The sequence below is a fragment of the Hordeum vulgare genome, chromosome 6H (assembly GCF_904849725.1).
Source record: "Hordeum vulgare subsp. vulgare chromosome 6H, MorexV3_pseudomolecules_assembly, whole genome shotgun sequence".
Lineage (NCBI taxonomy): Eukaryota > Viridiplantae > Streptophyta > Magnoliopsida > Poales > Poaceae > Hordeum > Hordeum vulgare.
Window position 1 is genome coordinate 346,729,325 of NC_058523.1, and position 71,015 is coordinate 346,800,339.

General features: G+C 44.8%; 4 protein-coding genes across 7 annotated transcripts; 2 read left to right on the forward strand and 2 right to left on the reverse strand.

Moving 5' to 3' along the window:
- Window positions 1-1,325: 1,325 nt before the first annotated feature.
- Window positions 1,326-7,911, forward strand: LOC123401014. 2 transcript variants are annotated; one of them, XM_045094732.1, is made up of 14 exons: window positions 1,326-1,532; window positions 2,414-2,561; window positions 2,662-2,919; window positions 3,344-3,518; window positions 3,636-3,697; window positions 3,784-3,947; window positions 4,061-4,158; window positions 4,765-4,823; window positions 4,902-5,036; window positions 5,127-5,380; window positions 5,452-5,611; window positions 6,141-6,222; window positions 6,301-6,342; window positions 7,103-7,911. In XM_045094732.1, the coding sequence occupies exons 1-14, from the start codon at window positions 1,444-1,446 to the stop codon at window positions 7,318-7,320; spliced, it is 1,944 nt and encodes a 647-aa protein (XP_044950667.1). In that variant the 5' UTR covers window positions 1,326-1,443; the 3' UTR covers window positions 7,321-7,911. The 2 variants fall into 2 exon arrangements, with proteins under 2 accessions (XP_044950667.1, XP_044950666.1); XM_045094731.1 differs by having other exon boundaries at window positions 1,328-1,532; window positions 6,298-6,342.
- Window positions 7,912-29,601: 21,690 nt separating this feature from the next.
- On the reverse strand, window positions 29,602-35,144 carry LOC123401349 (putative RNA-binding protein Luc7-like 1). 2 transcript variants are annotated; one of them, XM_045095132.1, is made up of 13 exons: window positions 34,822-35,130; window positions 34,678-34,730; window positions 33,636-33,804; window positions 33,471-33,534; window positions 32,934-33,013; window positions 32,672-32,819; window positions 32,489-32,550; window positions 32,300-32,359; window positions 32,021-32,079; window positions 31,637-31,718; window positions 31,414-31,463; window positions 31,080-31,322; window positions 29,602-29,847 (listed from the first exon to the last, which is right to left on the reverse strand). In XM_045095132.1, exons 1-13 carry the CDS (start codon window positions 34,966-34,968, stop codon window positions 29,820-29,822), a joined length of 1,245 nt encoding a protein of 414 aa, XP_044951067.1. In that variant the 5' UTR covers window positions 34,969-35,130; the 3' UTR covers window positions 29,602-29,819. The 2 variants fall into 2 exon arrangements, with proteins under 2 accessions (XP_044951067.1, XP_044951069.1); XM_045095134.1 differs by lacking the exons at window positions 29,602-29,847; window positions 31,080-31,322; window positions 31,414-31,463 and adding an exon at window positions 31,853-31,898 and having other exon boundaries at window positions 31,636-31,718; window positions 34,822-35,144.
- Window positions 35,145-35,352: 208 nt separating this feature from the next.
- On the forward strand, window positions 35,353-39,904 carry LOC123401350. The gene is made up of 3 exons (XM_045095135.1): window positions 35,353-35,514; window positions 36,499-37,445; window positions 39,513-39,904. The coding sequence occupies exons 2-3, from the start codon at window positions 36,540-36,542 to the stop codon at window positions 39,669-39,671; spliced, it is 1,065 nt and encodes a 354-aa protein (XP_044951070.1). The 5' UTR covers window positions 35,353-35,514; window positions 36,499-36,539; the 3' UTR covers window positions 39,672-39,904.
- On the reverse strand, window positions 39,809-45,911 carry LOC123401348 (BAG-associated GRAM protein 1-like). 2 transcript variants are annotated; one of them, XM_045095131.1, is made up of 18 exons: window positions 45,560-45,911; window positions 45,406-45,462; window positions 45,193-45,290; window positions 45,002-45,077; window positions 43,778-43,906; window positions 43,621-43,667; window positions 43,419-43,539; window positions 43,220-43,336; window positions 42,891-42,920; window positions 42,713-42,812; window positions 42,188-42,294; window positions 41,962-42,108; window positions 41,770-41,874; window positions 41,509-41,655; window positions 41,372-41,425; window positions 40,936-40,999; window positions 40,769-40,830; window positions 39,809-40,332 (listed from the first exon to the last, which is right to left on the reverse strand). In XM_045095131.1, exons 1-18 carry the CDS (start codon window positions 45,812-45,814, stop codon window positions 40,297-40,299), a joined length of 1,752 nt encoding a protein of 583 aa, XP_044951066.1. In that variant the 5' UTR covers window positions 45,815-45,911; the 3' UTR covers window positions 39,809-40,296. The 2 variants fall into 2 exon arrangements, with proteins under 2 accessions (XP_044951066.1, XP_044951065.1); XM_045095130.1 differs by having other exon boundaries at window positions 39,809-40,337; window positions 45,560-45,909.
- Window positions 45,912-71,015: the final 25,104 nt, after the last annotated feature.

Genomic DNA, 71,015 nt, shown 5'->3' on the forward strand with positions numbered 1-71,015 from the left:
GCGTCAAAATCATATAAAAGTATTGTAAACGTAGGTAAATATGACATGAGTAGTTTATAAATTATCGATACGTTGGATACGTTATCGACACGATTGCGAACATCTTGGAAGACGTCGCACTACATCTTTTGTAGACCCTGGAGCTAGTCCATCTCTTCACCCCGTCGCGCGAAATCACTCGCTAGTTGGGTGTTCTACGTTTCAAGATGTGACAGTTCTACCTTACAATTGGAGAGTTTTTGCACGGCTTTGTCCGGAGTCTTCTCACTGTCTTCCATCACAGACTCTGCCTCCCCAATAAAGCTCTTCAGGGAACCCAGCTACCTTTCAAGGCCCAAACATTTGGCCTTAAGGGCTATGCTCTTCTTCGAAAAGCGTGTCTCTCAAAGAGTAAGCTCCCGCTAATATTCAGAACGAGCTTCCTCTTTTTGTTTGAGAAGGGCGTCCGCAAGTGCCTTCTTGATCTAAACGTCCTGCTTGTCAAACAGAAAGAGGAAGCTCAGGGGCCTTCGCGTCATCTCCGTGCTGACATGAGCTCGACACAATATTTTTCACCCTGCACCTCACGAGCCTAACTTAGAGGGAAACGACTGATTTAGAGCGTTTCTAATGATAATGAGTCTGACTGGTAGATGCTTTAAAATCCATGCGAGAGAAAAATTAGGCTAGCATCAAAAAGGACAAATTTTGTGTTTTAACCTTTTGTACTAACAAATTCAGAATTAACCTTGTTTTTTTAAAAAAAAAAGTGATTTTTTTGTCACGTCAATATGGGAGGCGCCATGATCCCTGATATCTGGTCCGTGTTCGGCACAACCGACTAACCCATTGATATGTTGACGTGACAAAGGACCGAACGCCAAAGACCCTGACGTTTGCACGTGATAAATGACCATACGTAAAGGATCCTGACGTTTGCACGTGATAAATGACCAAACGTCAAGTACCTTGACGTCTCGATGACGTGACCCATATTACCAGAAAGCTCTTGTGTGATCCGCTCGGGAAGGACCATACACTAGAGTGCCTGACGACTGGCCGTTTGTCATGTCAGCTGGGCAATGAGCCAGCCGGTCGTACGAACCACGGGTTAGACGTCACGAACCGTGTCGTCTTCCAAGCAACCCAATCGTCAAGGGTGTTAGAGTGATCATAACAGGCCATTTAAAAAAATTAAACAAGATCACTTTCGAATTTTATTAGCACAAAAGGTTATAACATAAATTTTGCGCCACCAAACACGCCACAACTCTCACGCTTGGAACGCACACGTACCGCACCGCATCGCGCAGCACGACACGACATTCCCTCTGTGCCCCACCACAGGACACGGACTCCCAACTCCCAACCTCCAGTGCATCAATCATCGCTCGCCCATCTCACCACCATGCCGCCTGTGCCTCTCCACTCCACTCTGCTCAGCTCACCTCCATAAGGTTTGGCATGGAACTGGGACTGGGAGCTCCAACTTCTCCGCCGCCATGGCGTCGCCATCTCTTCTTCCGCGCGCTCGTCATCTTCCTCTGCCTCTGGTCAGTGCGGCTCCCATCTCGTCCCGTGACCTGGATGCTCCAGAACGATGCGCTTTTCGTGGCGTTTCCTGTGCGTGTTTCATGATTATTTCGCCGCATCTGAGTGTCACTCGCGCACAACCAGCGTCTTTTTAGGCGGAAATGCTTTCTCTTCTGCTTGGGTCCCAGATATTTCCAGAGCTCGGGACGCCCCCTTCGGTTATTATTAGTTGATTCGAGATTTCCTATTGCGCATCTGATTGTCGACAAGATTGTGTTGTTCTTAGATTATTATATGCTCCAAATATATCTTCTTCCTTTTTAATGAAAAACAGTAGGGAAATACATCTCTCAATTTTGTGCCATGATATGAAAATAATTTAGCACAACATGTGGGACACAAATTCTGCCTCAAAAACAATAGGAAACAAAAAAGAAGCAGATCCTAAATGATTCTAAGATATAATCTCACTTTGTTTGTGAAGCTCCTGCAGTTTTCTTTAGGAGATTACGAAGAAAAGGATGGCCGCATCACTAATATGTGAATGTTTCTTCTTCTCTGACACAGTCGGTTTGCTCCCGTTGATCAAGATTTCACCTCTGTTTAATTTACGTCACATTGTTCCTAGCCTTGCATTTATTAGTGACTTCCTAGAAGATTATTCAAATACATTAACGGGATATACTTCGTCGGTGGGATACGCCACCTCCTGGGTTCCATTGTTCCTAGGTTTGCTTCCTAGTAGCATAATTGTATTAATGTAAAAGAAGTACTCCTACGAGCTAAGCGAGCATTGAGAAGAAAATGTTCCCTTTGGACAATAATTTTAATCATTTGACAGCCAAACAGATATTAAGCTAAAGAGAAATGACTCCAGTTAGTTCATACTGAACATTTTCAGGGTTACTTCTGAGGCAAATGAACAACATGCTGAGTTACCACCAAGAGGATGGAATTCCTATGATTCTTTCTCTTGGACAGTTGACGAAATTGCATACTTGCAAAATGCAAAGATTTTGGCAGAAAAGTTACTACCACATGGATATCAGGTGATCTACCAGAATTCTTTTATTTGGCGATACTTAATGGCATAAGAGAATATGAACAACGATGAATCTGATTAAATTTCTGTCCCTTGCCTACTGGTAGTATGCAGTTATTGATTACCTGTGGTACCGGAGGTATGTTGATGGGGCATATACAGATTCATATGGATTTGACAACATTGATGAGTGGGGTCGACCGTTTCCCGACCTCCAAAGATTTCCATCATCCAAAGGTGATAAAGGGTTCAGTCAAATTGCCAGCAAGGTTCATGAGATGGGTTTGAAATTCGGCATCCATTTAATGAAAGGAATAAGTACACAGGCTGTTAATGCGAACACACCCATCTTGGACATTGAGACGGTATGCTTCCTCTTCTGGAATGCTATTAGATTATTAATACTGTTGTTTCAAAATTATCTGTTAAAACAGAAGACAAATGGAATTCTTGGCCATGCGTTGCAATCTATAAATTTATTTGTGAAATATAATGAAATGAAGGGATATGATAATGGGAGCAGTGGAGATACCTTCATGGATTTCAATGGTCTATCATTACTGTATCTATCATACTGTTATAAATATATTATTAAAAGGAGGCAATAATGTTCTTTGCCAAATGAGACTACCCACAGTGGGAGTAACATAGATGCCACCTAAGCGAAAAATATGATGTGCACTCAAAGAATGTCATAGAACTTCATTTTATTATTGTTAAGTGTGGTGTCGAATGTCATAGAACTTCATTTTATTATTGTTAAGTGTGGTGCCTTCTTATCCTTTTCAGGGAAAACCCTATGTAGAGAATGGTCGGCAATGGGCAGCTCGTGATATTGGCCTGACCCATAAAACATGTGCATGGATGCCACATGGATTTATGAGTGTAAATACTGATATTGGAGCTGGACGGGCCTTCTTAAGATCTCTTTACCGACAGTATGCGGATTGGGGTGTTGATTTTGGTATGCTACTTCTAAATTTGTACTTCACGTTAGTTACATGATATGATATGGTAGAGAGCTCCCACCTTGGGGGTAGTTGACATTTCTTAAGTGTTGACATAACTACCATTCTTGCAGTGAAGGTTGATTGTATCTTTGGTACTGATTATAGCCCAGAAGAAGTAATAACTATTTCACAGGTAAATAACTTCACATCCTAGAGTTAGTTACACAAGTCCCTTTGAAATTGGTGCACCTTCAGAATCAGTTGATTTTCACATTGCAGCTCCTGCGAGAGCTTGACCGCCCAATAGTATTGTCCATCTCACCAGGAACTGAAGTCACTGTACCGTTAGCCGAAAACATCAGTGAACATGTTAATATGTATAGGATAACAGGAGACGATTGGGATAACTGGAAAGATGTTAGTTCACATTTTACCGTGTCAAGGTAAATCAAAACAGATATTCTCTGTATATCCATTACATACTCCTTATTTCTGTATTCAGTTTTTTTATATTCTCTAGTAAATAGGAACTTATTTGTTTGCCTATTCCACACAGTGCCTTCGCTGCTGCGAATAAGATCGGGGCCACCGGATTACGCGGGAAGTCTTGGCCAGATTTAGACATGCTTCCATTTGGCTGGCTAACTGATCCGGGTAATGATTTGTATCTTTACTTTGTATCATAATAATTATGATTCCCCTTGCCCACTGTGGCTGCTAACCAAGATGTTTAGTCACTTACCTTAGCAAAAAGAGAAGCTGTAAATAATTTAGTACGCTAGATAAGAACTGTACGATGCGACATTACTCATGCTGCTTTTGTTTGCACCAACTCAATATTCTATGGATCGTTGCTGTAGATTATGGATATCTCTGCTTGCTAGTTTTCATTGATTGAGACTACGATGATAATTCATGTCTTCAACTTCATAAATAGACCTGGAATATGACACGTCTCATTCAATATACTTAATTTTGAAAAAACTCAACTAACATGGTCTTAATTCCTGAATTATAACTTATAACTTATGCACTAGTTTTCCTTGAAAAAGAAAATTAGCTTGTACCATCACAAAATTGAGTAAACTGGAAAATATCCAGTGTGAGGCTTACATGTAGGGCCTGTTGCCTCATGTCAGTGACACTGCTGTTTTCCATCTCATGTAATCTTCTGATATTTGTTGGGGTACTGAGAAATTTGCTGATTCTATGAAGTGGTTTTATAACTAGAACAGACCTTTTTTCCCTTTAATAAGGCAGGTGTCAATCAGGGCCCTCATAGGCTGTGTAACCTTACATTTGAAGAACAGAAAGCACAGGTTTGCACTTGGTGATTTTCGTGCCTGATTTTCATTTTGTTTTATCCACTGAAATTTTTGTTTCATATGACCTTGCAGATGACACTATGGTCAATGGCTAAGTCGCCTCTCATGTATGGAGGAGATCTGAGACATCTCGACAATAGTACATTTAGCATTATAACCAATCCTACTCTATTGAAGATAAACCACTACAGTAAAAATAACATGGAGGTACCTGCATTTTAGGATTCTTACTACAAGTTTACACCAATATGTACACTTACATGGCCAATAAGCTGAGCTGTTAACTTTTTTTTTCAGTTCCATTATGTGTATGGTGAAACGACTTCGAATACAGGACATTCTGGTCACTTGAGTTCTCGGTATCCGCTAAACCTGACAAGAAAACATGATAGCATGGCCATGGGTCTCACTTCCTGCACCAGTGACCAAGCTAATGGATGGTTTGTATTTCCACAAGATGGGAAATCAGATCATATATGCAGGAACTATGAAACAGAGAATGGCAAAAATACCTCATTTTGCTTGGGGAAAACAAAACCTCTTCTTGCATCGTAAGTGCAACCCAATTATGAATGTAGAAGTACTCGTGTTATAATTTGTATGAACACACTATACGTTCTAGGGATGATGCTATCATGGAAAATGAAGAAGACCAAACAAGGTTCCATCTGGCAGTTGCAGACGTTAATGATTCTTGTTTGGATGCATCTGCTAGTCGGCGGCGGACTGCCTCAGAGATTAAGCTTCTCATGTTCTCCAGGTGCAAATGGCATGCAAAGCAGGTACACAGCTAATATATTTGCCCTAATACCAAAGGTACAACATGAGCCTGCTTGTATTTGGACTGTTCTCATTAGGACTGATGGAATTACTTTTAGATTTTCAGAGGTTTTTACAGTACGTAACCAAACTACTCACAAAACCCCATTTCTGTTGGCTGATGTGTTAAATACGTAATGTTCCTTGGTATATTACACTTTCATGGCAGCTGCTGTAACCATATTGGTCTCACAACGCCAATACATAACCATGTTTCAGCTTTGTTCTTTTTGTAATACTTGTGTCACGCTTACACTTCTAAATGAATAGCAACTAGCTCATCATGTTTTACATCTAATTTCTCTTGGAGTTTATTTTTCATCTAGTCAAGAAGTTGCCACTTTCTTTGAATTATCTTGGCCTTAGTCAAGAGAAAGCATTCTACTGTAGTGAAATCCTAGAAAACTGATTTCTTGACCGATTTTGATATTTAACTAATGTTTTTTTGCATCCTATTTAACTCATGCTATAATTACTTATGAATAATTGCAGATGTGGGAGCTGAATGACAAGGGTAACCTTGTGAGCAGCTATTCAAGATTATGTGCCACGGTGGAATCCAGCAAGGAAGCAGGTAAACATGGCATCATTCTTTTTGTGTAAATTGGTTGGGGAAAATTTTACATGGTTGGCACAATTTTCTATGCAGTAGGTATTACTGGATATCGTGCATGGATTGCAACTGGAAGTAAAGGTTAGTGATCATGTATATCCTACAGCCTCAGAAGACCCCGAATCCAATCCTTTCAAATTGTGATAGGAGGGAACTTGTTTGCTAGATCTGTTTCTAGAAAACTATGCTCCATCAATACATGGTGTCTTGTTTATGCGCTTGTACCTACGAAAAAAGAATAATTTTTGAGTTGCTTTTTTCCCAGTAGATTTAAAACCATAGAATTAGTGAAAAAATGGAGAACTGAATAGTTTGCAGAAATTTAATGTTGTAAGCTGAAACCAGAATAAAATAATCAAATAATTGTTCTGTAACATCAATAGTGTTAGCTAATTCTCATGGCATTTGTATGCACAATTTAAGAAAAAGAGTAGAGTGGAATTTTATGTGGCCTCAGAAAGCAGTGATGTGAAAACATGAACATATTCCCCCGCAAAAAAAAACATGGACATATTAGCCTCCTTCTTAAGCTAGAGTTTACGAAAATGGTACTACCCTCTGTAACTTCTGTAAAACGTTTTTAGAGTCCATGATAGGTTACAGAGGGAGTACTATTTTTGGTTAATGAATATATACAGACTGTCTTAATGATTATATGATATTCTAGTTATTCTAGTACTGTATTAGGAATATTCCAGTCCTCAAATGTTTATTTGTACATTTCTTTGCGTTGAGACTTAATTGGGGTGCCGATGCTTTTAGTGCCTGTCTTTCAGAATGAACCTCCATGACAATACACAAGAAGTATTTCATGATGTTTAAGGTTTTATTTACGCTGCAGGGGAAATCTACCTCGCATTCTTCAACCTTGACTCGACGAGCAGGAAGATAACCACAAGAATATCAGACCTGGAAAAGGTTCTTGGGACGGCCTTTGTACGAAAACACTCATGCAGCTGCAGTGACGTTTGGAGCGGGAGGAATCTTGGTCTCCTCAAGGAAGAGATTTCAGCGGCCGTGAATCCACACGGTTGCGTGGTGTTCGAACTTATGTGTTGAGGTTTGCTGCAGACTTCTCACAGTGGGAATAATCTTGGGAACCTACTGCAATCCTATGATATGATATGATGTAAGCCTACCCTGAACAGCGTGAACCTTGAATCCTATTGGGTCGGCGCTTGAAAGCGGTCGAGGTGACCGTCAAACCGTACCCATGCTAGAACGGGATGGGTTTGAGTAATTATGCATCAACTCAGGATGATGAAACATTCGAATGCACTGATATAGAAGGGCAGCAGAAAATGAGGAGAGGGCAACAGAGGAGCTGTACTGACTGGTCTCTTCTGGTGCATTTTGCAAACATAATTAAAAAAAAATCTGAATTTTTTTGGGTGCAAACTTCGGCAAATGTTTTGGGTGCCTGCAAACTTTCATAATAAAATGACATTCGTGGAAATCATTGAAAAAAACAGTACTCTAAAATGCTTTCGTGAATAGCACTTTTGCAACATCAATTTATTTTTTTCACGATTTCCACTATTGTCATTTCATATTTTTTGCAAGCATACAAAACATTTGTTGATGTTTTTATTATATAAGTCAAGCAACCCTGTATCAGTTTGTCATAAAAAGAATTCAGAATTCTTTGAATTTGCTTACTAATTTTTTTGACAGAGTGCATTTGAGCTCGGGAGTAGATACTCTGCATCTGAGCTGCAGAAATGGCTCACGTCAGATCCTGTTTAGAATCAACCAGATTATATAATCCAGTTTTTATAATCTATTTTGTCTTCAAACGGGACAGATTATAGTGTAGATTATAAAAACTAGATGAACATATTATTAAAAACTTATAATCTACTATACACCAGCTAAAATCAGATTATGGATTGCTAATGTTTCATTATTCTTGTAAAGTTAGAGATAATTACATTTCTACCACAGCCATCCTCCTCTAAAAAAAAAGCAAAAGGCGGATAAGTCATTATGCAATGTAAAACCTGGATTACAGTTTATATAATCTGGCCTCCAAACATGTTCACACAGGCTATTTCTATAAACCAGATTATATAATCTATCTTCATAATCAAAATTATCATGATTTATTATGGTTTTAAACAGGGCCTCAGTCGTCATTTGCCGGCATGGCGTGCCACTTACTAGAAGTGTTGGGCATGTTTTGATGCGTCACTGGTGTTGTTGGTCAATTTTTAGGTACTCCAGTAGTTTTTATTTTTGAGAAATCTCCAGTAGTTTTTTTAGGTTTAAATCTCCAGTACGTAGATAGGAAAATTCTTATTCGCCGCTCAGTACGTAGTTTTTTTGCGAATTGTCGCCGCAATGCACAGGCAACCTTCGAGATCCATGAAAATGGGCCGGCCCAGTATGCAAGCCTATCTGTTTTCGGTTTTGGGAACCTTCTGGACTTTCCAGGCTGGTTTTCCCCTTAAACGGTTTTCCTGTTTCTTTTTTGGTTTTCATGCTTTGCTTTTTCTTTTTCTGTTTCTTTTTTTCCTTTTATTTTTTTCGTTTCCTTTTTATTTTCAATTTCATTTTTATTTTTTAAATCATGTTTCAAAAAGTTATCCAGAAATTTTAAAAAATCTTTGTGCTTTTGAAAAACGTTACTTTTTCCAAAACTCCACCATCGTTGGAAGTCAAGGAGAATTGCTTACACCGGCTTGTTGTAGACAAAAGTGCACCGAAGCTGTAGAATGTGTTGAAGATGTTCACTGGTCTCGATTATTAAGCCGCTCAGTTGCTTAAGAAGATATTTTCCTTTTAGTGAATTCCTCCCACCTGAGCATTCTACTTCCCCTATTGGACATTCTCCTAACCCCTATTGCATTACTAGTCTAGCTTTCTAGTTACATACTACTTCCTTCGTCCAGAATTACTTGTCATAGAAATAAATGTATCTAGATACTATATTTTAATTCTAAATACATTTTTTTCCTATTTTGATGACAAATAATTTTGGATGGAGCAAGTATCTTCTTGCGCTACATAGTATCTTCTTACAGTGGATCACCATCTTGACAGCAACATTTCCTACGTTCATGCGGGAGCCTTGATTTAGTACTCGGGCTATGTTTATTGCTCTGCTGCCTACAAGTCTCATACATACATACTAGCAGGCAGAAGGCGCGGCGTGTTGAGTCCGTACGTACATGTGTGATGTTTTTTGTTTTGAAGTAAGAAATTACGTGGTGGTGATATAGAGGTCGAGCTGGTTGCATACACTATTCTTATTCCTTACATCAATAAAACAAAGTACATTCAACTAAAAGCATGGTACATCCAATAAAAATAAGAGTATTAATTAAATCTATTCAAATCCATCATCATTATTTTTTTTCTTTCTAAAATAAGCATAATATATGGCACTGTGCATTTAGTGTGTGTGTGCGTGCACGCATGGGTGTGTGTGGGTGTATGTATGTATGAGCGTCTGCGTCAGTTGTTACGCAATCCCGGATCCGCTAACACCAGCGTTTTCGACCCACATGCATCAACATGCCCAACCGGAGAGCAACACCGACTTATGACAGGCCTTGGGCCCTCTTCCCCTAAAAGACTAGCCTATTAGGAGGGGACACCCTCACCCTTATAAGTTGTGTTACTTCTTCTTCCACAATCGATGTGGGATTAAACCCAACAATCTCCCCCTCACACATCGGTCATCATGGGCCCGCTAATACCAGTGTCTCCAGCCCACCAACCATGACCGATCACCCGTGAGTCCACCGAGATTTATTCCGGGCACCTGGGCTCTGATACCACTTGTTACGCAATCTCGGGTCCGCTAACACCAGCGTTTCCGACCCACATGCATCAACAGGCCCAACCGGAAAGCAACACCGACTTATGACAGGCCTTGGGCCCTCTCCCCCAAAAGACTAGCCTATTAGAAGGGGACACCCTCACCCTTATAAGTCGTGTTACTTTCCCGTTGGGCCTGTTGATGCATGTGGGTCGGAAACGCTGGTGTTAGCGGACCCGGAATTACGTAACAAGTGGTATCAGAGCCCAGGTGCCCGGAATAAATTCAGTGGTGTGTTTAAAAGAGAAGCTGACCTTCCATCATCCCACATAAATTCCTTCTTGAAGCAAGTGATGTAAAAGTTGGGTTTCTCTCAACGATGGGTTGATTGGATTAAGTCATGTATCACATCGGTGAGGTATTCTGTCAAACTTAATGAGACTTTTGGATTCATTTGCACCGACACGTGGGCTTCGACAAGGGGACCCCATTTCACCTTTTCTTTTCTTGTTTGTGGCTGATGGACTTTCTGCTATCCTAAAGCATGGTGTAGCTATTGGGAGTATTACTCTTGTAAGGGTGTGTAGAAGAGCTCCCACGATTTCGCATTTTCTATTTGCGGATGATACCATATTATTTTTTGAGGCCTCACGTTTACAAGTTGAAAGAATTAAAGTTGCATTGGAACTATATGGTGCTAGCACTGGCCAAAGTTTGAATTATGACAAATATGTTGGAAATATTCTCTAGAGGCAATAATAAAATAGTTATTATTATATTTCCTATTTCAGGATAATCGTTTATTATCCATGCTAGAATTGTATTGAATGGAAACACAAATACATGTGTGGATATATAGACAAAACAATGTCCCTAGTAAGCCCCTAGTTGACTAGCTCGTTAATCAAAGATGGTTAAGGTTTCCTAGCCATTGACAAGTGTTGTCACTTGATAGTGGGATCATATTATTAGGAGAATGATGTGATGGACAAAGACCCAAACTATAGACATAACATGTGATCGTGTTATTTTGTTGCTATTGTTTTCTGCATGTCAAGTATACATTCCTATGATCATGAGATCGTGTAACTCACTAACACCGAAAGAATGCCTTGTGTGTATCAAACGTCGCAACGTAACTGGGTGACTATAAAAGTTCTCTACACGTATCTTCAAAGGCGTCCGTTGAGTTAGCATGGATCAAGACTCGGATTTGTCACTTCATATGATGGAGAGGTATCTCGGGGCCCACTTGGTAATACAACATCACAAACAAGCCTTGCAAACAATGTGACTAAAGAGTTAGCCACGAGATCTTCGCCAAATCTTTGTTCTTACAAGCCGTGTAAAAGTTTGCAACGAAGTGCCTCATGCACCATCGATGGTGAAGCCTCGCATGCCCTGGAATGTGAACATCCATGGCCTTCAATATGCCTTGGTGCCGATCGGATATGATGCATACCTCCCTATTAGGAGGAATCACCGTGCTTCTCACAAGTCTCATGAACCATTCCCAGTTGTCTTGGTTTGTTGGGGAACGTCGCATGGGAAACAAAAAATTTCCTACGCGCACGAAGACCTATCATGGTGATGTCCATCTACGAGAGGGGATGAGTGATCTACGTACCCTTGTAGATCGCACAGCAGAAGCGTTAGAGAACGCGGTTGATGTAGTGGAACGTCCTCACGTCCCTCGATCCGCCCCGCGAACAATCCCGCGATCAGTCCCACGATCTAGTACCGAACGGACGGCACCTCCGCGTTCAGCACACGTACAACTCGACGATGATCTCGGCCTTCTTGATCCAGCAAGAGAGACGGAGAGGTAGAAGAGTTCTCCGGCAGCGTGACGGCGCTCCAGAGGTTGGTGATGATCTCGTCTCAGCAGGGCTCCGCCCGAGCTCCGCAGAAACACGATCTAGAGGAAAAACTATGGAGGTATGTGGTCGGGCAGCCGTGAGAAAGTCGTCTCAAATCTGCCCTAAAAGCCCCATATATATAGGAGGAGGGAGGGGGACCTTGCCTTGGGGTCCAAGGGAACCCCAAGGGGTCGGCCGAGCCAGGGGGGAGGACTCTCCCCCCCCAAACCGAGTCCTACTTGGTTTGGTGGGAGGGAGTCCTTCCCCTTTCCCACTTCCCCTTTTTTTTTTCTTTCTTCCTTTGATTTTTGTTCCTTGGCGCATAGGACTTGGTGGGCTGTCCCAACAGCCCACTAAGGGCTGGTGTGACCCCCACAAATACCTATGGGCTTCCCCGGAGTGGGTTGCCCCCCTCCGGTGAACCCCCGGAACCCATTCGTCATTCCCGGTACATTCCCGGTAACTCCGAAAAACCTTCCGGTAATCAAATGAGGTCATCCTATATATCAATCTTTGTTTCCGGACCATTCCGGAAACCCTCGTGACGTCCGTGATCTCATCCGGGACTCCGAACAACATTCGGTAACCAACCATATAACTCAAATACGCATAAAACAACGTCGAACCTTAAGTGTGCAGACCCTGCGGGTTCGAGAACTATGTAGACATGACCCGAGAGACTCCTCGGTCAATATCCAATAGCGGGACCTGGATGCCCATATTGGATCCTACATATTCTACGAAGATCTTATCGTTTGAACCTCAGTGCCAAGGATTCGTATAATCCCGTATGTCATTCCCTTTGTCCTTCGGTATGTTACTTGCCCGAGATTCGATCGTCAGTATCCGCATACCTATTTCAATCTCGTTTACCGGCAAGTCTCTTTACTCGTTCCGTAATACAAGATCCCGCAACTTACACTAAGTTACATTGCTTGCAAGGCTTGTGTGTGATGTTGTATTACCGAGTGGGCCCCGAGATACCTCTCCGTCACACGGAGTGACAAATCCCAGTCTTGATCCATACTAACTCAACTAACACCTTCGGAGATACCTGTAGAGCATCTTTATAGTCACCCAGTTACGTTGCAACGTTTGATACACACAAAGCATTCCTCCGGTGTCAGTGAGTTATATGATCTCATGGTCATAGGAATAAATACTTGACACGCAGAAAACAGTAGCAACAAAATGACACGATCAACATGCTACGTCTATTAGTTTGGGTCTAGTCCATCACGTGATTCTCCCAATGACGTGATCCAGTTATCAAGCAACAACACCTTGTTCATAATCAGAAGACACTGACTATCATCGATCAACTAGCTAGCCAACTAGAGGCATGCTAGGGACGGTGTTTTGTCTATGTATCCACACATGTAAATGAGTCTTCATTCAATACAATTATAGCATGGATAATAAACTATTATCTTGATACAGGAATTATAATAATAACTATACATTTATTATTGCCTCTAGGGCATAATTCCAACAGTCTCCCACTTGCACTAGAGTCAATAATCTAGCCCTCACATCACCATGTGATTTACATTGTAATAAATCTAACACCCATACAGTTCTGGTGTCGATCATGTTTTGGCCGTGGAAGAGGTTTAGTCAGCGGGTCTGCTACATTCAGATCCGTGTGCACTTTGCATATATTTACGTCCTCCTCCTCGACGTAGTCGCGGATGAGGTTGAAGCGTCGTTTGATGTGTCTGGTCTTCTTGTGAAACCTTGGTTCCTTTGCTAAGGCAATGGCACCAGTGTTGTCACAGAACAAGGTTATTGGATCCAGTGCACTTGGCACCACTCCAAGATCCGTCATGAACTGCTTCATCCAGACACCCTCCTTAGCCGCCTCTGAGGCAGCCATGTACTCTGCTTCACATGTAGAATCTGCTACGACGCTTTGCTTGGAACTGCACCAGCTTACTGCACCCCCATTAAGAATAAATACGTATCCGGTTTGCGACTTAGAGTCGTCCGGATCTGTGTCAAAGCTTGCATCGACGTAACCTTTTACGGCGAGCTCTTCGTCACCTCCATACACGAGAAACATCTCCTTAGTCCTTTTCAGGTACTTCAGGATATTCTTGACCGCCGTCCAGTGATCCACTCCTGGATTACTCTGGAGCCTACCTGCCATACTTATGGCCAGGCTAACATCCGGTCTAGTGCACAGCATTGCATACATGATAGAGCCTATGGCTGAAGCATAGGGGACGGAGCGCATATGCTCTCTATCTTCATCAGTTGCTGGGCACTGAGTCTTACTCAATCTCGTACCTTGTAACACTGGCAAGAACCCTTTCTTGGACTGTTCCATTTTGAACCTCTTCAAAACTTTATCAAGGTACGTGCTTTGTGAAAGTCCTATCAGGCGTTTTGATCTATCCCTATAGATCTTAATGCCTAGTATGTAAGCAGCTTCTCCTAGGTCCTTCATAGAGAAACTTTTATTCAAGTAACCTTTTATGCTCTCCAAAAGCTCCACGTTGTTTCCAATCAGTAATATGTCATCCACATATAGTATTAGAAACGCCACAGAGCTCCCACTCACTTTCTTGTAAATACAAGATTCTCCAACCACTTGTATAAACCCAAATGCTTTGATCACCTCATCAAAGCGTTCGTTCCAACTCCGAGATGCTTGCACCAGTCCATAAATGGATCGCTGGAGCTTGCACACCTTGTCAGCATTTTTAGGATCGACAAAACCTTCGGGTTGCATCATATACAACTCTTCCTTAAGGAAACCGTTAAGGAACACCGTTTTGACATCCATCTGCCAGATTTCATAATCGAAAAATGCAGCTATTGCTAACATGATTCTGACGGACTTAAGCATCGCTACGGGAGAGAAAGTCTCATCGTAGTCAATTCCTGGAACTTGTGAAAAACCCTTTGCCACAAGTCGAGCTTTATAAACGGTCACATTACCGTCAGCGTCCGTCTTCTTCTTAAAGATCCATTTGTTCTGAATAGCCTTGCGGCCCTCAGGCAGTATTTCCAAAGTCCACACTTTGTTCTCATACATGGATCCTATCTCGGATTTCATGGCTTCTAGCCATTTGTTGGAATCTGGGCCCACCATTGCTTCTTCATAATTTGCAGGTTCATTGTTGTCTAACAACATGATTGATAAGACGGGATTACCGTACCACTCTGGAGCAGCGCGTGATCTCGTCGACCTGCGTGGTTCAACAGAAACTTGAACTGGAGTTTCATGATCATCATCATTAACTTCTTCCTCAACCGGCGTCGCAATGACAGAGGTTTCCCCTTGCCCTGCGCCACCATCCAGAGGGATGATAGGTTCGACAACCTCGTCAAGTTCTATCTTCCTCCCACTCAATTCTCTCGAGAGAAACTCCTTCTCGAGAAAAGTTCCGTTCTTAGCAACAAACACTTTGCCCTCGGATTTGAGATAGAAGGTGTACCCAACTGTCTCTTTTGGGTAACCTATGAAGACGCACTTTTCCGCTTTGGGTTCCAGCTTTTCAGGCTGAAGCTTTTTGACATAAGCATCACATCCCCAAACTTTAAGAAACGACAACTTTGGCCTTTTGCCATACCACAGTTCGTATGGTGTCGTCTCAACGGATTTCGATGGTGCCCTATTTAAAGTGAATGCAGCTGTTTCTAATGCATAACCCCAAAACGATAACGGCAAATCAGTAAGAGACATCATAGATCGCACCATTTCTAATAAAGTACGATTACGACGTTCGGACACACCATTACGCTGTGGTGTTCCAGGCGGTGTTAACTGCGAAACAATTCCACATTGTCTTAAGTGAGTACCAAACTCGAAACTCAGATATTCACCCCCACGATCAGACCGTAGGAACTTGATCTTCTTGTTACGATGATTTTCTACTTCACTCTGAAATTGCTTGAACTTTTCAAATGTTTCAGACTTGTGCTTCATCAAGTAGACATAACCATATCTACTTAAATCGTCAGTGAAGGTGAGAAAATAACGATATCCGCCGCGTGCCTCCACGCTCATCGGACCACACACATCGGTATGTATGATTTCCAACAAGTCACTTGCACGCTCCATTGTTCCGGAGAATGGAGTTTTAGTCATCTTGCCCATGAGGCATGGTTCGCACGTGTCAAGTGAATCAAAGTCAAGTGACTCCAAAAGTCCATCAGCATGGAGTTTCTTCATGCGCTTTACACCAATATGACCCAAGCGGCAGTGCCACAAAAATATGGCGCTATCATTGTTTACTCTAACTCTTTTGGTCTCAATGTTATGTATATGTGTATTGCTATCGAGATTCAATATGAACAATCCTCTCACATTCGGTGCATGACCATAAAAGATGTTACTCATAGAAATAGAACAACCATTATTCTCAGACTTAAAAGAGTAACCGTCTCGCAATAAACAAGATCCAGATATAATGTTCATGCTCAACGCAGGCACTAAATAACAATGATTTAAGTTCATCACTAATCCCGATGGTAGTTGAAGTGATACGGTGCCGACGGCGATTGCATCAACCTTGGAACCGTTTCCTACGCGCATCGTCACTTCGTCTTTTGCCAGCCTTCGTCTATTCTGCAGTTCCTGTTTCGAGTTGCAAATGTGAGCAACAGAACCGGTATCGAATACCCAGGCACTACTACGAGAGCCGGTTAAGTACACATCAATAACATGTATATCAAATATACCTGATTTTTCTTTGCCCGCCTTCTTATCTGCCAGATACTTGGGGCAATTGCGCTTCCAGTGACCCATACCCTTGCAATAGAAGCACTCTGTTTCAGGCTTAGGTCCAGCCTTGGGTTTCTTCGGCGGATTGGCAACAGGCTTGCCGCTCTTCTTCGAATTGCCCTTCTTGCCTTTGCCGTTTCTCTTGAAACTAGTGGTCTTGCTCACCATCAACACTTGATGCTCTTTACGGAGTTCAGACTTTGCGACTTTCAGCATCGCAAACAACTCGCCGGGAGACTTGTTCATCCCTTGCATGTTGTAGTTCAACACAAAGCCTTTATAGCTTGGCGGCAGTGATTGGAGGATTCTGTCAGTGATAGCTTCTTGCGGGAGTTCAATCCCCAGTTCAGCTAGACGGTTTGAGTACCCAGACATTTTGAGCACATGTTCACTGACAGACGAGTTTTCCTTCATCTTGCAAGCATAGAATTTATCGGAGGTCTCATACCTCTCGATCCGGGCGTTCTTCTGAAAGATAAACTTCAACTCCTGGAACATCTCAAATGCTCCATGACGCTCAAAGCGACGTTGAAGTCCCGGCTCTAAGCCATACAAGACTGCACATTGAACTATTGAGTAGTCCTCCTTACGTGCTAACCAAGCGTTCTTAACATCCTGATCAGCCGTAGCGGGTGGTTCATCTCCTAGCGCAGCATTAAGGACATAATCCTTCTTTCCAGCTTGTAAGATTAGCTTAAGATTACGAGCCCAGTCTACAAAGTTGCTTCCATCATCTTTCAACTTAGCTTTCTCTAGGAACGTATTAAAATTCAGGATGACACTTGCGTGAGCCATCATCTACAACACAAATATATTCAAAGTGGACTTAGACTATGTTCAAGATAATTAGAGTTCAACTTAATCAAATTACATGCTAAACTCCCACTCAAAAAGTACATCTCTCTAGTCATTTGAGTGGTTCATGATCCACTTACACTAGCTCAAGTCCGATCATCACGTGAGTTGAGTATAGTTTCAGTGGTAAGCATCCCTATGCTAATCATATCAACTATATGATTCATGATCGACCTTTCGGTCTCATGTGTTCCGAGGCCATGTCTGCACATGCTAGGCTCGTCAAGCTTAACCCGAGTGTTCCGCGTGCGCAACTGTTTTGCACCCCTTGTATGTGAACGTTGAGTCTATCACACCCGATCATCACGTGGTGTCTCGAAACGACGAACTGTAGCAACGGTGCACAGTCGGGGAGAACACAATTTCGTCTTGAAATTTTAGTGAGAGATCACCTCATAATGCTACCGTCGTTCTAAGCAAAATAAGGTGCATAAAAGGATTAACATCACATGCAATTCATAAGTGATATGATATGGCCATCATCACGTGCTTCTTGATCTCCATCACCAAAACACCGGCACGATCTTCTTGTCACCGGCGCCACACCATGATCATCCATCAACGTGTTGCCATCGGGGTTGTCGTGCTACTTATGCTATTACTACTAAAGCTACATCCTAGCAAAATAGTAAACGCATCTGCAAGCACAAACGTTAGTATAAAGACAACCCTATGGCTCCTGCCGGTTGCCGTACCATCGACGTGCAAGTCGATATTTCTATTACAACATGATCATCTCATACATCCAATATATCACATCACATCGTTGGCCATATCACATCACAATCATACCCTGCAAAAACAAGTTAGACGTCCTCTAATTTTGTTGTTGCATGTTTTACGTGGTGACCAAGGGTATCTAGTAGGATCGCATCTTACTTACGCAAACACCACAACGGAGATATATGAGTTGCTATTTAACCTCATCCAAGGACCTCCTCGGTCAAATCCGATTCAACTAAAGTTGGAGAAACCGTCACTTGCCAGTCATCTTTGAGCAAAGGGGGTTACTCGTAACGATGAAACCAGTCTCTCGTAAGCGTACGAGTAATGTCGGTCCAAGCCGCTTCAATCCAACAATACCGCGGAATCAAGAAAAGACTAAGGAGGGCAGCAAAACGCACATCACCGCCCACAAAACCTTTTGTGTTCTACTCGAGAAGACATCTACGCATGAACCTAGCTCATGATGCCACTGTTGGGGAACGTCGCATGGGAAACAAAAATTTTCCTACGCGCACGAAGACCTATCATGGTGATGTCCATCTACGAGAGGGGATGAGTGATCTACGTACCCTTGTAGATCGCACAGCAGAAGCGTTAGAGAACGCGGTTGATGTAGTGGAACGTCCTCACGTCCCTCGATCCGCCCCGCGAACAATCCCGCGATCAGTCCCACGATCTAGTACCGAACGGACGGCACCTCCGCGTTCAGCACACGTACAACTCGACGATGATCTCGGCCTTCTTGATCCAGCAAGAGAGACGGAGAGGTAGAAGAGTTCTCCGGCAGCGTGACGGCGCTCCAGAGGTTGGTGATGATCTCGTCTCAGCAGGGCTCCGCCCGAGCTCCGCAGAAACACGATCTAGAGGAAAAACTATGGAGGTATGTGGTCGGGCAGCCGTGAGAAAGTCGTCTCAAATCTGCCCTAAAAGCCCCATATATATAGGAGGAGGGAGGGGGACCTTGCCTTGGGGTCCAAGGGAACCCCAAGGGGTCGGCCGAGCCAGGGGGGAGGACTCTCCCCCCCCAAACCGAGTCCTACTTGGTTTGGTGGGAGGGAGTCCTTCCCCTTTCCCACTTCCCCTTTTTTTTTCTTTCTTCCTTTGATTTTTGTTCCTTGGCGCATAGGACTTGGTGGGCTGTCCCACCAGACCACTAAGGGCTGGTGTGACCCCCACAAATACCTATGGGCTTCCCCGGAGTGGGTTGCCCCCCTCCGGTGAACCCCCGGAACCCATTCGTCATTCCCGGTACATTCCCGGTAACTCCGAAAAACCTTCCGGTAATCAAATGAGGTCATCCTATATATCAATCTTCATTTCCGGACCATTCCGGAAACCCTCGTGACGTCCGTGATCTCATCCGGGACTCCGAACAACATTCGGTAACCAACCATATAACTCAAATACGCATAAAACAACGTCGAACCTTAAGTGTGCAGACCCTGCGGGTTCGAGAACTATGTAGACATGACCCGAGAGACTCCTCGGTCAATATCCAATAGCGGGACCTGGATGCCCATATTGGATCCTACATATTCTACGAAGATCTTATCGTTTGAACCTCAGTGCCAAGGATTCGTATAATCCCGTATGTCATTCCCTTTGTCCTTCGGTATGTTACTTGCCCGAGATTCGATCGTCAGTATCCGCATACCTATTTCAATCTCGTTTACCGGCAAGTCTCTTTACTCGTTCCGTAATACAAGATCCCGCAACTTACACTAAGTTACATTGCTTGCAAGGCTTGTGTGTGATGTTGTATTACCGAGTGGGCCCCGAGATACCTCTCCGTCACACGGAGTGACAAATCCCAGTCTTGATCCATACTAACTCAACTAACACCTTCGGAGATACCTGTAGAGCATCTTTATAGTCACCCAGTTACGTTGCAACGTTTGATACACACAAAGCATTCCTCCGGTGTCAGTGAGTTATATGATCTCATGGTCATAGGAATAAATACTTGACACGTAGAAAACAGTAGCAACAAAATGACACGATCAACATGCTACGTCTATTAGTTTGGGTCTAGTCCATCACGTGATTCTCCCAATGACGTGATCCAGTTATCAAGCAACAACACCTTGTTCATAATCAGAAGACACTGACTATCATCGATCAACTAGCTAGCCAACTAGAGGCATGCTAGGGACGGTGTTTTGTCTATGTATCCACACATGTAAATGAGTCTTCATTCAATACAATTATAGCATGGATAATAAACTATTATCTTGATACAGGAATTATAATAATAACTATACATTTATTATTGCCTCTAGGGCATAATTCCAACATGGTTCTCCACTGACACCAAAGCAAATGCCACAGGCAACACCTAATCATTAGCATCATGTGCCATTGCTATCATTAGTGTGCCTTTGTATTTGCTAGTCAGGAATGTTCCATCTATAGACAAAACTGTACGACGATGCTCAAAAGCTGCAATGCATGGGCCAAACGTCCAAAAGGAACGATGGAACACTCCTTCAATATCTTGTACATAGTGGTACATTCCGGGGTTTCTATAGGCCATCGCGCCCAGCAACCGGGGTAGCATGTTGTACGCCTCTTCCCATCCACCGTACAACATTCTAAAAGCGACCTGTTTGGCCTTCCATGTCTTCCCATACTTGACCTTATATCCAAATCTCTTGAAAACCCAACTCATCAACAACTTCACTTTAATGGTTTGATCCTCAGCTATATGTTTCTGGTATTTATAACCGATGAATTCCGAGGTTAACTGACGGTGTGTCTCTGGTGCTTCATCTGTCGACGGTGTGCATTGGTGAGTTGCAATGCAACTACTTATCTTCCACGAACCATCTTTCCTGAGTCTTGCATTGACTTTCCATTTGCATTTTTCTACCTCGCATTTCACGGTGTATCGCTTGTGGCAGTCCGAGTGCACAACTCTGAAAGGCCTCTAGTGTTTGACGGCATACTCACACAACCACATCTTCAATTCTAGAATGTCCTCGAACATCAAATCTTTCTTTAGGTAAGACATACAAATCGCGTTGGGTGTGCTACTTGGGAACATTCTAGCCTCAATTGTCTTGCTCATGCCACCGTCGACTAAAGCCTTATCTGCAAGGCTAACATCACAAAACAAGGGAACTTTGTGATCCCTACCGGTGATTTTTGTATACCACTCCGCTTCTTTCTCAGTGAAGCCATCCTCATCCAACTCATTCATCGGGCCTTCATCATCCGACTCATCCACACAAGCACGCTGATAAACAATGTCAGGATCCATGTCATCATGCCTTACTTGAGCCTCTACGTCACCAACAATGTTGTGTTGCCTCTCATACTCTTCGTCGGAGTCATGATGTCACGCCCAAGATGCGACCCTATCCTCAATTTGGCACGGGGGGGCTCGTCAGGGATAGAAGCGCATCTCATCGTGTCGCAAGAATGGATATCGTTACAAGTACATGTACTGAAAAGAAGAGATATTTAAATAGAATTGGCTTACACTCGCCACAAGCTACATCAGAGTCACATCAGTACATTACATATTCATCAAGAGTAAGAGTAGGGTCCGACTACGGACGAAAACAAACGACAAAAGAAGAACGACGCCCATCCTTGCTATCCCAGGCTGCCGGCCTGGAACCCATCCTAGATCGATGAAGAAGAAGAAGAAGAAGCAACTCCAAATGAACAATCAACGCGCTCGCGTCAAGTAACCTTTACCTGTACCTGCAACTGGTATTGTAGTAATCTGTGAGCCACATGGGACTCAGCAATCTCATTTCCAAAGGTATCAAGACTAGCAAAGCTTAATGGGTGACGCATGGTTAAGTGGTGAAGTTGCAGCAGCGGCTAAGCATATATTTGGTGGCTAACTTACGAGTACCAGAAATAAGAGGGGGAAGATCTACGCATAACGGACGTGAACTACTCATGATCAAAAGAATGATCCTGAACACCTACCTACGTCAGACATAACCCCACTGTGTCCTTGATCGGAGAAGGAACTCACAAAAGAGACAGTCACGGTTACGCACAGAGTTGGCAAGTTTTAATTAAGTTAACTTCAAGTTATCTAGAACCAGTGTTAAACAAAAACTTCCACGTTGCCACATAACCGCGGGCACGGCTTTCCGAAAAGATTTAACCCTGCCGGGTTGCTCCAACTAGTCCATCACAAATTACCACAAGCCGCATAGAAATCCTCAATCACGAAGCTCGCGATCTCGTCGGATTCCCTAGTGGAAAACCTCAACTCTGAGATTACCAAAGCATCACCGGAATCCCGATGCACAAGATATTCCGTCAAAGGTAAAACTAATCCAGCAAGGCCGCCCGACGTGTCGACGAACCCAATAGGAGTCGCGTACCTCGTTCTCAGGACACGGCGGATGGAAAAGCCTATAGGTACCAAACCTCGAGTTGCCCCGTGGTGGCCCCGCAGTCTGTCCATTTTGGACCAACACTCATGAGGAGCACTGGCCCGGGGGTTGATTAAATTATCCTCGGGTTAATTACTCCCTATGCGGTTCTTTAGTTATTAGGCAAATGTAGTACCAAATTTGGGCCTTGCCAGACCAGCTTTAATCTAAAACGAATTATCAAGGGGGTCCCCATAACAACCCCGATCGTGTTAGGAGCGCTCAATTATGAAACATAACACCGGTAGCCGAAAACTAAGGGGGCAAAGGTGGAACAAAACACCAGGCTAGAAAGGTCGAGCCTTCCACCTTTTACCAAGTATATAGGTGCATTAAATTAAATAGCATTAATAGGGTGATATAACAAGGAACCCATGTTATCACATGGAAGCAACTGCACCTGCAACTAGCAACGCTATCAACAGGGTTAAGCAAGCAGTAACATAGCCAATCAGTGGTTTGCTAGGTTGAACAGTTGAAGGTTTTCATGGCATTGTTGGGAGGCCGATATTTAACATGTGGTAGGCAACGAGACTTAATCGATAGAAGCGATAAAACTAGCATGGCAATGATAGTAATGGTATCTGGGGAAATGGTCATCTTGCCTGAGATCCCGCTTGGAAGAAGAATGACTCCGAGAAGTCGGCGAACCCACGTAGTCGAACGGGTCCTCATATTCCGACACGCTTGCGGAACTCTATCGGAACGGAGAAAACCGGAAACAAACATCAACACAAATATTCACCACACGATGCACAACATGATGCATAACCTACTATGATGCATGAACATTTCATTGATGCAAGGGATGGCATGGCAATTCACCTCACACAAACACTACACATTGAGTGAAGCTCGATATGCAACGGGTTGCATATCAACGAGACTCCACGATTGATTATTTAGTTCACTCACGATTATTTACACGGCAATATTAAATTGTAGTTAACATGGCAAGGGGTGAAGCGATGATCCTACGTGTCATCCTAGTCGGTTTAACTCGCGGAACATAGAACGGAGCTATGGCACAAGAGGCATGCAACACAAGATTTATATGCCATGAATGCATCATGCATGCGAGTTCAACATCACGGCAAGAAGGGAAAGAAGAATATGTCGCCACGGCGAGCGAGAGTGAACCATGGCGGCAAGTCGGAAACGATGCCACGGCAACGTTCCTATCTCGATACTCAATGAGATATCGGTGCCACGATCTGGAAGCGTGTGCGGGAACGCTAAATAAGAATGGGGTGATCCCGTATATCGGGTTCCCATGTGTCGGGGCACAACAAAAGTGATACAACGTGCTACGGCAACATACGACGCAAAACATACATTCATCTCATACAACACAAGCATTCGGTTCTCGGCCACGTCTCATCGGTATACCTTCGACGCGTGCGAATCGGAGCAGAACGGATCAGTGAAGGAGAACAACGGTCGTCGTGGAAGTCGTGGTCGTCGTGGTCCTCGGGTCTCGTCGACGGTAGTCGTTCGCTCGGCGTCGTGGTTCACGGTCTTCGACGTTGGTAGACGGACTCGTTTTCCGAAGATGGTCGGGGTCGTCGAGGACGTTGTGGTTCTCGGCGAGCTCGTCGTCGACCCATGGCAGGCGGGAATGGTGCGCGCGGCAACGACAAGCGGCAGCACGAGCGGAGGCCACGACTACTAGCGTCAGCAACTAACAACTAGCCTAGCAACCGGCTACAACACCTAGCAACCTAGCAGCAAGGCATCTAACTAGTAAGCAACAACTGGAGCTAGCAACTAACAACAGTATCTAGCATCATCAAGGCAAATAGCAGCTAAGCATCGGCTAGCATCGGGCAACCTACGACAAGCAAGCACATCAGCTAGCAACTAGCAATCGGCCACGGCAAGGCAGCAGCATGCCAACAGCTACAACAACTAGCAACTACCTAGTAGCAGCTTCTAGCCTCTGTGGCAGCACAAGCACCAGCAACAGCAAACAGCACGCAGCAGCAGCTACGGCTCCAACAGCAATGCGAGCATGGCGCCGGGAACAGCAAGCAGCAACAGCACCTAAACAGCAGCCAACAACACGGCACAGCTAGGCAGCAGCAGAGCAGCACCATTGGCCACGGCACAAGGTAAGCGGCAGCAAACAACACAGGTAATAGGGCATCAGCAGCAACGCCAACGCACGCAAAACAGCAAAACGCAAGCAGGCGGCTCGGCTACACGGCAGGGAGGCGGGAGGCGGTCGAGCGCCATGGTTGGGGAGGAGGGCTTGAGGAAAGCTCCTGGGAGGTGCTGTCGGGCCGGCAGGCGGACGCGGGGAACGGCGCGCCGAGGCGGCGCGGCGGCGAGGAGGCGCAGGCGACCAGGGCGTCGAGGGGAGCACGGACGCTACAGCGGCGGGGCTGGCCACCGGCGTGCAGGGCGGCGCGCGGGCGAGGGACGGCCATGGCGAGGTCGGGCGAGGCAGTCGCGGGGAAGGCGGATCGGGGCGGCGCGGCGCGGAAGGCCAGAGCGGCGGGGGCCATGGCGGGCGGCGCAGGCGAGGGAGGAGCGGCGCTGGGGAGACGAGGAGGGGATCGAGCGAGGCAGGAGGAAGAAGGAGGCGCTGGGAGATGGCGATGGGAGGAGGGGGACGATGGGATCGAGCACGGGGGAGGCGACGGCGCTCGGGGGGAGACAGGGGGCTCGCTAGGGCAGGGGTCTGCTCGGCCTTGGCCCAAGTGGGCCTCCTCTCCCTCTATTGGTTTTTTTTCTTTTAAATCTTTTTAAACAGAAAATTTTCAAACAAAGAAAAGTTTTTAACAAAAATAATAAAATAAATAAATAAATAAATGTTTTGCTCCTTTGAAAATTATACCCCAACTCTAAAATAGCTTGGGCTTTTTTTTCAAACGGATAAAATAAAATCTTTTGAAGATTTAAAATTAAAACCCTTTTGAAGAATAAAATAAAGCCCTTTCTTTTAAATAATAAATAAACTCCTTTTTTTTACAAAAGAATAAAAATCAAACCCCTTTGAAGATTTAAATAAAACCTCTTTTATTTAGAGAATAAAATAAAAGCCCTTTAAAAGAGAAAATAAAATGAGACGGTTTTATAATAAAACCAAAGGAGAAAATAAAGAAAATCCAAGGGTTACCCCCGCATTTAATAAAAGGACATTTAAAAGAAGACGAATCTTTTAAAGGGGTTGAAACCGAAATCTTTTACGCAACCACAAAAAATAGAATAGAGAGGAGAGAAGGGTTTTAGGTCCGTGGTGTCACAGGGTTTGAAGCGGCTCTGTTGCACCCACTCTCAACACGCCAACAAACAACGCCACACTCACAAAGCACTCACAAGCAACTGCGACAAAACACAGTTGACATGATGCCATGATGCAAACTACATGACTATGCAACGAATAAAACTAATCACACGACGGAAACGGAAATAAAGGGGAATCTTCCGGAACGTCGGTCTCGGGCTGTCACACATGACCATCATCTTTGATCGGTGCACTACCTCCAAACTCATATTGGGGATACTCATTGACTTGCACTTCTACTTTATGCTCAACAATAGGTGCCACACCATTATACTGGCTCAAATCATCTACTAAGGGTTGGTTCAAGTCAACATGAAGAGGAGCATTGACCACCGTACTAGCAAACACTTCGAGTGACTTGTCTATCGAGGATGCAACAGCCTCCTTGTATGCAACCCAATGCAAATTGGACTTGATAGGCATTGTCTTCATTCGACACTTGTGCCGACCCAACATCATATCTTCCTAATAATTCTACTTGGTCACTTGGATCAACCCACTTCAATCTTATCCGAGTTTTTGCCACAACCTCTTCATAAGTATGACTATCAAGAAATGTCAACACTTCCTCATATTTGTCAACAATATCAATATTCATGAATGCCTCTTTGTCAACATAATCAATATTCAAAATCTTGTCCATCTAAAAAAGGGGACAAAATTACCAATTCTAAGTATAACAAAACAACTAACAAAACATTACCCTAACCATTGTCCATCCAAATTAGGCATAACACAAACCCTAACCCTAACCCTTGTCCATCCAAATTAGGCATAACACAAAACCTAACACTAACCCTAACCCTTGTCCAACCAAATTAGGCATAACCCTAACCCTAACACTAAATCTTATCAATAATAATAAACCAACCAATACAATGCAACATAAATGGAACACCTAGTGTAAAAAAAGCTATACAAATACAAAGTCATTGCAAAAACTAATTGGAGGGATTGGAGGAGCTTACCGGCCTCTTCGATTTGCCCCAAAGAACCAACAAAAAGGTTGAGGGAGGAGGGAGATCGAGGGGGGGGATCTTGAGGACAAGGGAGAGCTTTTTCGTCAAAGGAAGAACAAGAGAAGAGGAGAAATGGTGGTTGGTGGGCGAGGGGTCGGGGTGGGCAGATATAAAGCCCAGAAACGCCACTACGCTTGGCGTTGCACTGAAGGACGCCAACGCCACAATAGACTGGCATTGCACAGAAGGGCTGCAACGTCACAATAGAGTGGCGTTTCTCTGTAGAGCTGTAACGCCACTGTTTCTGGCGTTTCAAGAAAAGGGTCAAAACGTAAAATTGTTTTCAAACGAGTTCGTTTCGTGATTAAGTTACCCCCTCGGATCAAAACAGTGAAAAAACCCTTGGATCAAAACAGTGAAAAAAAACCCGAGTTAACAGGCTAATGAGCTAGCAGCACTGCCACAACGATGTGCAGGTGCATTCCAGGGACTTGGTGACTTGTTTCTGGATATTCATTTTCTTTTACGGGGAATCCTGCATACACTAATCTGCGAGCTTGTGACTAGTTCATCTCTCGTGATATACTGGCCATTGTTTTCTTTTTAATGTGCTGATTTAAATAGAAACTACAGTAGTAATCTACTCCCTCCGTTCCTAAATATAAGTCTTTTTAGAGATTTCATTAGAAGACTACATACGGAGCAAAATGAGTGAATCTACACTCTAAAATATGTCTATATACATCCGTATGTACTCTTTTAATGAAACATTTAAAAAGACTTATATTTAAAAATGGAGGGAGCAGTATAAATGGTGAAAGCGTATCTCATGATAGATCTATCAGTATCAGTTTGGTGTTATCAATACTCTTTCTACATTGATAGTGAACCTAAAAATGTTTGACGGGCTTAAGTTTAGAAGGCTCGTATTTGCCATTGGTTGCAGGTCAGCCCCAGTGCATATGGTAGACTCCTGCGCCGTGATTCTCATGGACATGATTACGCATTGCCGAATCATGTTGCACCGTGCTTCTTTTTATATTTTTGTTGTAAAGAATTAATCACAAAAGCAGACAAAAAGGGTCGGAACACGAAAACTGACAAAAGAGACGATCATAAACCACCTCAGCCACGGTGGGCGGCATTTGTTTTCTTGCAAATAACGGGACGTAAGGAACTGCACTGTCTGATGTACAAGTATTTTCTGGGACATTGTTGGTGCAAGTGCGAGAATGTCGTTTTGACTCGCGCTCCTGCGTGAATAGTAAAGAAAAATATATAATAAATGTTTTCAGAAAATTCTGAACTTTTTTTTATAAATGTTCGTGTTAATGTCACAAGCATTCTTGAATTTTTTTTATGCGAAACAGAGCAACGATGTTTCGTCGGTAAATAAAATAAATTTAGAGTGACATTTTGGGTTAACATTTGATGTTTTTTTGTTTCTTTTGCACATGCCAAAATGTTCAACATTTTTACCTACAAACTTATATGTACCATTTGAACGTGACAAAGAACACATAGAATTTGCGTTGGATTTTTTTTGACATTAAAAAAATCTCTTTTCATGCACAGGAGCGCGCGCTCCGAGGATCACCAGCGGATTTCCGTTAGCGGCAGTCTTAAGTGACACTACGAAATGTAGGTTATCAGCTCCTGTGCGTTATCAGTGCATCAATCTTAGATCAAGTATACGTACGATCTCAATCTTAATTCGAGACACAAGATCTCTTTGGAAGGATTCTTCCACAGACCACTGTCCATCCAAGCTCACCAGCAATTCACTCTTTTGAACACCACTTTTCTGGACAGTGGATATGCCCATGGAGTCCAGGTCTTTATTAATCTATACATATGAAGATGTACAAAATTCTGATTGGTCCTAGCCAAACCCATTCCATCTTCAAGCAATTATGGAAGTGCTCCTCAATGCTCAGACACAGGATCCTTTTATAGTTATATTCCTGTACGACAGAGTCAACACCAAGAATCTATTGAACAGAAAATTCACGTACCTTGAGAATTACTCCCTCTGTACCAAAAGAGTACAACTGTGTTCTTTGTGATGAGTGGGTGGAAGAAACTTCAATGCACTTATTCTGGGACTGCCTGTTTACCCTCACGTGCTGGGAATATATCTTGCCCAACAAAACCAGAGGTGCTACTTGCTTTGATGAGATCAGCCTAGCTATGCAGGTCCTCCCAAAGAGATATTGCCCTGGATATTGTGATCATGGGATGCTGGGTTTTTTTATCCATCAGAAATGATAAAATCTTCAGGCAGGCAGTACCCCACTTTCAAGGATGGATAGAGTACCTGAAGGTGGTCTTTCTGTTTGCATAGATTAGGGTAACGTCTATCGTGCACGGTGTTTCCAAAAAGGGCATTGGTTGAATGTTGATACACTACTTTTTCTTTTCTTTCTGTTACTTTGTATCAATTCAGCGACAGTTAATTCTAGAGGGAGGCTGCATATAACTTTTGTTTAATGAAAATTTACCGTAGAACTATTATTATGCGGTTTCTGGGTCAAAAAATAAAATAAAAAATCTCAATTCAAGACAAAGAATAACTGGAGAAATCATAGGCAATCTGCTTGTATTTTTCTTCCTCTTCTTAGCCTAGATTTCCTAGGAATTGTAATTCGAGCTGTACTATGTGCTTAGTCCTGATTGGAAGGGAAGTTTGGCGCCTTGAGCACCTTCCCCTTTTCAAAAAAAGAAAAAAGAAAAAAGGAAAAAAATTCAACATGCACGTTTTGGCAAGGAATACCATGAAATACATAAGGTTGGCAACTGGTTAACGATATAACAGACAATGGTTCAACATATCACATTCATTGGTTATGGGGTAAAGGAAGATGCACATATATGTAAACATACTAACAGAACATGTGCCTTCCTCCAGTTGCAAGCTGGCCATTCTTGTCTTTCTAGGCAGAACCCTCAGAAAATCTAATGCAAGCCTGCTTGCATTAGTGCCCATCTCGACGGTCACGACGCCTGCGGAGACACCGAAATAAGTCAGCTGCATTTCATCAGTGCTGCATTATGTCACATGCTATTGATATAATAAAGCCACATTACACAATAGAATAATAATCAACTACTCCATCCGTCCCAAAATTCTTGTCTTAGATTTGTCTAGATATAAATGTATCTAGTCACGTTTTAGTATTTAGATACACCCGTTTCTAGAAAAACCCAAGACAAGAATTTTGGGACGGAGGGAGTATATAGGAATCTGATCTACTCCCTCCTTTCCTAAATATAAGTCTTTTTAGAGATTCCAATACCAACTACATACGGATGTATATAGACATATTTTAGAATGTAGATTCACTAATTTTGCTCCGTATGTAGTCTGCATTGGAATCTCTAAGGCCCTGTTTGGTTCCAAATAAGTCACCAACTTATAAGTTGAAAAGTGCAAAAAGTGACTTATTTTGCCAAACAGACCCAACTTAGAAGTCACCCCAACTTATAAGTCATAAGTTGCTCCACCCCAACTTAAAACTTATAAGTCACCCACTTTTGCATGGAAAGGTGACTTATAAGTCAGATGACAACCAAACAGGCGTGACTTATAAGTCACTGGTTTTAAGTCACCTGACTTATTGAAACCAAACAGGGCCTAAAAGGACTTATATTTAGAAATGGAGGGAGTACAAGTTTATACACACCAAGTGAGCAGAACATATATATATACTCCCTCTGTCCGAAAATACTTGTCCTAGAAATAGATGTATCTAGACTTATTTTAGTTATAGATACATTCATTTTGTACATTTCTAGGACAAGTATTTCCGGACGGAGGGAGTATATTGCAAGTAATTTTAAGTTTCATTCACACATAACATGGTGGTTTCAGTTGACTTGTTTTTGTCTAGTAATAATAGCAAGAGATAGCAACAGATAAAGGAGTATGCGCAATTCAAACTTTATCCGCTAACTACTACCTCCGTTCCTAAATACTCCCTCCGTCCCGAATTACTTGTCACAAAAATAAAACAAATGGATGTATCTAGAACTAAAATACATCTAGATACATCCATTCCTACGACAAGCATTTCCGGACGGAGGGAGTATAAGTCTTTTTAGAGGTTTCACTATGGGCTACATACGGAACAAATTGAGTGAATCTACACTCCAAAGTATGTCTATATACATCTGTATGTAGTTCCTAGCAAAATTTATATTTAGGAACAGAGGGAGTAGAATAGATGTAAGCATACCCGTGTCGATCATAGTCCCTAGAACTATCCCTTGGGGAACGTGACCTTCGGCGGTTCCTCGAATCATAGCTACGAGATCTCCCTGATTCTTTATCATGGTCATATCTACTTTCTCTGTCATGGTAGCGATCATGGCTACTTCTACGGTCATAATCCCTGTCCCTGCCACGACTGCTGCTTCTTTCTCCTCTATGACGGTCCCTGCTTGATGCTCTATCACGTTCTGTGCTCCTTTCCTTGGATCTGTTGTTTGTACAAAGTCGTTTTTAGCACAATAATGAACAAAAAGTGTTGCATTTTTAGCACACTTTAAAGCCAGGAAGCCTAAGAGTACCTTCTGTCATGTTCAGCTCGATCCACCTTGCGCCTTTTGTTTTTCTCTTCCTGTACACAGAAAGGACAGAAGCAAATACCCATCTTAATCCCAAATAAACAAGTACAAAACAATTCAGGTGCTAACAAATAGTCAATAATCCAGCCACGTTAGCAAAATCTGGTACTAACATGCAACTCTGCATGACTACGCTTCACTCAAAAATATTATTCTGGAAACTAACCTGCAGTTCAGACAACTTCTCACGTATTAGCATATAACCCATATGGAGTTTCCCTCCGAAATGATCTGCTAAACGCCGGTCACTGTTTGGAGGAAAAAATTAGCCAAGGGCATAGCTACAAACAACATGTTTTCAACAAGTTTGCAAGTTGCATTAAACGCTTGACAAGACATCTATGATCCACAAGGATAAAAACATGTATAAATAAACACGCACATTCTTTAGCTGGAAAAGTAATCCTCGTAAAACTGGACCCAAAAGCCTGTTGGTGAAAAAGGAGGCACAGGCGTCTGTCAAAAGCTGAAGCACTTGAAACCCCATACACCACTATACTCATGACCCCATGGTGGAAATTCATGGTTAAGCCAAAGGAGATGAATTCACCTGTCATACACGCTCAAGAATGCTCCACATATGTCACACAGGCGCAACTTTTGATCAGTCTGAACAAAAGATTACAAATGCACAAAAATCAATATATAAATAAATGGAGACAAACTGACTATGTTATTATTGCTATATACAACTTTTTTGCCTGAAACTTCACAACAAGAGTAGTCCTATCACATAAGGAATCCAATAAGTAGGTCTCCAATCTCCATGCAGTAGCAAAAGGAATGAATTTTTGTTGTGGATTGCACAAGGAAAATCTGAGTTACTTACAATTTGAACGTGAGTCGACATTTTTGCGGAGTCAGGAACAGGCTGTGGCCGCGCACCCAGCTGGTTAGAGATCAGAACATAATATATCAGAACGAGGAATGGTACTTTTGGCAACTAAAGCATATAAGAGCTACGGTAACATCTAGTCAGCTGATCCAATAAATTTAAATGCTAAAGATAGATATTAACCTTCTTCAGAGCTTCTGCTTCATCCAACAGTTTTTGTGCTTCATCAATCATCCCACTCTCACCTGTTCAGAATAAATGTTGTTTGTACATTATTATGCATTAATACAACACCAGATAGACAATGATCTGTGCTCTAGTAGTCAAGCAAAGGAAGCTGCAGGAAGTATGGTTAATGAAACACACCTAGTTCCTCTGCTTTTTTGAGCTTTTCGTTAATCATTTCTTGTGTACGAGCATCTGGAGCAGCAGGTGCTGTTGATTGCGTAGCAGTTTGGAGAGAAGTCACTAACAAAGCACGGTCCTTATTAAAGGCTTCAAGGAGCAGCTTTGCCTTCAAATGAGAATAAAATAGTTACGGAAGGCACATGGTGGAAATAAATTCAGCTACATAGTTAAGTTCAGACAGCTCCAGTGTCGTAAAATTTGATAGCGGCCCCAGCAATACCTGCTCTTCAGCTCTCTGTTCCTTGAGTTTATCAACCTCTTCAGTAGCCCGAATTTTGCCCTCAGTGTCTCCCTCAAAATCTACATGAGCAACAAGCGCAAAGAATAAAATGCTAAGTTGCAAACACATATTACTCCTCCGTCCTGCTTTATTGGCCACCCTCGTATTTTGGGTGAAACTTTGACCACAGATTTGACTAGTATGCCACAAAAAATATATTGTTAGATTCATATTCGAAAGAAATTTTCAATGATACTATTTTCATGACAAGCAACTTATATTTTGCTAGTCATTAGATCTATGGTCCAAATTTAACACAAAATACGAGGGGGACTAATAAACCCGAATGGAGGAAGTAATTTCATAGTAGAAGAATTTTAGAGGTTTCACAAAGACAGATAATTGGAAGAATGATACTCTAGAGGAAACTGATCACAAAACCGTTGGGCATAAATAAAAGACTATAGCAAGTTAGTAACAAAGAGAAATATTGAACAAGTCAACAATATAGTCGTGGGAGAAACAAAAAGGACTAACCAAAAGTGTCTATCTCCTTCATCTTCTCCTTAATTTGTTTGGAGAACTCGAGTACCTCTTTACTCTGGATTTGCAAGTAAACATTACCTTTCACCATTCAGTTTCCACAATGAAATAATCAAACATGGTATTAATGGAATCAGAAGAGTAATTAACATGAGGTACCTGTGTAACCTCAGTGATAGAAATTGCAATAGCTGCCTTGGCGTCTTCCTCCTCCAAACGCTTAAGGGCTCTTTGAATCTTTCTCTCGCACTCAACTATCAGTCTTTCTATAGTTTCTTCCAATTCACGATCATAGTTGTCCATACCTTTGGCTTTGGCCTCCTCGTATCTATTACTTAGTTCAGGAAGCAACAAAACATATCCTTCATACCCAACTGCAAACATACTACCATAGAGATATGCATGGGAATGTGACCAAAGGAAACATGTATGTGCTTCACTATTACTTATCAGAACAACAGCGTACAACTAAATAACTATCACTAATTCCTCAGGAATTCCTTGAAACTCAAGACTGCAATGATGCATGAGTAAAGCGTTTAAAACCAAAAAAAGGTAAAGCATTCAAACCTCATTTTCTCACCATTACATTAAAGGTGACCTAATAAAAGAGGGCACCTAGATTTTGGTTGATTAGGAAAGGTTGCAGTACGAACATGATTAGAACATTATCAAATATCATGGTTGGATTCAAAAGGGAAGCCCTCTATATCACAAACCTAATGCTTCATAGTCCATTGCTGGCTTTTGCCTCTGAACATGCATGATAACAATGCTATAATTTATCTCAAACCTCATACAACAAAACAACACATACCCTACTTTTGCAAACCTCAAGCTTAACACACATTGTTCTTAGCAATCCATCAACATTTGAATACATTTCAAAGGTTGATTTTAATCAAGAGGTCATAATCTTGACAAACAAAATGTAGCTAAGTTGTGTCGTTCAAACTGCATGATCCATGATACAATTATCCAAGCTCAGTATAAATAAAAAAGGCAGGTAGTCCAGACAATAAAAAGTCTCCAATCTATATTCCACCCTCACCTCACACGAGGACTCGAAACCTCTTCGAATCAAACCCCACTATGCGAAAGGGGACATAAAATGAACCAATGTGGTCATCTCCACAAATCCGTCCATATTGCCCCAAAATTACACGCACAAAATAAGGACGGAACTCGAGTGGTAGGATACTCCTTGCGGAGCTGCAACGAGTGCAGCTTAGGACACGGACCCATGTCCATCTTCTGCAAAACACCAACAAAACAAAAACATATCAGCGAGCCTAATCCCGATCGAAATTACAGCAGCAGTTTGCCAGCAGAAGAGGAAACGCACGGTGAGCTGGAAGAGGTCGTGGGGGCAGAGGCCGGCGAGGAAGAGGCGGCAGACGTCGCGGTCGTAGTACTTGCGGCTGACCTCCCGGACGTCGCCATTGCGGTTTGCGCCCATGAGCTGGTCGAGCTGCTTCCGGATGGCGTCCATGGCGCCGCGCGGCGGGGCCCTCCCTCCCTCCCTTTGCTAGGGTTTTTGGTTCCGGGAGAAGGGGGAGGAGGTTGCTTCGGTGGCGTGATGGCGAGGAGAGGAGAAGGAAGCTGGAACCTGGGGTTCTGGAAGGTCCTGGGTGCCGCCGGCGCCAGGAAAAAGGAAACTACGGTGGCCGGTGGGTAGTGGGTCAGGGTACCTTCCCCGCCGTCCGATGTCCGATCCGGTCGACAGATTGATTTGTCATACACGGTCCAAATAGACGAGGCCCGCGGCCCGCGGCCCAGGGCCCAGAACGGAGGGTCGGCACGGGCTCACGGGACAGAGCCCCGAGTCTCCGATTGCTCCCGGCTCCTGCTCCCCGGCGCTGACGCCGCCGGCTCTCCGCTCGTTCAGGTGTTCTCTTCAGCGCTCCACCGGATCGCCGCAATCTCCCCGCTGATCGTTTCCCTATCGCCATCGACGGTGAGCCCACCCTGTCCGGCGGCTCGCGGACTTTTGCCTCTGATTTCCGGTGTATCCTCCTCGTCGGCGCCTCCACCCGAGGTTAGTTCGTTGCCACGGAGGCTTCTGCGGGCGTTGATGGCGACTGACCCGAAGGGCAGTGTAGTGTTAAGACCGTCGAATGCCACATTATTTCCTCCACCTTGCGGGGTATTAATTCAGTTGCTGATTGAGTGATTATCATTGACTCAACACTTTGTCCATTCAGTTTGATTGCGCCGTAGTACTCTAGTTGGAATTTTGTAAGAAAAAAGGATTTACACCTATACCCGAATCTCCGCGTAAAATCAAATGATGTAGGAGTTTGATGAGACTTCAGTTAATTCTCATTTACTCCCTCCGTCCCATAATATAGGACGTTTTTTCACACAACAAAAAACATCCTAAATTATGGGAAGGAGGGAGAAAAAACGTCCTATATTATGGGACGGAGGGAGTAAATGAGACCTAGCCACACCGAAGAAAAACATTCTGTTGTTCGAATATAGTTACTCATAGCTGGAAATAAGCTATTCGATGTTGCTTTAATAACCGTACAATTACAAAAATGATTAATGCGGACGGCCACGGCCGCGTCTGTCTGCATCTCTACTTAGGGGACACCCCACAGAAAATAATAGCTCATCTTATCCATTTGAGTTTGAAACTGCTTGGGGGGGGGGGGGGGGGCTTTGAATCGTAAATCTTGCGTAAAAAATTACTGCATAGATTCTGTGCTGCACTCCTTCAAAGATAATCTGAATCCACCATAGTGGATCGTGTTGATTTTAGGATCTTAGGGGGGGGGGGGGGGGGCTTTGAATCGTAAATCTTGCGTAAAAAATTACTGCATAGATTCTGTGCTGCACTCCTTCAAAGATAATCTGAATCCACCATAGTGGATCGTGTTGATTTTAGGATCTTAGATTGCATTAGGGTCAACTTTTTGTGAAATTCAAAGCTACAGAATATACACCTAACAAATCGCTTCACAATATGAGAGCCTAACTCTTTGTTCATCCATCTGATCCTTTTTCTTTCTTTCAGGATGCCGTTGTACTGATTCAACCATATTGCTTGGAGTTCCAATGGACAACCTTGAGAACACGGCAGAGGACAAAGGCTTAAATTTTCAGTGCAATCTATGTGACATAGAGGTCGTACATAGCATGACACAGCTCTTACTTCATGCATTGGCCACAGCTTCAGTGGACAGCACCACTGGTGACATGTTCAAGAGCCCATCATCTGTAGCTACTGGCATGAAGGCCGAACTATCAGGGTACATGGTTCAGAGATCTGAAACACTTGTTCGTGAATCTATGGATGGAGGTGAGGATCATTCAGATCAATTAACAAAAGCATCCTCCAGGCCGACGGAGTTCCTGTCAGACTTGATCGATGAGTTTGTGACCTCAAAAAGGGGCATGCTGAGTCATGTCTCTGGGCTTTTTTCTAGCGAAAGCCGCCTGAACAAAATTAAAGACTTCGTGCAAAAGCTAGAGGTGGATAACTTCTGGGCCCAGGATGAAAGGAAGGCAACTGCAGGGGCTATTCTGGAGAACATAGACATTAAAGGCATGTTCCATTGCCCCGAGAGATTTGACATGCCAGATAAGCTAGCTGAGCACACAAGTGAATGCAAATTTAGGATACTGAACTGCACAAACGATGGATGTGTAGCTTCTTTCTGTGCTATTCATATCGAAAAGCATGACACTGTCTGCCCATTCAAGCTCCTACCATGCGAGCAGCTGTGTGAACAACATGTTATGCGGTCTGAGATGGACAAACATTGTACAACAATTTGCCCTATGAAGCTTACCAACTGCCCGTTTTTTAGAATTGGCTGTGAAACAGCCTTTCCACAGTGTTCTCTTGATAACCATTGTTCGCGGTTTCTACACACCCATTTGACGTATGTCGTCAAGGTGATTACAAGACAGGGTGATTCTGTTAATGATATGGATCAACGGCTGCAACTCCTTGAGAAGGTGAGTACTTATTAGAATGATAGAATATGTTATTGGCCCTTCCAAGCGTTGTTTGAATGGAGATGAGCATTAGTAGTTTCAAGATATAAGGCGAAGTCATTTCTCAATTCGGCTTGCTGTTTTTTTTCGATATGATATCTAATGTGCGATATGTACGATAATGTTGTGACAAGTGTTCGAACAAGTGATGGCGACACTGATGACTTCCCGATTAAGATAGGACTGCATCAGGGGTCAACTTTGAACCCTTATCTTTTTGCCTTGGTGATGGATGAGGTCACAAGGGATATACAAGGAGATATTCCATGGTGTATGCTCTTTGCGGATGATGTGGTGCTAGTCGATGATAGTCGGACGGGGGTCAACAGGAAGTTGGAGTTATGGAGGTAACCTTGGAATTGAAAGGTTTTAGATTTAGTAGGACTAAGACCGAGTACATGAGGTGCGCTTTCAGTACTACTAGGCACGAGGAGGAGGGGGGTGTTAGCCTTGATGGGCAGGTGGTGCCTCAGAAGGACACCTTTCGATATTTGGTGTCAATGTTGCAGAAGGATGGGGATATCGATGAAGATGTGAACCATCGAATTAAAGCCGGATGGATGAAGTGGCGCCAAGCTTCTGGCATTCTCTGTGACAAGAGGGTGCCACAAAAGCTAAAAGGCAAATTTTATAGGACGGCGGTTCGACCCGCAATGTTGTATGGCGCTGAGTGTTGGCTGACTAAAAGGCAGCATGTGCAATAGCTAGGTGTGGCGGAGATGCGCATGTTGAGATGGATGTGTGGCCACACAAGGAAGGACCGAATCCGGAATGATGACATACGAGATAGAGTTGGGGTAGTGCCAATTGAAGAGAAGCTTGTCCAACATTGTCTGAGATGGTTTGGGCATATTCAGCGTAGGCCTCCAAAAGCCCCGGTGCATAGTGGATGGCTAAAGCATGCTGATAATGTCAAGAAAGGCCGGGGTAGACCGAACTTGACATGGGAAGAGTCCGTAAAGAGAGATCTAAAGGATTGGAGCATCACCAAAGAACTAGCCATGGACAGGGGTGTGTGGAAGCTTGCTATCCATGTGCCAGAACCATGAGTTGGTCGCGAGATCTTATGGGTTTCACCTCTAGCCTACCCCAACTTGTTTGGGACTAAAGGCTTTGTTGTTAATGTTGATGATGATATCTAATGTGCAAACTCAGCTGAAGATAATTCAGCTCAATAGCTTTGAACTGGTGAAAGAGTACACATGATTTGTTATTATAATTCAATTGTATGCCCCTGTTCAAGTACCACACTTTGGAGTAGCTTAGACGAGGTTATCAAATCGGGGTATGTGACATCCCGGCTTAATAGGAATGATAAACTACTCCTATCAACAAGGTGCACCTTCTTTTCTGGGAGCCCATCCGGAAGGAACCTCAGTTTTAAGCGTGTTTGGCTTGGAGCAATTTGAGGATGGGTGACTGACTGGGAAGTTGATCCCGGATGCGCACGAGCGAGGACAAAGTGTGCAATAAAGACTAGTGTTGTTTTGTGGGGCCAGTCTAGATTCCAGGCGCAATGGCTAGGAACCGGTGGGTTTGACCGGGACGTTGCAGGTAACTTCTATGGTCACTATTTCATGAGCTCCACCCAAGTTTGATTCAGTCTCTTAGAGAGTTAGAGCACCCATCTGCTGATAATTCGAACTGCAACTTATTTCATTAACACCCCAGAGAGAAAGCAAGATCACAAGTGGCCTGATTGAAGAGCCCTTGCACCATAATATCCAATGTTTTTTCCCTCAGTTTTGTCTTAAAGTGATCAACTAATTTATAATTGCATATTATATGATACATTCATTGTCTAAAATAGATGCACTATCCAAAATAAAGCTGCTATACTTTTGTGTTTCACTGTTATCTACTAATATTTTCTACACCAAGTTGTAATTGTTGAATCCTACTTATAGTTTTGATTATTATTTGATTCTGAATAGAAGTGGTGGTTAATTTTCAATGGGAAATGTGTATCGTTCATAAACCATCTAGAAAATAAACCTGGATTAATTCTTCTTGTCAACCTTATTACAGGTGCAGTCATTGAACGAACTCTCTGGGGCTTTAGATGTCAAGTCCCTCACTCTGATTACAAAAGAACAAGAATCAAAGATCAATAAACTTGAACGGGATCTCAAAGCCCAAGAAACAAGGATGAAGAAACTTGAGAACGATCTTAGGTCACGGAAATAATGATTGCTGTCATGAGCTCATCATTGCAGCCTTACTGGAAACCAGGTGGCATACATTGTAGTATATGTAAATAATTGGTAGCATTACCATAAGGTTTACCATCCTGTTGTCCGTTGTCCATGTACAAATATAGGTTGTAGAAAAGTCAGCTTGTTTTCAGATCAGTTGATAATTTGATGTAAGTTATGTTTTGTCACTTCTATAATAGAGCAAGTACATGGATTTTACAGGGATGAGGTGGACTAGGATCATCTGCCATTTTATTTTTGTTGGTTTCTACCCAGGTTGGGCTATTCACAGCAGTATGCTACTTTGCAGGAGTATTTTTTTTCCTTCTCAACAGTGAACACTTAGTCGGAAGCATTTTGTGTGCGAGGGTGGACCTTTCTAGGTCGTTTTAACAGCAACTTTTCATGGAGGAGATGTTGCAACAGTATCATTGCTGGCTTGGCTCTTCGACGAAGCTTTCAGGTTACAGCACAAGCAGCCTCCAAATTTTGCAAATGTGTCCTGTATGTATGCGTGCACAGAAATATGCAGGTGGTTTTCCGCAGTTCCTTATGCTGAAGATGTCACCACAATATCTTCCCTAGCTGGCCCATTTGACTCAGCTTTGACGGTATAATCACTGGCAGCCTCCAAAATCTTGCAAACTTCTCTCCTGTACTGCACCATAAGGTCCAGATCATGTTAGGAAGACACCGTCAAATGCTCTTTGTGGAAGATCAAAGTACAGTTTCCGGTTACCTATATCGTTTCTATTGTAAATGTTTACATTAATTGAGGGTTGCGTTGTGAAGATTAACTTGGAGTCATTTTATCATCTTCTTGTCATATTCCTAATCAGTGATGCCTAACAACCAAAGAGGTTGCCTGAAGCCCGAACATTTTGTTCGTTCATCAGTTGTTATCAGATTGATCCCTTTGATCTGAATTATGATGAAATAACTTCTAAATGCTTGATATTTCAATACAGTTATTATTCAAAGTGGTAGAATCCTAAACTATGTCATTTCTTTCATGTTACAGATGTGAATTATCAGTGCTCCATCTTGCCAGCATGGAGACCTTAAAATGAACAAGATGGTATGGCATACCTCATCAGTTGCTCCAGATTTTATTTTTGATTGCAAAATGCACCACTTCTTCATGTTCACACCTATTAGGTGCACAAAGTTAAATGTAGTATTTACCCGATACATCTTGTGCTGGATAAACATAGTAGGAATTTTCTAAAGGAAAATTTGATAGGAATTGAACCTACCAATCTTTATATCCACTTGACATGTTGAACTAGAGGTTGTCCTTAGAGACCACCTGCAGTGGATCTGTAACAGTGAAACCAAGGCATCAGCTACAGTTGGCCTGCAGGGAAAAATATTGAGGTATCTACTAGCCAAAGCAAATGTTTTGTGGTCTAACCTCGAGAAAAAAGTGGTTAGAAATGGGAATTTTGTTTTTTTGTTCACTAGCATTTATATCTTAGTAGGGTATGTATGAATATACTATTATGTTAAGAAAAAACCTCCAGGTTTAGGTTCTAAATACTGTGCACAATTAACTGAAAGGGGGCTAACGTTATTAAATCGTGTCCAGAAGGGCACAAGTTAAATTTTTAACCACTTTAAAAGGTACTATTCTGTTCTACTACATGCCAGAATCATGGTTGCAGAATATGCTATAAAATGTATGCCAAATACCTCAAAGTAAGAACCAAATGGGACATCGTGTGCCTGCTGCTTTGTTTCATAGATCTGAAATCAAATAAGGACAGATGCTTTCATTAAAGGACGAAAGAACTCCATAGTTTAATCTGCAGTGATCCTTTTTTTGGTACCAGGTTTCTTTTGTCGTTTGAGAAAGAAGCATGCTGCAATTCTGTTACCGCAGTGTCTGGAGGACACAAAGGACTGTGGCATAGTGACCTGAAAGTTACTTCGCGAACATTTCCACCGTACTCATCTGAGACATGCCACTTACTCAGCTGGAGAAAATAAGAACATTTGACTGTTACATCGTCTAGTGCTAGCAGCAACCAACTTGGTAAAAAAATTGAGACCATGAAAAGGATATGCCATCCAATTGACAAAATACACACCTTTAAATCTGTATCTTTTCGTGCATTTCGGTACTGTTGAAAAAACATTGCATCCTCACCTAGTATCACAGTGAAAAACTTCTCTGGTGTACCAGGGAAGGTATTCTGAAAGATGATACCGTGTTGAAAATTAGGGAAACGAAAAGTAAATTATGCATATTGAGAAATAGAAAATTGAACTGGGATGCTCACACTGGTTATGTCTACAAGAACATGTTCATTGATGAAAGGTTGAAATGTGATAGTCAATCCAATTCTTCTGTCTTCTGTCTTTATGTTGTCTGGTCTGCTCCTAATAACATTCATACTCTCTCCTTTAAGAAGTAAATGTGCACTCACCTGCTTGTACAAGTACAGGTTGTCAGGTGGTTTCCCCAGAAGAAAATGGAAAGACCAAACAAGATTACTTTCTGAATACCTGCTTTTCGGCTTCCAAGGTTGCTCGATAACTCTGCAAGGCTGTCTCTAGAGCTCGAAATGTACGGTTTCTGTTCCAGAAGGATGTGAACTTGTACCTGATGCTTCCTGAACCATTAACGCAAGGATGCTCAATAGAAAAATCTATAAATAGTTTTGGAACATGGAAGATGAAAACAACAACAGTAGATCTACATTTCCAGGACTCGTTTTGCTGTTGGTGCCTTCGCTAGTAAAGATTTACCCGTGAAGGAGTATCAAATTGAAAATGGTCTACTCAAAGCTCTCTGATGTTGAAATTTCAGAAATCGGTCATATAATCCATAATAACACCTGGTTTTCCAATTAGGCATGCGACTGAAATCTTCTAAATTTTCAGAAACTGTACAAATCGAATCCATAATGGTATCTAGTTTTCCAATTAGGGGTGTGATTTATCTATCTTTGGGAAAATATGCCATCGAAAAATAATTCGGAATCTTGATTCCAAGGATGTCCAAGATTACGTCAACGGAAAATAGTTTACCATTGTGGCAGCACAATGGAGGTACTCCATGATCACCTGCGCCGGTATGAAGAACTATAGTAATAGCTGGGTTTATAAGGGAGTGCTGGCTCCTCCTTATCTGTAGGGTGAAATCATGCATGTGTCAACCATCTCAACCATTAACAATCAAGAGATAAGAGCTTCATAGGTTGCATACCTCGTATATGTCCTGTAACGGAATGATCACCTAAAAATAATTGTAGGTCTTAGAAAGGGAACTCAAAGTTCTCAAAGGGAATAAAGGACATAAGAAAATTATATAAGGATGAATTTGTGAACAGAGAAAATAAATCTGAACTTGCTTGTCAATATATCCATACTGTTACTGATTTTCTTCAGCAATTGGCTGATTAGTGTGTGTTAGTTAGCAAGATTAATATAATGGAGTGATGATTTATTACCTCATGGATTTTCAGACGTGGCTGATGTTATTTACCTTACTCATAAGTTAAAACCGTGCAAGGATCAGATTGGGGTTGTACTTACATTTAATTGCTTGGAGAATACGTGTGACTGGAAGCACAGATGCCATGCGGAGATGCACATACGCCCATAGCGCAAGAAAGACCTCTCGAGAGCACAAGAATAACTGTGTTGAACAATCTGAAAGTAGGAAAGGCAATCATTCGGTTCAGTTGAGTATGCAATACTGTATGTGCAATTATCGTTTGCCGAGAGTTAGTACTTGATCATGAGGAAATTCGGTTATAGCGTGAAGAGGACCACTGTCTTCAGTCATCGCCAACCGTTGCCTAGTGAGTATCATCTTTCTCTGGGACTTGGCTCCAGTATACTGCTTAAAGAAGCTGGAAACATTTGGTAAAATAAGAAGGATGTTTACCGACAGTCACAAATGATGCTGTTCATGTTTCTCAAATCAATGTTACCTATCAGAAGTCGACGGCACTTTCTTTGAGCTAATACGCAAGCAGATCTGCAACCAGATACTTGTGTTGTAAGCGGAATTGAACATGTGGTGGCTACTGTGATGAAGCACTGAGATGACGAAGGCTGGTTGTTATTATTCATAGATGCACATCCTACCTGACCAGATCTGCTGTCCAGGTCGTACCAAACGGCTCCTGTTTCATCTTGGGCGAGGATAGCTACAGTTACAGATCCGATGACTTTGCGTTTGCACACATTGTCCCAGTCATAAACTGTTATGGTTACCTATCCAGAAAGTAAAAAATACATCACACATTTCAGCAAGCGCATGTCTCTGGCATCAAATGCATGCGCCGGGATATCTTGTTTTTTTAGCTGAAAACGTCTCAGTTCCAGCTTCTGTTTAAGGAACATGCCGAGCAGATATATCTAGCTAGTCATCTTTTACTGACCACTTTGTTCCCATAAGGTTGATATAATGTTTGTGCCAGGTAGGTAACCCCTTTGCTTTTGAATCATTGACAGGAGCAGTGCGACGGTTGTTGCTTCAGAGAAGCTGGCTATGATGCTGCACCTGCAGCTGCATGCAAGCATATGCGCGCACTGCACTCTCCCATGACTGACTGATCGTGCTGCTTACCACTTTGGACAGCCTGCAGGTCATTGTTCAGTTCACTATTCAAAGCCTGAATCGAGGATGGATGGTGTCAGGTGCACTCTAATTTACCCTATGTTACCTTCTGGACCACTGTATTTGTGGAAAGTGCCTTTCAAAATTTTATGATGCTACTACTTTCTGCCACGGTTCCGAAAAGATCGTCGGCGAAGCCGGCCAGTACTACTATATGCATACCGTGCTCTCTGAAGATTCTCAGAGAGAATGAAATAAAACTAAAGAACGCAGCAGCACTGCGTGGCACAAAAGCATAGCTTTGTAGTAACATTGTTGGCTGGCATACACCCTGTGCTTTCCTTTGCGGAGCATTTGTCTAATCTGCTCCATCATGCCGTGTTGCTCTTCTTTCACGCTTAAGATATTCAAAACTGGAGCCACCACGCTTTGTGGATCAAAGAGCCGGCTCATTTAACTCATATATACTGAGACATTTTTGTTCCTTTTTGAACTGAGACATCCATGATTAGGGTCTCGGCGGCAGTGGGCCCGCAGGGACGGCAGGTGGACTATTTGTGAGTGTGTGACGATGATTAAAAGCAACTAGGATAGCGAATGGGTTCTAAACTATATTTCCAACAGAATACCTTTCAGATTCTCAAGAGAAATACACACACATTTTCTAGGAGAAGAAAAAGGTAGTAATCGTGTTTGCTTGCTGTGGATAGAGATGATCAAAGAATGTGTAGGAAGCTGTTGGCTCATACCTCGGCTGGCAGTTCTCCGGCCAGGAGGCTGAACGCCTCCCCCCACACGGGATTTCTCGAGCTAGGCACCATGGGGCTGCACGCACAAACAGGAGTATGAAATGAACACCTCTCACTTGAATTGCAGAGAAACATTGTAAGCACTAATAAGGAATAAAAATGAAAGGAGATGAGGGAATGTTATTGCGCACCTGAAGCGCTTCTGCTCGCCGAGGGAGATGACGGCGTAAGGCTCGGAGGTCCCGTTCAGGTTGGCGCCGATCAGGTACTTGGCAGACACCAGCTCCACCTGACGCATGAACGGAGTAAGAAGAGGCGCCGTTTTTCCCCTTCACTGCTAGCTAGATGCTGGCCGTGTAGTGTAGTAGTAGTAGTACGCTGGAACTTAGATACTAAAAGTGTACCTTGATCACGTACGCGGTGGTGCTCCGAGAGCGAGAGCTGCCGGCCACAAGAGTGATCTGCAGGGTTCATCAGAGCAGCCGTGTTACCATTTGAGGGGAGAATGCGGATCAATGCTATGCGCACGCCCGTGTACGCATGCTCCATCGATCTCACCTCGTCGCCGGCGCATCCTGGTTCAGCCGCCGGCTTGCTTCCCTTTGCGCTGCCCCGCATCCGGCCCCGGCGGTCTCGGTCGTAGCTCTTAGTCGTGGGAGAAGACGGGGAGGTGGCGGACGCGGTCTCGTCGAGGACGAGGAGGAGGGCGACTGCGGCAGCCAGAAGTGCCACGGCGGAGATGGCGACCTCCGCCTCCCACAGCGACGGCAGGAGGGATCTCAGCAACCACGAGCAGTGTGTGCCCACGGCCATGCTCACCACCCCTTTGCTTTGAGAAGTCGAGGGAAGCAAAGATCGGTTGGCCGGGCATATAAAGTGCACCCAACCGTCACAATGTGTTTGGTTCGGAGGTGCAGGAGAGCTAATCATGTCCAGTCTCCCGCTCTCACGGAGGCTTCTACGTGAGCCGGATCCTCTGACTTGCACAAGGAAAGTTAGGGAGCTACACTGTTCTCCTTGGGTAGAAAAGGGAAGGAAGGTCACAGAGCTTTTGTGAAATTGAAATAGATCTTCTGAAAAAAGTGAAATGAGTTTTCTGAAAATCGAAATGAGTCATTTGCAATTGAAATTGGTATCTCGCAAATTAAAATTGATCTTTTAAAAATTGAAACAAGTCTTTTAAAATTGAAATGAGCATTGTTCATGGACCTAGAGGAAAGGGAAGTCACATTACTGTAGCTTACCTGACTTCCCTTCACAAGTCAGAGAACCCAGCTCCGCTTTTACGATTGCCTCGTGTCAACCCCCAACAAGCCAAGACATAAATGGTAGCCTCAAACATCATGGAACTCGCTCTCTGCAAATCTTATGGGTGTAAAATACTTCTCTGATTCTCTCGGGGATTGGGTAACGTTTAGCTTTCTTTTCGGAGCTAGGGTTCATTTCTTGAAAAGATTGGGGGGTTGGTGGCTGGGTATCCGCCTCTCCACCGGTCCGTGGCGTCTGTGTTTTGTCGGCAACGAAAGGTTCGGAGAGGGATGCTGGGTCGGCAACCTTGGATGGTGGGCTACTCGGTTGACTCTTCGGCGAGTCTCTGTGTGGTTGTGGTGGATATGCTTCTTTGTCATCTCCGGGGCGAGAGGCGTTGCGGTGGGTGGCCCTAGCGCCTTGTTTGTTGCGGCAGAGGAGATGCCGAGATTGTGTTCTGGAGGTCCGAGCTTCGTCATGGCGGTTGCTAGGTCATGGCATGGTGTAGTCTTCAAGGGTTTTATCCAAAAAGGCTTTCGTCTCGTTTTATAAATAAAACAAACCATCGAAGCACAAATGTCCAATAAGAGCCACAACACAAACACACGCACACACGCCGCATGCAAGTAGCACAAACACAAAGGTATGCAGGTTCTGCTGAGGGTACAACTCAACAAACCTAAAGAAACAGAAAAATACAAGTGGCGTCAAACATTCAACATGAACTCTAATCCGGCTGTGGTGGCGGAGGAGGGAGCGGCGACACCAAGCGAAGAGCCAACGCCCGAAGATGGGCAATGATGTTGTTGATGGCGCTACGGTCTCGCGGACGGCTAAGCGGTCGACAAAGATGCATAAAACCACACGATTTGAAGATTGCGTCAGTAGCACGTCGCAGAGGTAAATGCCGAATCACAAGCTTATTCCTAACCGTCCACAGCGTCCACACAAGCAACCTGATAAATCACCTAGTGTGGCGGAGGTTCGAAGGCAAAGCGTGGAGTTCGGCGAAGAGGTCGGGGAAATTGTTGTGAGACCAAGATCCGCCGACCACTTCGCGTAAACAACTCTAAAGGAATTGCGTGGATACGCAAGAGAAGAAGATGTGATTCGAGTCTCCCTCCGTCCCACAAAGCGGACAGAGGCCATCCACACGGCCATTCCGCTTGAGCACCTCAACACAGTGAAATGAGATATCCGAAAATCGAAACGAGTCATTTGAAATTGAAACTGGAATGTCACAAATTGAAATTGATCTTTTAAAAGTTGAAACAAGTCTTTTTTTTTTTAAATTGTGACGGTTGGCCGCCTGCCTAGCACTCTGCCTGACAGGGGCAGATGGGTCGCGACTCGCGAGTCTTGAGCGGGGCCGATGGCCGTCTTGCTGGGCGCGCGTCTGCGACGAGGGGCGGCTGGGCTTCGCGGAACAGCTGCCGTGCTGCGGTGCCGTCCCGCCCGTGCTGCAGCTGCTGAACTTGGTGTGTGACTGCTCCGAGCTGGGATGTGGTCGTGGCTGGAGCCTGGAGGTGGAGCAGCCCGGTATGCCTGGATTGAGCTTGGCTGCATGCATGCAGGGTGGGGCCCCACTAGGCCCCGGCTCCTCTGCGCTGCTAGCGTTGACTCCATCTTGTCCGAACTCGAGCGGTTCTGCTAGCGCACTGGCAATGGCCTCATCCAGCTCATCCTGCCCAAGGTCGATGCGGGGTGGGGAAGGGAGCTGTGTGTCCCGTGGACAAATTCACTGTTTTGAATCGGATCAGATTTTTTCGTGATTTTTTTTCGAATCTGATCTTTTTTCCTACTTCACATCCTTTGACGATAGGGTATGACAATCTACCGTCGAGGGCCCTCGCGGTAGGAAAATGGCCTATCGCCGCAGCGGCTGACGGTAGCATGTGTAACCCAACCGCCAGGGGTCCGGCGGTAGGCACGCACGCACACTGTGTCTGTAACTTAGATTTTTTTTTGACGGTAGGCGTGCAACCCTACCGGTAGGGACCTTGACAGTAGGTTGTTATACCCGACCATCAAAGCGTCTCGCGGTAAGAAAAGGATCATATCTGAATTTTTTTCACGACCGGGGTTAGATCTGGCTGAACTTAGGCAAAAGGGTCAAAACACGAAAAATTGCCTGTCCCCATTGCGAAATAAATCAGTCACGGGGTCTTGGTTCTGGCATGCGGGAGGCGGGGGAGGTGGTGGTGGCGGGGAGGAGTGTCAGGAACAGAGCACCTGACGAACTGAACTAAGGGAATTAAGGTGGAATTCAGGCTAGAAACGTGGATCGAAGAGCTGATCTATTGCTTTGGAAAGGGAAATAACAAGTGTAGCGCGCCGCCGGCGGCTTAGGGTTTCACCCATACATGGATTACATGCCTCTCAGGGCTGGAGTGGGTGGCTTATAAAGGCCAGCTCAAAGGAAAGTAAAAGGAACTAAAACAACTGAAATTAATGTGGTGGTTGTCGGAATTGCAACAGCGACGCGAGCACAGCTGATGGCCGTCGGATGCTGGATCAACGCGCCACGTCTCTTCTAGCTCGAAGCGGTATCTTTCAATCTTGGCCGTCAGATACTCCATCAACTCACTATAGCACATTCGGCACACGGGAACAGGGGAATCTCTCTCTCTCGAGCCTGACAATACCCCCTTGTTGAGCGGCAGCTTGCCCTCAAGCTGCAAAAGATGGGAAAACTTTTTGGATGAAGGCCGAATCTTCCCACGTAGCCTCCTCCACTGGGATATTGACCCACTTGATCAACCAGCGCACCACAGGAACACTTATATCTCCCTGCACTCGTGGCACTAACTTCCTTTCCAGAATAGCCTCAGGTTCCATCTTTCCTATACCATCAGACCCCACCAAAGGAAGATCTTTGGAGGGCACCACTTTAGGTCCAATATGTTCTTTGGAGGGCACCACTTTAGGTCCAATATGTTTTTTGAGCTGACTCACATGAAATGTATGGTGCAGCTTGCACCCCTCAGGCAAAAGTAGTTTGTAAGCATGCTGTCCCACTTTTTGAAGAATTCTAAATGGCCCATAGAACTTTGAATGCAGTTTCAAGTGCATGTGCAAACTGAGAGATGTATGCCTGTAGGGTTGCAACTTTAAATACACCATATCCCCTACTTCAAATTCTCTCTCTTTCCTCTTCTTGTCTGCAAACCACTTCATTCTCTCATGTGCTTTAATCAAGTTCTGTTTTATCACCTCCAGTGCGAGCTCTCTGTTTTGTAGTAAGTCATCAGCATCCACAGAGATAGAATCAGGCAGAACAGATTCAACCACCATAGGTGGAGGAAACCCATACAATGCTTGAAATGGAGTCATTTTCAGAGCAGTGTGAAAGCTAGTGTTATACCACCACTCAGCTAGAGCCAACCATCTATGCCATTTCTTGGGCTGCTGAAAACACATACACCTCAAATAATTCTCCAGACACTGGTTGACTCTCTCAGTCTGTCCATCAGATTGAGGGTGATAACTAGTACTCATGTGGAGCTTGATCTTCAGAGACTTAAACAACTGTTGCCATAAGTTATTGGTGAAGATTCTATCTCTGTCAGTCACAATGACTACTGTCATACCATGCAATTTGAATACTGTCTCAGAAAATGCTCTAGCTACAGATTCCATAGTAATGGGATGCTTCATGCCAATAAAATGGGAATACTTTGTAAACCTGTCCACCACCACTAGTATCAGGTCCTTGTTTTCAGACAATGGCAACCCCTCCACAAAATCCATGCTCACATGAGCCCAAGCAAAATCAGGGACAGGTAATGGTTCCAACAGACCAGGATATGGACAATGCTCTGCTTTGTTGATCTGACAAACTGGACAAGATTTGACAAAAGCAGTTACATCATGTTTCAAACCAGGCGAGTGAAACACCAATTTAATTCTTTGGTAAGTAGCTCTCTCACCAGAATGGCCTCCCAGCTCAGAATTATGAAATGTTTTCAATAGCTCCTGTCTGAGTTCAGTAACTTGTCCAACTACCACCTTGCCTTTGAATCTTAGGATACCATTGTTATAAGAATATGACCCGGAATTACCACTATCCACTGAACACTGAGTGATCCATTCCTTCACCTTTTCATCCTGACTGTAGCTCTTAACCACTTCCAAGACCCAAGCAGGAGTAACATTACTGGCAACCAGCATGGAAGTCCAGTACTTCACTCTAGATAATGCATCTGCCACTTTATTGTCTTTTCCTTTCTTGTACTCAATAGTGAAATTATAACCCAACAACTTAAGCAACAATTTGTGTTGGATACCTTCAGTTAACTTCTGCTCTTGTATATATTTCAGACTTTCCTGATCAGTTCTGATAATGAGAGCAATAGCTAGGAAGTAATGTTTCCATTTCTTAATAGCTTCAATGATTGCCATAGCTTCCTTCATAAGTTGACATAGCAGCAGCTCTAGGTCCAATTGCTTTGCTCAAATAAGAAATAGGCCTCCCCTCTTGCATCAACACGGCTCCGAAACCATATGCACATGCATCAGCTTCCAGCACGAAAGATTTGGAAAAATCAGGCAAAATCAATACTGGGGAGTGAGTTAACTTGTCTTTAACTTCATCCATTGCTTTATCTTGTGCATCAATCCAATGAAATGCATCCTTTTTCAGACAATCAAACAGTGGTCTACAAATAACTCCATAATTCTTAATGAACCTCCTATAGTAACCACTTAAGCCCAGAAAGCTTCTAAGTTCAGTGATGTTTTTAGGAGTTTGCCAATCTTTGATTACCTTAATCTTAGATGGATCAGTAGCTACTCCTTCCTAACTTATAACATGGCCCAAATATTCTACCTCAGTCTGACCAAAAGAACACTTTTCCCACCTAGCATACAACTTATTCTTCTGTAAGATATCAAACACTTGTGTCAGATGATCCTTATGTTCCTCCAAGGATTTGCTGAACACTAAGATATCATCAAAGAATGTAACCACAAATTTCAGCATCCCAAACAGAAACTTCATTAGTGCCTGGAAACTAGGAGGACCATTTGTTAATCCAAAGGGCATAACCAAATACTCAAATAAGCCCATGTGTGTTACAAAGGCAGTCTTATGTATATCCTCCTCAGCCATTCTTATCTGATGGTAGCCATTTCTGAGGTCAATCTTGGAAAAGAACTTAGCTCCTTTTAACTGGTCCAATAAGTCCTCAATGACTGGAATTGGATACTTGTTTTTTATCGTGATAGCATTTAACTTCCTGTAATCTGTGCACAACCTCCATGAGCCATCTTTCTTTTTAACCAGTAATACAGGGGAAGAGAAAGGACTTGTACTAGGTCTTATCACTCCTGACTTGAGCAATTCCTTGATAATTCCCTCTAAAATCTCTTTTTGGTGGTGGGGCATTTCTGTAAGGCCTTTGATTCACCACCTTAGCTCCTTCTATTAGTGGAATCCTATGATCATAGGGTCTGGTTGGAGGTAATAAAGTGGGTTCCTGAAACAGTTTCTCATATTTATCTAGCAAGGACTGCAATTCAACAGGTAAATCCCTCTCTGGACTGCAAACTTCCATAGCAGAAGGTGTGAACAGGACAAAACCACATACAGCCTACTCCATCACGTTCTTATTTAAATGATTTGCTTCTTCAGGTTGTGCCCTTGGCACTGTCTCATTAGAGAAGGTGATACCCTGACCATTACCAGTAGATATTCTCATTTCCATTTTCACAAAATCCATGTGCACAGGGCTGTACTTTTTCAACCAGTCTACTCCCAATATTATATCATAGTTTTTTAATTGTATCACTCTGAAACTATCCCTGAATTTCTGGCCTTGAATCTCGTAAGCACAATCTTGCACCATAAATTCACTCCATAGCATTTCACCACTAGCCACAGCTACTTTGACCCTAGGAGTAGCCCTTGGTTTCACCAACATTTTAGTTGCCATCTCAGGAGAGACAAATGTGGAAGTACTACCACTATCCACCAATGCTGTTGCGAGACAATCACCCACTTTCACTGTCAGAATAAAAGTATTCTTCATAGCCCCAATACCCATAGTTGCATCCATAGAGACCTGTAGAATTGTCTCAGCTGACACTTGCTCGATATTCTCCAATTCAGGATCAGCAAAATCAGTGACAAATATAGTTTCATGCCCTTCTTCTTCTTGTGCTTGTAAGGCTTGCACTTGTGCTTTCTGACTCATTTTACACACCTGTCTATGGCCTGGTACCTAAGGCTCTCTACATTTGTAACACACTTGATTCTGCTTGGCTTGCTGAATTATCACATTCCTGTGCTGACCACCAGCACTACCATCAGTCTTGGGTTGCTCAAACAAGACTTGCCTCCTTGGTTGAGGAACATAGGCTTTAGTTTGCACCACTTGCACTTGAGGTTGGACCTTTTCCATTCTTCTAGCATACCAAATGGCAGTCTGCATGTCTTTGGGCTTAAAACACTCCACATGGTTCTTGATGTAAGGACTCACGCCAGCTACAAAGCTAGTAACATAATAGCTGTCAGGAATTCCAGGATTTTCCCTCCTCATCACATTCATTAATTGTTCAAACTGCTCCACATATCCAGACAAAGTTGTAGTTTGATGCACAACATGAAATGAGCTCACTATATCACAAGATGAATCAACAACAAATCTCTCAGATAAATAAGAACAAAACTTGTGCCAGGGTACATTACTAGGAGCAAACCCAGTTCCTCTCCACCATTGCACTGCAGGGCCTTTTAAATACGACACTGCCAATTCAGTCCTATGCTCAATAGGTGTCCTAGCAGCAGCAAAGTATTGATCAAGATTTTGTATCCATGCTTCAGGATCTACACCTTCAAATTCAACAATGTTAAGCTTTGCAGGTTTAACTGTAAGGATAGGCCTTCTATTGTTAGTAGGAGCAAACTGGTTGTGCCTCTGTCCATCAGGCCACTCTTCTATTGTACGCATTTCTGCCTGCTGCATAGGCAACTGCTGCTGCTGTCCATTACCTTGTTTATTTTCTATCTTGTTGCTGGCAAAATTAGGATGTCTGTAAGGAGCCTTGACAGTACCATCTAAATTCAGTTCTTTTCCTGCATTATCTCTTAGCACACCAGAACCAACTACCACTATTGCCTCCTTTTCCATGCCATGTACTGAGGGTGGAGTAAAATTATGCAACTGTTTGGGTCTACCAGCAGGAACCACAGGTGATTGTATGTCTTCAGCCTTCTTCTACACACTGCCATGCTCTGAATGATATCCTTGACCCTCTTCAGAACCATGATCTAACAGTAGCTTTCCAAAGTTATCCTGGATCTTGTCAAAGTTGTTTTGCATAGTAACAAAAAATTTGTTAACCATGGCACGAAATTCATGAAATTCCTTTCTATCTTCCTCTCTACTGTTCTGCAATGTTTTCACATCCAACTCTAAAGAAGCTAACTGCAGATCCCCCGTGAGTACTGAATCCGCTTGTCCTGTCATCCTCCTAAGAACAGGGTGGGTGGTGGGAACGATCAGAGGTTACCTTGAGCTTGATCCAGCACTTCTGGACCTTCCGCTGACCCAGATCTGATGCACACCACACCCGCTACCTCTCTCCCTGCCGAGAATCGACTGCCTCTGATACCAATTGTCAGGAACAGAGCACCTGACGAACTGAACTAAGGGAATTAAGGTGGAATTCAGGCTAGAAACGTGGATCGGAGAGCTGATCTATTGCTTTGGAAAGGGAAATAACAAGTGTAGCGCGCCGCCAGCGGCTTAGGGTTTCATCCATACATGGATTACATGCCTCTCACGGCTGGAGTGGGTGGCTTGTAAAGGCCAGCTCAAAGGAAAGTAAAAGGAACTAAAACAGCTGAAATTAATGTAGTGGCTGTCGGAATTGCAACAACGACGTGGGCACAGCTCATGCCCGTCAGATACTGGATTAACGCGCCACGTCTCTTCTAGCTCAAAGCGGTATCTTTCAATCTCGGCTGTCGGATACTCCATCAACTCACCATAGCACATCCGGCACACGGGAACAGGGGAATCTCTCTCTCTCTCGAGCCTGACAAGGAGGTGTTGTGGAAGGGGCACGACACAGAGGCAGAAGAGGTGTAGGTGTTGTGGAAGGGGCGCGACACAGATGCAGAAGAGGTGTGGTGCGGATGATGTCTTTGCAGCTATGGAAACCCTTGTCGCGGTGCCGACTAGTGGGAGTGTGGCTGCGCTAATGCTGCTGCTACGAGCGCTTCTTGGCCGGTGTCGGGGCCGTGCTGGAGTGCCCACGACCCAGCAGCGCATCCTTCCACGAGTGCCCGCCTTTTGGGTCGTCGTGATCGCGGCGAGAGCTGCCCCTAGCTGCAAGCCCTGAGAGCCGGAGGGGGCAACCGTCGGTGGCTGCCTTACCCTGGTCATGCCTGTCTTCCACGTGCTTGGTCTAGGTCATCGGGTAGACCACCAGGGAGGGAGTGCCGTCCTCCGAACCAGAGGAGGGGAGGCCACTCTGGCGGGAGTGGGAGGACCGCGTAGAAGGCGGGGTCAAGTCCTCCACCCTGTCCACGTGCATCAGCATGTCGTGGCGCTTAACTCCATTAGGCGGCGCGACGGAGAGAAACCGAGCATGGTCCCAAAGCACCCAGCGCCCTGCTTCGCCCTCTAGATGATGCGTGTGGTGGCGATGTGGGCAGTGTCCTAGACCCAGACCCACCACGCGAAGGTCTTTGTGTGCCCGCACTCGTGAGTGCGCGTGTCGAGGCAGTCAATGATGCACTTGCCGCCGATGATCTTTGCCACACCCTCGAGCGACCAGAGCTGCATGGACATCTTCTCGATGACGACGCATACGTGGAGCTTGAAGTCTTGGTCGATGGCGTGGTCGTCCTCGTGCCAGGCCTTGTTGGTGAAGGCGACGTTGTCGACGGTGATGGAGCCACGCCGGACGGCGTTCTCGTGGTGCGCCGGGAGCTTGAAGTACACGAGGAAGTCCTCGGAGACGTGGCTGGTCACCCACAACACGTGCGCTGGGGTACGAAGCTGCTCGTCGAAGGCGCGGCCGACTGACATTGGGTTCGCCACGTGGTTTGGTGTTGCCGCCGTGAGGAGGATGGCGTGCTTGTGTAGGAGGAACTCCTGGTGCTCCATGGCAAGGGTGGAGATCACCACATTCTGGCTCGCCCTTGCGCGGCGGGACGGGTTGACGTGGTAGTGCACACGCTCCATGGCCATGGGGCACGACGGTGACGGCGGCGACGGGGGGAGGAGTGGGGAAGCGGAGCCTAGTTCATACAGGCCCCCGGGCTGCGTAGGGAGCACGCGTTCGCGCCGCCATGAGCTCTCTTGGTGATGTTCCTTGGATTCTGTGGACACTCTGTACCGAAATGGCTTGCAGATGGTGCATCTCAGAGGATCTCTACAATCTATCCTGCAATGCTGTAAGCTTAGGCAGCGAAAACAGAGCCCGTCGAAGCGGCTTAAGAAGGCCGCGCGCCCGTCGTGGCCATTAATGGCGGCGCACCTGCCGGACCGGCGTGGCCGACGGTGCGCGCGAGGGACTGCTGTCCTCTTCTGTGTGGCACACGCCTTCCGGGACTTAACCTCCACCCATTTTATCCCCTCGCCCGAAGAGGAAAGGGAAGGCGCAGGGGACGGCTGAACCACGATGGATTTGAGCCGGAGCTGCCCTGCGGGGGGGTCCATCGCTTAGACCGTAGGATCTTGCGGAGGCGACGTGCGGGAGCGTTCACCCCGCAACAAGATTCGCGACGGAGGGTCGTTGACGCTGGTGATGCAGGGGGCGCCGATCAGGAGCTTGGGACGGACAGAGGGGTGAAAACGGATTAGGAGCGGGGAAAGGAGTGCCCCGCACGGCGGAGTCACACGAGCGGGCACGCGGTTCCCGGCCGGATCCGTGGCCCATCGCATCAAAGGGGGCAGCCCCGCCGCCCAACGGGCGACGGGATTGGGGGGCGTGGCACACAACGCGGGAGGAGGGAGGAAGCTATCCAGCTCTCAGGATAACTTATAGTAGAGTCAGTGGCGGATGTATAACAAATAAGAGCAAATACAATGAGGTACAGTTAACAGGCTGTAAGGATTAAAATACTATATTTTAGCTGGGTTGGATGAGAGAGAAGAAGAGGGAGAAGGGAATCGGGCTCTTCGTGAAGAGCTAGCTCTAGCACGTGCTCATAGGTGTTTTGTGAGAATGAAAGATGGGTCATATATGATAAAAGTAGTATTTTTTTATAGTTAACTATTGCACAAGCTTGCTATAAGATGGATTATAAAATGACTTATAGCCAACAGTTGGCTATACTATTAACCATGCTCTAAGATAGTACTTCCTGTGTCTTAAAATAAATGTCTTAATTTTGTATTACTAGCTGTTCTATAAAATTATATTAAACTTGAAACATTTATTTTAAGACGAAGTAATATAAATAAAAATAATATATTTTATAAATGGTTGCACTGTTGGCCCATTCTGATTCAATAGGCTGGGTCCGCCGCTCAGTAGAGTCACCATATATAATTAGTAGTGAACGGACGCTCCACAAAATCTTCCATGCAGTATTTAATTTGACCCAGAACATGGTGGCGGACTGAGCGCCGGCGAAGAAGAGTGGAAAACAACGAAAAGCTCTATGTCTCCGCGGCGGCCGACTGCGCCAGCAATCATTGGGTTCATTCATTCAACACCAACTCAGGCTTGCATTTGTACCACGGAAAGGAAGAGCCACGGCTTGGCATTTTCGCGGCGAGTAAATTACATCAGCAGTCGTTGTAGTTGAGGTATATCTTCACTTTGGTAAGTGAATTTCAATGTCCCCAGAAGACAGTCACAGAAAGGGTTTAAGTTATATACTTGAATACGTACGCCCGCCATTCTCTTCGGCGATGTATCCGGTGCATCAGGACAATTGATGCTATTGGTGCACCGAACCCTGTAACACACTTTAAAATATTTGAAAAAATCTGATTTTTTTTAACGCATTGATACAGTGTTAATGTATGTTGTCATAAAAAATTAAATTAAAATTTAAAACATTGCGTAAGATATAAAATTGACAATTTCGGCATCAATTTGTTAATGGGCCAAATCTAAATCCCAACTTATGTTATGTACTATTTAGTGTCGGATTTGTTATTTTTATATCTTAAACAATGTTTAGAATTTTGATTTGAAATTGTATGACAACATACATTGATGTTGTGTCAATACAATAGTTTATTGTTGAATTCATACTAACATTTTAAAATGTGCAACGGGGTTTGGTGCACCGGTAGCATCAATTGCCCGGTGCACCACATACACCCCATTCTTTTGTACAAGGCCATAAATTCATATTATAGATATCAAGATAAAAATTAATGACTGCTTTGCAAACAACTTTTCTTTTCGTTAATCGGGATGATAAATATGCTACATGCATGCAAGAAAGGAATAAGAAGAAAAAACTAAATGTTATTATGACTACATTCATGCAAATATTAAATAAGTTGCTACTAGGAGGAAACATCATTAATTTTTGTCTAGATTATTGATAGTGATCTTATATAGTTGCAAAATGTATTTTTTATAGTGACCTTGTATAAGGAAATGGAGGGGTACTTGTCTATCACCATATAGATTTGCTACCTATTCAGGATACATGCAGAATAATGATTTTTTTTTGCTGGGTACACAATAATGATTTTTCAGAGGGTACAAAATAAGAGCATGTACAACCGGACCTCTTATATCCATTTCAATCGCCCCGGATAGCTCGTCCGGTCATTAAAAATTGACCCACACGGACACCCTAAACGGGCCTCAAACGCCCGGGCTGACCGACACCCCTCATATCCAGCCCAAATACATGGCGGATATGGGGAGTCCGGGCACGCCCGCCTGTCCTAGCCCACCCACGACACCACGACTGTCCCATAAAAAGCCACATCCGTCTCACCACTCCAAATCCCTAGCTCATTCACTCTCCTCTCTCATTCCGTCCTCTCCTCTACCCGCACCTAATCTGATCGAATCCGGCGAAATGTTGAGCTATGGCAGCCGCTCCGATAACGATCTGGATCCGGAGTATGAGCTTGCCCTCCGCATCGCCTAGGAGCGGTTCAAGGTGGAGACCAAGGGTAGCTCCGAATTGGCAACCCCGTCGCTTCCCCTCCGATGCAGCTTGGACGCCGGTGCTGACCCCTCCCGGTCCGTGCGTAGCTCCAGAAGGCGGCCTGCGCAATTCGCTCCTCCCCTACGCCGTCCTCTGGCCACGTCAGCCACTGCTTCCCCACGTGGGCAGTGGTGGGTGCTTGTGCCCACCACATTGGCCTAGACACGCACGCTGGAATCAGAGGCGCATGCCACCCGTCGCGAGCGACAACGATAAAGGGAGAGGTCAGATGCGGAGCAATCCGTGCGCCACCGCCAGAGGATGGAGGCGGAGCCCGACGAGGACGCGCGACTCCTCAAATGGGTCTACTATCGTTCACTTACGATTGCCGAGACAGACACGCGGCGGCGCCCGTGGAGGAACGTGAAGGCGCTACGGATTGCCAATGAGCAGTCCGAGCGCGAGGTGACGAAGGCAACGACAGAGGTGGCTTGGCTCTCCAAGCTCAAGCGGGAGCAAGACAGGGAGGTCCGGCGGCTAAAAGGGCTCGTCATCCTCTTCGAGGACGACGATAAGGACCTCGGCTCCTCGTGTGACAAGTCGGCCGATTCCCCACCAGTGCCGACTCCTACAGCTACGCCGACGACCGAAAGGGCAAAGAGCCGGTGAGGAAGTGGTGACTATCCCCGTCTCCATTTATATTTTACCTATGCTTAGCTAGTTCGTAGTTAGGATTTTCCAGTGAACTACGATGAACCATGATCCTTTTGTTTGGCAAATCGGACGAACTTTGATGTTGATCTATGTTTAAGTAGTGTTGCATGGGTTGTATGGTTTTGAGGGTTCGGATATGAGGGACACGAATGTGCAAGGCAACAAATGAGGGGCACCCGGTCAGTGTTCATGGACGCGCCCGGACACGTTTGTGGGCGTTTGACGGGCTAGATTTGCCATAATAATGGTTATTAGGGGTGTCCCAATAATTTAGGGGAAGTTTGTACTTCCTCCTTGTCACATCCCTGACCCCTTAAGCAAGTTAGCCTTGTGCTCATGTCTTCTTTGCATTGCATCTAAGAAATTGTCAACAAGAACAAGAAAGTGGCAAAAGAAAAACTCAAAACCTAGCCATTACTTTAAATAAAGGAAATCTCAAACTAGTCAAAATCAATGAATCCAAAATGGCCTCAAGAAAAGTTCAAACTTTCTGATAAATCATGAAAGTAAATGAGCAATGAAGAAAACATTTTTATTGACACTTTAAGCATTTTAAATAAGTGCTAAAAGCTACTGGTTTCAAATTTTAAAATTGAAATCAGAAACTTTAAACTTTCAAAAATGTTGAAAACTTTAGGAATGGTTGGAAATATTCCAACAAATATTCTAGGGTGCTTAACATAGTTTTTACATTTTGTTTGGGAGTTGAAATAAATAGAAAATCAGTGATATAGCAAAACAGAAACAAATACTGAAAAAAGGGAAAAGAGTTATCTGCCGCTCACCTGGCCCGGCCCATCTAAGCCCCTGTCGTCTTCCTCCCCGCCAGTGGGCAGCAGGAGGTGGCCGCCGCGTTCTCCGGCACGGCCACGCACCTGTGCGCCTGCCTGGCCACCGTCTCGCGCTGGCAAGGCCGGGGATAAGCTCCCCGAGGCCGACCCTATCCATTCCCAGCGCCAGATCCTCCCCCTCCTCTCAGATCTCTCCTCCCCCTTTTGCCGCCATTGGAGCCGAGCAAAGCTCGAGCTGCCCGTGCCCCTAGCCATAGGATCCTCCTGCTGAGCACGCCGTTAGCTCCGCCTCGTCGGTCTGGTCCTCCCTGCAGAAGCCGAAGCTACCCCGAGCCCTGCAACGCCCACGAAACCGTCGTCTTCAACCTTCGGCCGCCGGCGAGCTCTGCTCGATTCGTCGCCCCCAGGCCTTCCCCGAGCCGTCTAAACCCTGCTCTGCACTCCCCGTGAGCATGCGGTCATTTCCCCTAAGTTTTCCCCGTCGATCCCCTCCTCTAGCCCTAGTTCCACCGGAGCCCGACGAGGACCGCCGCTGCAGCTCGTCGCCGGTAACCCTCCGATGAAGTGTTGGTCCGTCTGAGGCTACCAACAGCCTCAGGACATTGTGTAGATGCGATAGGTGCCCAACCCCGAGCGTTTTGACCCCGTATCCGATGGCCTCGACGATGACCGAACTTGGTCGCCGCCAAGCTCGTCGCCGGCGTTGATTCCGGCCACCCCAGCCCCTGGTGCTTGTCCCATCGTGCGCGCCATCGAGTGGCCGTTCCTTTCATGGTCTCAGCCGTGAGATTGGCCCTCTGTGCGCCATTTCCGAGCCCCCCCGAGGTTCTGAAGCTCGCAGGAGGCTCCCCGCCGGCGAGGACGACCTCGCCGCCGGTGGATCTCGGCTGGCCTGAGCCACTGACTGGTGGGGCCAGCCTCTGGCAAGTTTAAAGTTAATAAAAATAAATCAAATAAGTTAATCAGTCACTGACATGTGGGCCCAGTAAGGTTAATCAGTTAATTAAGTTTAAACTTAATCTAAAATTGACCAGAGAGACTGACCAGTGGGTCTCACTGGTCAGGTTTGACTTTCAACGGCCAGATGGACCTGCTGATGTCATGCTGATGCAATAAAAGTATTTTTCAGTATAAAATAATTCCAGAAATGTTTAAAACTTCAAAAATTCATAGAAATTAATCTGTAACTCCAATGAAAGTAATTTATATATGAAAAAGTATCAGAAAAATTCAAGGAATCTGAATATGCTATTTTAATTCATGTTTGAAAAAGTTACAGAACCCAAACATGTAGATTAATGAATAAGCCAATTCTGATAAATACTTTATAAAAGGAATTTGGAAAATATTCAAATTTCATCATGAATGACATGATCACACACTGTCCCAATTACAAATCAGTACCCTAACATGACATCTCATGCATGTTAACATCAAGTTGATCTGAGCATCAGGTCGAATCAATTAAATCGGTATTCGAGAATACCTCGTTTGAATTGATATTTGAATGTGATTCAAATCAACTTCAAACCTAACACATGTTGATTATAATAGTTTGTCACCTTGAATTCTCATGCCATGCTCATGCATCATCTTGTTTACATATGATTGTTATTGATTGTTGCCATTCATTTCGGTAGGCTCCGCACCCCCGGATTCCACCGAATATCCGTCAGACGAATATTGTCCCTCCTCTGAGCAACAAGGCAAGCAACCATTTTTGATCATCCCGATAAATCCCATGTTCTTGCTCCTGCACTTATTTATTGCATTAGGATCAAATGCTTCAACTGCTTTTGCCACGATTAGTTGAACCCACTTCCTTTGCATGACCTAACCTTGTCACAGTAAATAGCCGATCCTTGCAACCTAGCATACCTGGTAGTTGCTTGATCCTTGATGTGCCTTATCCTGCTATGCATGCTATGCTTAGAGTTGTGTATGGTCTGTCATCTGGGAGATGAACAGAATTGTGAGAATGTGTTCGGTAAGCAAAGGTTGTGTGTGAACCTGATTTGGTAAAGGTACCGGTGAAAGGCTGTGTAGGAGTACATGGCGGGTTGTTTCATTGGAACCGTCCTTAGGAATTGAGTTCCGTGTATGTAATCCAAGACTAGATACTACCACACGTTGGGATACTTAATTGACCCTCTCGACTTATTAATCGCTTAGTACTCGGTCCAGGAGTTGCAAGTAGTTTCTGGTGTTTATAGTAATGCTGGAGGCCGTGCATGGTGCTGACCTGAGAGGTGGGCCGTGATGCGGTAGGCAGTGGCACGGTGTACCAAGTGGCACCCGGATGGTGGGCTTGGGAACCCTGCGCACATCGTTTGAGGCCGTGGCGGAAACCTCGGCCGGACTTCCGTACGGGTTACTCTCAGATAGGCGATAAACCTGGACTAGGTACTAGTGTGGTTAACGGTCGTGGCCGACTCCCTCGCTGGGCTTCCGCTTGAAGGTTGCCGAGGTGCATGACGTGCACATGGCGATAAGTGGCGAGAGCATGTGTGACGAAGTACACCCCTGTAGGGTTATGATCTATTCGAATAGCCGCGTCCACGAATATGGACTACTTGGAGACATATGTTGTTCATAGATAACTTCAATGGCTACTCATAAAATTGCCAAGATAAGGGTGAGTGTCGTCGACGGCATTTCCGTATGGAGACGGAATGATTCCACGATAGTGTATTGTTGTGGTGTTAGTGGACTCGTCTGCGAGAAATCAAGTTGTCAAAATTATTTAAAAATGCAAGTTGTCTAGCCACGAGTCAAATGCTGGCTTTTCGCATGAAACCCCACCATACCTTTTGATACCTTGCATGAGTAGTTAGTTATCCTAAAGTCTTGCTGAGTACCTTCGTACTCATGTTTGCTTACTAAATGTTGCAGAGGTTGCTAATGACCCTAATGGAGGGTTCTTCGTAGACATCGACGGCGACGAGTAGCTGGTGTCCCAGCTACGATCTGGCCCTACGTTGGATCTGTAGTATAGTCAGGCCATGTGCCTTTTAGTTGCCCTGTCTGTACTCAGACAGTTTAAACTCTTCCGCTGGCTTGTAACTGAATGACTGCTATTATGGGTCGTGAGACCCTTAATGTGTAATATTATGTGTGTGGCTCTTCCGAGCCTCTTAAATAAAGCTTGTATGTTTATGGTTATGTTGTGATGCCATCGATGTATCTATGCATATCGGTATGCCATGCGTACGTGTGTCGTACTTGATATGTATGGGGTTCGATTACCTAGTCGTGAACTTTAGTAGCATTCCTTACAAGGAAATGCCCCTTTGTGATCCAACGAGCCTTGGTAGCTCGCTACTGCTCCGGACACATTGGTTGACCGGCATGTGTCCTTCTTAGCTGCTGTGTCTGTCCCCTCTGGGGAAATGTCACGCGATGTAATGGAGTCCTTGTAGCTTGCTACGACTCGTCTACATTCGCTGATGACCGACACCTGCTTTGTTGGGTCATGTATGCCTGTTCTTGTACGGTACTGCCACTTTGGTTTATGACTAGACATGTCGATCCGGGTTCTTTGACATTGGAATGCTAGCGACACTATTGCATACGTGAGTCAAAAGACGCAAACGGTCCCGGCTAAGGTAAGGCTGCAGGCGTGGAGTTAACCGTGCGTGAGACCGCAAAGGGATGCGATGTGTTACAGGCTGGATTCCTATGGCTTAGGATCGGGGTCTCGACAGCGTTGGTATCAGAGCCTGACTGACTGTAGGATTACTAAGCCAAACTGGTCGAAGTTGAGTCTAGAATTGCTTTAGTTATATATAAGGGAATTGTTTGTGGGAGGGAACGTAAGATTCTTGTTGTCTTCTCAAGTTATTCTATTCTGGTCATCCTCGTCTTTTCTGCGGGAATTAAGGACTAGGTTACTCATCTTCTTCTAGGCTCGTGTTTCTGATCGGTAGATTATAGGACTACGGGTCAAGGGATATTGGGTTTCCGTCATTCCTGGGAAAAGGAAGTAAGTTTGATGATCAGAGAGTGGAACTTGATAGTTGAGTGGTTACGCTATTCCATTTTGGGTTGTCTCAAAATTTGTTTTTGAGCATTTACAGCCGTTATGCTGCCCAATTTTGCATTCAGAGCTCTAATGCTTTTGCATTACTCTCTATTTACAGATGCCTGGCCGTCATTCTCGTCAGGTGGTACGTCTGACCAGGTGCATTGATGTACCGGGTCATACGGCCATGCTGGTCAGGGTGATGTCGGTGTGCGGTTACCGCTGGTACCCCAAGTACACAGTGGAGGAACAGTACCGAGACTTCAACCAGAGCCAGTACATCTGCACTGTTAGGGTATTTCCAGACTACCCTGGAGCTGAGAAGCCAATCCATTAGTCCTATGGGTTGGGAGTCACTGTTGACATGGCAGTACAGGATGTTGCCTATTCAATGATGACCATTATGAGAGCGAGACATGCACTGCTGCAGAATTCAGTGTTCTGCTATGTTCCGGCCTCTCAGCCTGGTGAAGAGGGATACCTCAGTGGAGTCTATTTTGATTCTTCTATGGAGGATCCACTACTGCAGTCCACTGTTGAGATGCTAGAGAACAGAGACAGGGATGCTGTTGCTCTCCGCATGGAGCTTTATGCTACCGTGCCCGTCTGTGGACGGCTTTGACGCAGCTGGCACCGGTAGTCCAGACAGGGTATGAAGATATGGAGATGCTGAACCCTGTTAGGACCCATCTTCCGGCTCACGTTGACTGGCCAGCTATAGGAGGAGTCACACCTCTTCGGGGACCCCTCTTACCACCAGTCAGGGGACCAAGGCCACATCCGTGTCCTTATGGATCCCAGGGATCTCAGGCTAGAGTGTTTCCTGATCCGCAGGTTGAGCTTCCAGGTCATGGAGGTAATCTCTATGAGATGTTCTATGCGGATGCCTGAGCTGTGAGCGGAAGGATAGCATGGTAGTAGCCGTACGTTCACAGTCCTACGTGACTTGTGAAGTATGTCTGTAACGTGAAATGAATTCCGGAGGCCTAGATAAATAATGTATAGGCAGCTTGTAAGCCTCTGATGAGTAGTTTCACAATTTCAGTAGTTTGCTCTTCGAGTAAGTTTGTACTGAACTATGTAAGGGTGTGTATGAACCATGGTGTATATATAGCAGTTGCTTGTTACCATGCTGTTCGGATATTCATTTCCGCATTCCGTGTGTTCAGTACATTCTTAATCCATAGCTAGTATTGATATGATATTGTCTAAGCTATGAGTTTGTTTGTCAGGATGGTGTTCACCAGGTTGAACCGTGCCCCTGGTCATGAGCAAGGCGAGGGTAGTCAACCGTCGCAGGAAGACCTGCCTCACCCGCCCTCTCTGGCGGAAGTGATGCTTGAGGCAGAGAGAAACAAAAGGGAGACCAACCGTCTGCTAGAGCGTATTGAGCAGAATACGGCTCGACAGCCTAGGAATGCCGCAGTGTCCCTCAGTGACTTTGTGAAGCTGAATCCTCCAAAGTTTCATCATTCCATCGATCCCCTCGACGCTGATGACTGGCTGTGCAGCATCTCACGCAAGATTCGCTTTGCGAATGTGTCTCAGGCCGACAAGGTGACCTTTGCGGCGTATTTCCTGGAAGGACCCGCCAATCTGTGGTGGGAGAATTTTGAAGCTATGCGTCCCGCGGAACCAGTAGCCACATGGGCAGACTTCAGTGCAGCTTTTCGTCTGCACCATATTCCAGAGGGCCTGATGGACAGAAAGAGAGAGGAGTTTTGTGCCTTCACTCAGGGCAAGTTGTCTGTGGATGCCTATAGCCGCGAGTTCGGTAATCTCGCCCGCTATGCAACAGAGGAGGTGTCTACCGACGCCAAGAAGCAAGCAAGATTCCGTAAGGGTCTGAGCCCTGAGCTCCGTCGTGATCTGCGCCTTCATGAGTGTGCAAGCTTTCAAGCCCTAGTCAACAAAGCGATCAGTGCCGAGACTGGTCATACTGACTTCGAAGCCACAAGGAAGCACTCCCGTGACTTTGGCTCGTCTTCTGGTTCCGCGTTTCCAAAACGCAGGCTGTGGGTTCCAAACAGTTCTCTGCCGCCAAGATACACTCCGAGGCCATCCTACGTGGCGCCTCAGACGAATCAGGCCAACCCTCCAGCAAAAGCTTATGGTGGTCCAGCTAGCAATGCTGCACCACGTGCCAACCAGGTGATATGCTACAAGTGTGGAGAACCAGGGCACTATTCCCGTGAGTGTCCTCAGAATGTGGGTGCCAAGCAACCCGGGAAATCCGTCGGGCAGGCCAAGTCGGGCAAAGCGTACTATGTGAAGCCAACTCCTGCACGTGGCCGTGTGAACTATGTGTCAGCAGAAGAAGCTGCAGAGGATCCCGACGTCATGTTGGGTACGCTTCTTGTTAATCATCACCCAGCGTCCGTTCTCTTTGACACTGGGTCTTCTCATTCCTTCATTTCAAAAAGTTATGCACAGTTGCATAACATGTCTTTTTGTGATATGCCAATTCCATTGGTTGTCCAAACCCCTGGTAGTAAATGGCAAACCTCTAGGATAACCTATGACAATGAAATTCTAGTAGATATGCTAGTTTTTCTAGCCTCATTGATAGCCTTGAAATCTTCGGATATTAATATCATCTTGGGCATGGACTGGATGTCAGCTCACTATGCCAAGATTGATACTCATTCTAGAAATGTCCAGCTTACCCATCCCTCGGGTGAGATAGTAAATGTCTCTACTCGAGTTGCCAAATGCCAGCTCTATTCCTTAAATGCCAACCCTCTTCCGGAACTCGAAGACATTCCGGTAGTCCGTGACTTCCCGGATGTTTTTCCAGAGGAACTGCCAGGAATTCCACCTGACAGAGATGTGGAGTTTGTGATAGATCTTGTTCCGGGAACTGTCCCAATAGCCAGAAGACCTTATAAGATGGCACCCGTGGAGCTAGCCGAACTTAAAAAGCAATTAGATGAGGCCTTGAACAAGGGTTTCATTCGTCCTAGCTCTTCTCCTTGGGCTTGTCCCATCCTCTTCGTCAAGAAGAAAGACGGAACGGATCGGATGGTTGTAGATTACCGACCAGTTAATCTGGTCACCATAAAGAACAAGTATCCGCTTCCCAGAATCAACGACCTGTACGATCAGCTCGCTGGATCCTCAGTCTTCTCCAAAATGGATTTGAGGTTGGGATACCATCAAATCAAGATTAAGAACGGGGACATTCCAAAAACGGCTTTTGTTACTCGTTATGGCCAATATGAGTACACCGTTATGTCCTTCGGTTTAACCAATGCCCCAGCCACCTTCTCTCGACTGATGAACTCAATCTTCAAGTATTTGGATAAATTCGTCGTGGTATACCTCAATGATATTCTCATCTACTCGAAGAATGAACAAGAACATGCCGAGCATCTAAGGCTAGTATTGATGAAACTTCGAGAGCATCGCCTTTATGCCAAGTTTTCAAAATGTGAATTCTGGTTACCAGAAGTGACCTATCTAGGTCATGTAATCTCTGGTAAGGGTATTGCTGTCAAACCCGAGAGAGTTCAAGCTGTCCTTAATTGGACTCAACCTGAATCGGTTAAGCAAGTTAGGAGTTTTCTTGGTTTAGCGAGCTATTGTCGCCGCTTCGTCGAGAATTTCTCCAAGGTTGCAAAGCCTCTAACTGAACTCCTCAAGAAAGATAAAAAGTTCGAGTGGACACCACAGTGTGAGCATAGTTTTCAGGAACTGAAAAGACGCCTGACTTCCGCACCTGTGTTGCTACCACCAGATTTTTCTAAGGACTTTGTTGTCTATTGCGACGCCTCGCGACAAGGATTAGGTTGCATTCTCATGCAAGATCGTCATGTGATCGCATACGCATCTCGTCAGTTGCGTCCACATGAGGATAATTATCCCACACATGACCTTGAGCTTGCAGCTGTGGTCCAAGCACTAAAAACCTGGCGACATTACCTTCTGGGTAATCGTTGCGAAATATTCACTGATCACCAAAGTCTGAAATATATCTTCACCCAACCGGATTTGAATCTCAGGCAAAGACGGTGGGTTGAGTTGATCTCGGATTACGACTTAGGGATAACTTACACCCCGGGGAAGGCCAATGTTATGGCCGATGCACTAAGTCGTAAATCTTATTGTAATAATTTGACGCTACAACAAGGTCAACCACATCTCTATGAGGACTTTCGGAAGCTGAATATTCATATTGTTCCTCAAGGATTCCTTTCTACCCTGGTGGCGAAGCCTACTCTTAGGGATCAAATCATAGCTGTGCAGGCCTATGATAAGGGTATATCCCGGATCAAGGAGAATATTGCTAGCGGTAACGCTAGGGATTTCTCCATCAATGAGAAAGGTGTTGTGTTCTTTCAGAACCGTTTAGTGGTTCCCAAGAGCAAACGTCTGCGGCAATTGATCCTTAAGGAGGCTCATGATTCTCCTCTCACCATTCATCCCGGTAGTACTAAGATGTATCAGGACCTACGCCAGAGGTTCTGGTGGACTAGGATGAAGAGAGAAATTGCTGAGTTCATTGCAAACTGCGACGTTTGTCGTCGAGTTAAGGCAGAACATCAAAGGCCCGCTGGCACCCTTCAACCTCTAGCTATTCCTGAATGGAAATGGGATAAAGTTAGCATGGATTTTATTACCGGATTTCCCAAGACCAAGAAAGGAAATAATGCTATCTTTGTGGTCATTGACCGTCTTTCCAAAGTGGCTCATTTTCTTCCTGTTCATGAGAGTATAACAGCTAGCCACCTAGCAGAGTTATATATCTCCCGAATAGTGTCTCTTCATGGTGTTCCCGTGGAGATTAACTCGGACCATGGGAGTATCTTTACTTCTCGCTTCTGGGAAAGTTTTCAGAACGCCATGGGGACTCACTTATCTTTTAGCACTGCTTTCCATCCCCAATCAAGTGGTCAAGTAGAAAGAGTGAATCAAATCCTAGAAGATATGCTCCGAGCTTGTGTTATTTCGCTCGGTATGAATTGGGAGAAGTGCCTTCCATTCGCCGAATTCGCTTATAACAATAGTTACCAATCAAGCTTGGGCAAAGCCCCTTTTGAAGTTCTCTATGGACGAAGATGTCGAACACCTCTTAATTGGTCAGAAACCGGAGAGAGGCAACTCTTTGGCCCGGATATGATCCAGGATGCAGAAGAGCAGGTTCGCGTAATTCGTGAAAAGTTGAAAACAGCCCAGTCTCGTCAAAAGAGCCAATATGATCGTCATCATAAGGCTGTGACCTTTGAAGTTGACGAGAAGGCTTACCTTCGGGTTACACCTTTTAAGGGTACCCATCGTTTCGGTATCAAGGGCAAATTGGCTCCTCGTTACATTGGTCCTTTTCGCATTCTTGCCAAACGAGGAGAAGTTGCCTACCAGTTGGAACTTCCTCCGCATCTTTCCAAGGTTCATAATGTTTTCCACGTCTCGCAACTCAGGCGTTGCTTTTCGGATCCTATCCGTGAAGTGGACCACGAAACGCTTGATCTCCAAGATAACCTTTCATACCGAGAATACCCCGTGCATATTCTTGATCAAGATGAGCGTACCACTCGACGTCGAAACCTCAAGTTTCTTAAAGTTCAATGGTCAAATCATTCTGAAAAGGAGGCAACTTGGGAAAGAGAGGATCGTCTCCGACTTGAATATCCTGCGTTATTCCCGACGACTTCTAAATCTCGGGACGAGATTCTTTTGAGTGGGGGTGAGTTGTCACATCCCTGACCCCTTAAGCAAGTTAGTATTGTGCTCATGTCTTCTTTGCATTGCATCTAAGAAATTGTCAACAAGAACAAGAAAGTGGCAAAGGAAAAACTCAAAACCCTAGCCATTACTTTAAATAAAGGAAATCTCAAACTAGTCAAAATCAATGAATCCAAAATGGCCTCAAGAAAAGTTCAAACTTTCTGATAAATCATGAAAGTAAATGAGCAATGAAGAAAACATTTTTCTTGACACTTTAAGCATTTTAAATAAGTGCTAAAAGCTACTGGTTTCAAATTTTAAAATTGAAATCAGAAACTTTAAACTTTCAAAAATATGGAAAACTTTAGGAATGGTTGGAAATATTCCAACAAATATTCTAGGGTGCTTAACATAGTTTTTACATTTTGTTTGGGAGTTGAAATAAATAGAAAATCAGTGATATAGAAAAACAGAAACAAATACTGAAAAAAGGGAAAAGAGTTATCTGCCGCTCACCTGGCCCGGCCCATCTAAGCCCCTGTCGTCTTCCTCCCCGCCAGTGGGCAGCAGGAGGTGGCCGCCGCGTTCTCTGGCGCGGCCACGCACCTGTGCGCCTGCCTGGCCACCGTCTCGCGCTGGCAAGGCCGGGGATAACCTCCCCGAGGCCGACCCTATCCATTCCCAGCGCCAGATCCTCCCCCTCCTCTCGGATCTCTCCTCCCCCTTCTGCCGCCATTGGAGCCGAGCAAAGCTCGAGCGGCCCGTGCCCCTAGCCATAGGATCCTCCTGCTGAGCACGCCGTTAGCTCCGCCTCGTCGGTCTGGTCCTCCCTGCAGAAGCCGAAGCTACCCCGAGCCCTGCAACGCCCAGGGCACCGTCGTCTTCAACCTTCGGCCGCCGGCGAGCTCTGCTTGATTCGTCGCCCCCATGCCTTCCCCGAGCCGTCTAAGCCCTGCTCTGCACTCCCCGTGAGCATGCGGTCATTTCCCCTAAGTTTTCCCCGTCGATCCCCTCCTCTAGCCCTAGTTCCACCGGAGCCCGACGAGGACCGCCGCTGCAGCTCGTCGCTGGTAACCCTCCGGTGAAGTGTTGGTCCGTCTGAGGCTACCACAGCCTCAGGACGTTGTGTAGATGCGATAGGTGCCCAACCCGGAGCGTTTTGACCCCGTATCCGATGGCCTCGACGATGACCGAACTTGGTCGCCGCCAAGCTCATCGCCGGCGTTGATTCCGGCCACCCCAGCCCCTGGGGCTTGTCCCATCGTGCGCGCCATCGAGTGGCCGTTCCTTCCATGGTCTCAGCCGTGCGATTGGCCCTCTGTGCGCCATTTCCGAGCCCCCCCCCCCCCGAGGTTCTGAAGCTCGCCGGAGGCTCCCCGCCGGCGAGGACGACCTCGCCGCTGGTGGATCTCGGCTGGCCTGAGCCACTGACTGGTGGGGCCAGCCTCTGGCAAGTTTAAAGTTAATAAAAATAAATCAAATAAGTTAATTAGTCAC

Coding starts and splice junctions, on each gene's coding strand:
- LOC123401349 (XM_045095132.1), bottom strand. CDS start 34,968: ATGGACGCCATCCGGAAGCAGCTCGACCAGCTCATGGGCGCAAACCGC. Junction 31,464..31,636: donor AGAAGTTGTCTGAACTGCAG/GTTAGTTTCCAG, acceptor TTCTGTGTACAG/GAAGAGAAAAACAAAAGGCG. Junction 31,323..31,413: donor CGAGCTGAACATGACAGAAG/GTACTCTTAGGC, acceptor TACAAACAACAG/ATCCAAGGAAAGGAGCACAG.
- LOC123401350 (XM_045095135.1), top strand. CDS start 36,540: ATGGACAACCTTGAGAACACGGCAGAGGACAAAGGCTTAAATTTTCAG. Junction 37,446..39,512: donor GGCTGCAACTCCTTGAGAAG/GTGAGTACTTAT, acceptor ACCTTATTACAG/GTGCAGTCATTGAACGAACT.
- LOC123401014 (XM_045094731.1), top strand. CDS start 1,444: ATGGAACTGGGACTGGGAGCTCCAACTTCTCCGCCGCCATGGCGTCGC. Junction 4,159..4,764: donor TGGCTGGCTAACTGATCCGG/GTAATGATTTGT, acceptor TTAATAAGGCAG/GTGTCAATCAGGGCCCTCAT. Junction 5,037..5,126: donor ACAGTAAAAATAACATGGAG/GTACCTGCATTT, acceptor TTTTTTTTTCAG/TTCCATTATGTGTATGGTGA.
- LOC123401348 (XM_045095130.1), bottom strand. CDS start 45,814: ATGGCCGTGGGCACACACTGCTCGTGGTTGCTGAGATCCCTCCTGCCG. Junction 45,463..45,559: donor CAGGATGCGCCGGCGACGAG/GTGAGATCGATG, acceptor TGAACCCTGCAG/ATCACTCTTGTGGCCGGCAG. Junction 42,109..42,187: donor CCTTGGAAGCCGAAAAGCAG/GTATTCAGAAAG, acceptor TTGTACAAGCAG/GTGAGTGCACATTTACTTCT.